The sequence below is a fragment of the Miscanthus floridulus genome, chromosome 5, assembly GCF_019320115.1.
Source record: "Miscanthus floridulus cultivar M001 chromosome 5, ASM1932011v1, whole genome shotgun sequence".
NCBI classification, from domain to species: Eukaryota; Viridiplantae; Streptophyta; class Magnoliopsida; order Poales; family Poaceae; genus Miscanthus; species Miscanthus floridulus.
The window spans coordinates 8,842,106-8,913,722 of NC_089584.1; the positions used below are offsets into that span (position 1 = coordinate 8,842,106).

General features: G+C 43.6%; 4 protein-coding genes across 5 annotated transcripts; 2 read left to right on the forward strand and 2 right to left on the reverse strand.

The window, feature by feature from the left end:
- Positions 1-2,196: 2,196 nt before the first annotated feature.
- Positions 2,197-4,259, forward strand: LOC136451460 (zinc finger BED domain-containing protein RICESLEEPER 2-like). Its single transcript, XM_066452165.1, has 2 exons — positions 2,197-4,106; positions 4,191-4,259. The coding sequence occupies exons 1-2, from the start codon at positions 2,280-2,282 to the stop codon at positions 4,257-4,259; spliced, it is 1,896 nt and encodes a 631-aa protein (XP_066308262.1). The 5' UTR covers positions 2,197-2,279.
- A 12,361-nt stretch (positions 4,260-16,620) lies between these two features.
- Positions 16,621-19,329, forward strand: LOC136451461 (cytokinin dehydrogenase 1-like). The gene is made up of 4 exons (XM_066452166.1): positions 16,621-17,271; positions 17,711-18,111; positions 18,211-18,476; positions 18,568-19,329. Exons 1-4 carry the CDS (start codon positions 16,659-16,661, stop codon positions 18,857-18,859), a joined length of 1,572 nt encoding a protein of 523 aa, XP_066308263.1. The 5' UTR covers positions 16,621-16,658; the 3' UTR covers positions 18,860-19,329.
- A 3,225-nt stretch (positions 19,330-22,554) lies between these two features.
- Positions 22,555-26,470, reverse strand: LOC136451462 (zinc finger CCCH domain-containing protein 17-like). The gene is made up of 7 exons (XM_066452167.1): positions 25,941-26,470; positions 25,738-25,833; positions 24,971-25,060; positions 24,637-24,885; positions 24,369-24,548; positions 22,990-23,090; positions 22,555-22,870 (listed from the first exon to the last, which is right to left on the reverse strand). The coding sequence occupies exons 1-7, from the start codon at positions 26,355-26,357 to the stop codon at positions 22,714-22,716; spliced, it is 1,290 nt and encodes a 429-aa protein (XP_066308264.1). The 5' UTR covers positions 26,358-26,470; the 3' UTR covers positions 22,555-22,713.
- Positions 26,471-29,315: 2,845 nt separating this feature from the next.
- LOC136449461 (uncharacterized) lies at positions 29,316-40,548 on the reverse strand. Of its 2 annotated transcripts, none has more exons than XM_066449498.1 (22): positions 39,470-40,548; positions 38,551-38,723; positions 37,816-38,024; positions 37,121-37,240; positions 36,888-37,016; positions 36,676-36,801; positions 36,165-36,220; positions 35,963-36,062; positions 35,760-35,877; positions 34,862-35,065; positions 34,471-34,771; positions 33,841-33,934; positions 33,460-33,568; positions 32,450-32,721; positions 32,238-32,365; positions 31,810-32,044; positions 31,180-31,368; positions 30,813-31,099; positions 30,544-30,724; positions 30,210-30,452; positions 29,994-30,076; positions 29,316-29,910 (listed from the first exon to the last, which is right to left on the reverse strand). In XM_066449498.1, the coding sequence occupies exons 1-22, from the start codon at positions 40,303-40,305 to the stop codon at positions 29,763-29,765; spliced, it is 4,341 nt and encodes a 1,446-aa protein (XP_066305595.1). In that variant the 5' UTR covers positions 40,306-40,548; the 3' UTR covers positions 29,316-29,762. The 2 variants fall into 2 exon arrangements, with proteins under 2 accessions (XP_066305595.1, XP_066305596.1); XM_066449499.1 differs by having other exon boundaries at positions 38,551-38,666; positions 39,470-40,547.
- Between the last annotated feature and the right edge of the window lie 31,069 nt (positions 40,549-71,617).

Below are 71,617 nucleotides of genomic sequence, written 5' to 3' on the forward strand. Positions count from 1 at the left end.
ATGAACATATTAGGGCCCTGTTCGGCTTACCCCATATTCGGCTTGTTCGGCTTCTTTTTTTAGCCAGAATAGTATTCTTCTCTCACAACAATTCAACCGGAACAGTATTTTTAGCCAGTTTCAGCCAAAATTCTACCAGCCGAACGGGGCCTAGATCTCATCTATCGCTATGACCAATGGGGCATGAGGCAGAATCATGCAGGCCGTAGAAACAGCAATAAATTCGATGACCCTAACTTATTACTAATATCAGTGGGCATGAGGCAGAATCATGCAGGACATAATACAGTAATAAGATTATGGGGCTAACATATCTTTCAACCTACCCTTACTTCAATGGTCTCGTGGCACGAACTGCATATGTGAAAACACTCGATATCAACTAAAATAGGAGATTCAGGCATAGCGCACAATTAAGGTCATGTCCTATTAGGAACAGATCTACCAAATAACGATCCTGGCTCCATGGTGCTAATAGTGGCGTGTGAGGTAGAATCACACAGGTCGTGATAACGGGCTATGGAACAGTTTTTGTTAGCCGATAGATCTATTCAAGACCAAGCATGACTTAACCGCACGCTATACACGATCAAGATTGACATAAAACAGCCGATAAAACATAACTCATCATTTAAGGTATGGATCAGATCAGTTTAAATTAACAAACGATGGGTAAAACTGGATATAAGGCCGATCTAGATTAATCCCAATCGGGCAAAGTGATATTGCTATAATTAAATAAATAATGAAAGCAATAAACAATATCGGTAACTTAATGAATCTATCGGAAGGACGCCACCCTAAGATAGAGCCGATAACTTGACCTTAATCTAGTTCGAGCAGTGGAGGTCAATTGGATCGATGTAGTCGTACTTGAACTAGATAAGAATCAATAACTAGCTTATACTAGAGTCGTAGTGGAGGTCGACCAGATCGATGCAGCCGTACGAATGGAAGTATAAGCCATGATGGTACTTACAGACAAGCCGAAGGTCGGCCAGACCGATGTAGCCCTGCTCGCTAAAGAACTCACCGAGATCTACTCTACTCCTACTCAAGGTTGGACGAAAAACTCGAAACTCGCTAGCTCGCTCGACTCGCTCGTTAATGGCTCGACTCGAGCTCGACTCGTTTAATAATGAGCCAACTCGTTTTATAATGAGCTAGCTCAGTTTATAACGAGCCAGCTCGAGCCAGCTCACGAGCTGCTCGCGAGCCATAATGAGCCAGTCAATTATCAAGCCAGCAATTGAAATTGGGTCGGCCCATATGGCCCATCAAGCCAGCAACTGAAATTAGGCAGCTCGGCCCAGCCCATTCGTGAAACCCTAACCACACATGACACACCAGTAGCCGCAGCACGTAGGCAGAGGCAGTCGACTCCACTTCTAGTCTTCCACCGTAGTCACAGTCACAGTCTTTTCCCTTCCCCCTCCCGACCCCTAACCCCGAGCCGCCGCACGCCGCATGCGCTCGGCCGCACCGCACCGCACGCAGGCACACAGCTCCTCTCCGGTCTCCCATCTCCACACGCAGCTCGCTAGCTTGCCCCATCCCATCCCGAGCTCGAGCTGGTCATGGAGGATGAGGAAGAGGTCCGAGGGATGCTTCCTCCGGTGGCGGCAAGTCTTGAATCAAGGAGCAAACACAAGATGGTGCCGCCCTCGATAGGCAATCATGGTGGCCGCGGTCGTGGTCGAGGATCCGTAGCTGCAAAGTCCACTACTCCATCGGCCTCCATATCAGTAGAAACGGACACGGTATGTATTTTTCTTGATGCTTTGATCTGTAGGAGATGTAGCCTAGAATGTGTCATGTGTGTGATTCATGTGAACATGTGCAACCGTGCAGGATGCCACTATGCCAATATATTTATGTTTATTCATATGAGCATATGTGATTTGTGTAATCTGTAGACTGTAGTCTATACGCTAGTTGTGTAGCAAAATTGATTTTTGACATGTATGTAATCTATGTAGCAGCACATGGAGTCTTTGGCGGAGGATGAGGATGGCGGAGAGAACTTTGACATGAATGATGCTACCGCTATATCTATAAGCATGCCGTCAGATGATGATGAAAGTCAGGAGGAGGAGGATGGAGATGATGTAAGTGTGCCGTCAAATTCTTCAAAGGCAGCTAGAGGGTGGAAGAAATTGAAGGCTGGGGCTGGTATTCATTTATCTCCTTCTAAGACCAAGGTAAAGAGAGGAAAGAGGGCTGGTTGTTGGAAGTATTTCAAGGAGATAAGTGTTCAATCTGCGAAGGAGTTTGGTGTTATGGTGACAAAGGCTAAGTGCAGATTCTGTCATAAGAGTTATGTATACCGTCCAGGGGGAGCAACTTCACAGCTGAACCGCCACCTTGCCCGCTGCACACAGTTTCAGAATAAGCTTGCTAAGGCTAAACAACAACTTGCTCAAGGTACACTCAACTATGTTGCAGATGATGGCTGTCTTGTTGTTAATCCTACTGAATATGACCATGAGCACACTAGAAAATTGATTGCAAAGATGATAATTGTCCATGAGTATTCGTTTAGGATGGTTGAGCATAAATGGTTTAATATCTTGATGAAGTGGATGAATAGCAAGTATGAATGTATTGGTAGGAAGACTATTAAAAATGAATGCATGAAAGTTTATGAATCTGAGAAAGAGCAGCTAAAGAAGAGTCTTAGAGAGGCTGAATCAATAAGTTTGACAACTGATTTGTGGACATCCAATCAAAATGTTCAGTACATGTGTTTGGTGGCACATTACATAGATAGTGATTGGGTTTTGCAATGCCGTGTTCTTAACTTTATTGAGTTAGATCCTCCCCACATCGGTTTAGTGATAGCTCATGCTGTTTTTGAGTGCTTGGTGGAATGGAAAATAGAGGATAAGGTTATGTCAATCACCCTTGATAATGCTTCAAATAATGATACTGCTACTACAAATTTGTCAGCCAAGTTGCTTGCTAGAAAGAATGGTCAGTTTGATCCCCAATATTTTCATGTTCGTTGTGCTGCTCACATAGTCAATTTGGTTGTTAATGATGGTCTAGACCAAATAGAAGGTCTCATAAGTGACCTAAGGAATACTGTGAAATATTTCAAGAGGTCTCCAAGTCGCCTATACAAATTTGTAGAGGTTTGCAATGATTATGCTATTAAAGTTGGGAAATGTTTGTCTCTTGATGTTAAAACAAGGTGGAACTCAACATATAAAATGCTTGACACTTGCATTGAGTATAGGTCTGCATTTGGTTATTATGCTCAAGTAGACCAGAACTATGCATGGAAACCTACAGAATCTGAATGGAACATATATGAGAAGATTAGACCAATTCTAGGAGAGATGGCTGGAGCAACCACTGCATTTTCAGGATCAGTTTACCCTACTGCTAATGTCTTCTACCCTTACATTTTGAAAGTCAAGATTGCATTATTAAAGGCAAAAAATTCTAAGGACCCATATTTAAAGAAAATGACTGCTGCAATGTTAGACAAATTTGATAAATATTGGGAAGAGAAGAACAATGTAATGGTTATTGCTACAATCCTTGACCCTAGGTTCAAAATGAGATATATTCAGTTCTATTTTAGTCAGCTTTATGACTCCTCAAGGTGTGAACAAGAGGTTGCTGATATAAAAAAAGAGTTAGAAGAGCTCTACAAGAAGCATGAGTTGGAGCAACGCCGGAAAATGGGTGGCAGTAGCAGCTCATCAACCACTCAATCAACCTCATCATCAAAGGAAACAACCAGCTCAGTGGCTTGTCTTGTTTCAAGTGAATTTCAGTCTTTTCTAGAGTCAAGTGCTTCAGAAAGTTCAAAATCTGAGTTACTTATCTACCTAGATGAAGCAAACCATCCTTTACATGATAAGAATTTTAACTTACTTCACTATTGGAAGGTGAATGCTCTTAGATTTCCTGTTGTGTCTAGTATGGCAAAGAAGTTCTTAGCTGTCCCAGCTAGCAGCGTATCATCTGAGTCCACTTTCAGTTGTGGAGGTAGAATTCTCGATGACTATAGGAGTTCTTTGAAGCCAGCGACAGTTCAAGCACTAGTTTGTGCATCTAGCTGGATACGAGGTTCTAAAAGTCCTCCTATTATTCTGGTATGTGATTTGTAGTCTATTTTTCAACTACATTTTTCCCAAAGTTTGTGTATGTAATGCTTAATTCTTTTACTGTTTTTATAGGGAGAAGATGGTGATGATGGTGACATTGAGAGTGTGGAGCTTCCCAGTAGTGTGGTGGAAAGCAACTAGTAAGTCTATTTTAGAATGTCCAGCACTGTGGTGGACTGGTGGATATCATATTTGTTCTCACTTGATGTGTTCTTCACATACAGGTTACAAGATATAAAGGGGGAACAGAACTAGGGACCTGACGACCTGTTGGCTGCGCTCCATGGTTGCTTTTGACTTGCTTTTGGTGTATATATATTACCTGCAAAACTGATTAGTTTACCACTCAAGCTGTAGCTCATTTATTTTGCTTGGTTCTTGAATTCTGTATGGATGAATGGGTGATGTACTGATGTGTAAACTGTATGAGTACGAGTGTATGACTATCATGAACTCATGGTCATGGTCGTGGTGGGCTGGCTGGACAAAAACTTTGTGGAATTGTGGATCAATCGATGGATGGATTATATTCTCTATTATTAAATTTATAAGTACTTTGTGTTTGTTGCTCACTAGCTTTTATAATCTTCCTGTATCGTGTTTTTAAGATTTGGCTCGCAGCCAAACGAGCTAGCTCGAGCTTTTATAGCTACCTGGGTATAACAGCCGAATCGGCTAGCCAACAGCCGGCTAAAGTACGAAGTACTTACCACTCCTACTCCTAAGGGGTGGCCGGAGCCAAAAAAAGTAAGTAACTATATTTGTTGATTGTGTGTCTTTTACAATAGCTAGGGTCCAATATTTATACCCAGGGCCGAAACACGAATCCTACTTAAGCACGACTCATTTATAATTTTTGGCCTAAGAGAAAACATTCCTAATTTAAGATAACTTGGACCCTAATCTTTCCCTTTTTGTAGAGTCCAACATGTTTTTCCTTGCACCGATTGTAACTATCATAGTTATCTGATGGCGCTATCTGAAGAGAGCCAATTCTAGTGTTGTATTCAAATCAGCTGATACCGACCTTTATGCAATCGATTCCTTGATGACATGATCTTGGGAGCTTTTGAGTTCTCACAATCCTTCTTCCAAATTCTGGTGTAAACACATGCCCCCAATTTTGGGATAAAAGTAATTTTATTCCAAAATTATCACGTCTGTACCCCCGATAGGTCCTGCAGTCACGGGTAGAGAATTTTGATCAGTGGTCTACTGTTTGTCACCATCTATGTCAGCTTATGAGCCCATGCTTCAAAACTTTTACGAGAGCATCATTGCTTCATGGACACTTGGATCCATCTTTCCAGGCTGACTATAAAACATCTATCCAACTCTGGTGAGAGCAATTCAACAATCCAGCTATGTTTCTCTTCTATCTGCTTCCTCGAGTGCCTTTGACTCCGTCGGACTCTCCATGGTCTAATTCCTTGCTATGAGGATCTTGAGTGGTTAGAAGAATTCTTGTGCATAGGGTGATTGTGTCGCTCATCTTAGCGCCTTGTCGAGCAAGAGGATCAGCTACTACGGCTAGAAGAATTCTTGTGATATCACCTAAGTCTTCTCTCCATGCTCGCAGAGCTATTCTAGTGTTTGCAGGGGCTAAATGTGTGGACATCTTCCCCCTTGTTCGCTCCATCAAATGCCCATTAGAAAAGCCACAGACTTCTTTCCCACAGTTTCCCAGTCACCGAGAAATCAGCTGGGCATCTATTAAGCAGGCGGCCTTTCCCCTTCTCCTGGCATAATTTTTTCAACGGGCCAATGTGACTCGGTTTATGATGACCTTTGGCCTTGTGGGGATCCGGACTCCCTTCAATCCAAAGAAGCCTTGGTGGGTTGATCGCAGGTCAATGTAAACATTTTGTATCCATCCCACGATATTTTGTGATTACAGGAAGCAATAAGTCTGAATCTATTATCTCTTCATTATCCGTCCCGTGAATTTCTAGAGTGTCGATCCATTTCCGTATCTGACTTTAATTCCATAACCCCAGCGAAATCTATCTTCTCACCTTACTAGGCTATATATACAGGCCACGGCTGTGGATAAAAAATAACTCGCTTCGTCTCAAACCTTTTATGTCTTTAGTGTGATTTCTATTTTCCCATAGGTGTGAGATCATAGAGAATAGCAAGAGGTCTGCTGAGGAGGCCCTCAACGGAGGTGTGTCGTCACGCCATCACCTTCATCACCAAGAGGGTGCAACTCATGATCCTCTCACTGCCTCGAGGCATTGGGCTGACTCCATTTAGCCTTTGGGGTTTTCTTCATCAACAGCTCACCGCCAGCTCCACTGTTATCCGAGGAGGTGGGTCGACAATGACGACTTGCTCTCCTCCATCGATAGGCATGACCAGAATCTCGCTGACTGTCTCTCCCTCATAGAATCGACTCTGGCCATGGTCTAATGTCGATCGCCTCTCGAGATTGATTCAGTGGAGGATAGGCTGGCTAAGGCTGAGGCTAGGATCATGGGTGAGATATCTATCATAACTTTTGTCTCTTCTCAATTTTATCTTCAAGACCCTGATCATCTCTCCTTTGAATCTTTTTAGATTTGTTAGCTCGGCTGGAAAGCCTCCGATCAGCTGTGGAGTACACGACAGGATTCATCAACGCCAGAGGCGCCATCCTAGTGGTTCACCTGCACGACATCCCAAATCATGTCAGGGAGGTCTCTTTGCATGGCGTTCGTCATGGTGCTGCCATGGCGTTGGCTGCTGCGCAAGCCCGTTCTGGCCACGAGCTTCGGCTTCTTCCCCATGGTTTTCCAACCGTGGCACACCCTGGGGATCATGATCGCCTGGTCGAGGATTTCTTTGGCACCGTCAACTCTGTAGCCCTTACTTCCTAGGCCGACGATATAGTATCCAAAGTGTTTTCTGGCTTATAGTTTGTAATAGGTGATATTTAGCAAACAATTTCTCCATCTTGAGTGTTTTTCTTTTGCTTCATATTCCATATTCCACGCATCAATTTGTTCATGTTTGCTTTGCCCCTATAGGTGATACACATCGTACCAGCTTCTACCCCTTTGGGTTTATTTTTGTGCTAGAGGCGATACCTTTCTGGTATCGGCTATTAGAGCTAACGACCGAACAAATTAGTTGTCAAGTATTAATCCAAATGCTAGGGTAATATTTCTTTAGATATTTCCCATTGATTGCTCTACCAAATTCTTCTTCTCCTCTTAGTGTTTCCAAAATATAAGCATTACCATGCACACAACATTTGCCGAACTTGCTGTCCTTTGACCCGATCGGCAATCTCACTTTCTAGACCAAGTCTCCTTTAGAAAATTGCTTACTCTTAACTTTTTTATTGTAATATTTTGCAACCCTCACTTTGTTGGCTTCGATATTCTTAAGAGCACATAGCCAATGGCAACTCAAATCCTCTAAGCTATCTATCATAAGATTCTTGTAGACTTCGGCTGATAAATCATTTTGCAAGGTGACACGCCTCGATCTAGCCTGAACTTCCCAAGGAAGGACCGCATTATGGCCATACACAAGTTCATAGGGTGATGTTTTAATCGATCCATGATAGGCCATCCTATATGCCTATAGTGCCTCATTAAGCATTGAATGACACTTCTTTGGCTGCTCCTCAATCTTTTTCTTGATCAGCTCAATCATAATCTGATTGGACGCCTCTATCTAGCCATTAGCCTGAGCATAGTAAGGAGAAGAATTTAGTACCTTGATTCCCATACTGGTAGCAAAATCTCCAAACTCTTTTGATGTGAACATTGTCCCTTGATCAGTAGTGATAGTTTGAGGAATCCTAAAATGATACACAATATGCTCTTTGACAAAATGAACCATATTCTTTGAGGTTACCATCTTCAAAGGAATTGCCTCAACCCACTTATTAAAGTAATTTGTTGCTACCAATATGAACTTATATCCTTTACTTGAGGGCGGAAAAATTTGGCCAATTAAATCAATTCCCTAACCTCGAAATGGCCATGGTTTGATTATCTGATTCATGGCCGATGCAGGCGATTTCTGGACATTACCAAAATATTGATAGTCCTAGCACCCCTTATAATATTCAAAATTGTCTTCCAATATTGTTGGCAAAAAATATCTAGTTCTGTGAATAATCCATTTCATTTTATAAGCCGATTAATGAGCCCCACATATCCCTTCATGCACTTCACCCATCAACACCTTAGTTTCCTCTTGATTTAAGCATTTGAGCAACACCCCATCAACTGTTTTTTAATAAAGCTGATCATCCAGTAACACATACTTAGTCGATTTATATCTTAGCTTTCTAGCAACTTTCTGTGATAGATTCCTAAGGTAATCGGCTATTTCAACTCTCCAATCATCATTAGAGGTTTCACTACTCAAGACTTCTCGAAACACTCGATAACCTGATGCACTTTGAGCTAAACGATTAGCCTCTTGATTCTGTGCTCTCAAAATATGTTAAAAAGAGACATGAAGAAATTCCTTGAGCAACTTTTGGCACTCATCATAGTATCCTCTCAAAGTATCTTCTTTGCACTCATATAGGCCGATCAACTGATTAATAACTAACTATGAATCTCCAAATACTTCAATTGCTTCGGCCTTTACTTCATGAAGCTGAAGTCCTTTAAGAATAGCCTCATATTCCGCTTGGTTGTTGGTAATCATTAGTTCAGTTGGAAGAGCAAACTCAAAACTTGCCCCCCGAGGTGAAATAATAACAATACCAATGCCACCACCTTGCTTGCATGATGATCCATCAAAGAATAATGTCCAAGGTATTGGCTCTACATAATCAATGATTGGTTTATGATGCTGGATGACAAAATTGGCCATTATTTGTCCTTTGACTGCTTTAGTCGATTCGTACTTTAAATCAAATTCTGATAACGCGAGAATCCACTTTCCCATTCTCCTATTCAGTATTGGCATTGATAACATGTGCTTAATCATATCAGCCTTGGAAACAACCATACATTCAACCGATAATAAGTAGTGTCGCAACTTAGTGCAAGAAAAATATAAGCACAAGCATAACTTTTTGGTGGGAGAATATATTGTCTTTGGATTCAGAAGTCTTCTACTCAGTTAGAAAATTACTCGCTCTTTTCCTTCAAACTCTTGCATTAAGGCTGGTTCACTTATTTTGTCATCAGCCGATATGTACAACTTTGAAGGCTTACCTTGCTGAGGAGGGACCAGCATGGGTGGACATTTCATATATTTTTTTATCTCCTCAAATGCCTTTTGTTGTATGTCACCCCACTTAAATTCTTGACCATTTTTCAATTTCAACAAGGGAGAAAACGGCAGAACTCTTTTCGACAAATTTGAAATGAATCTTCTAATAAAATTAATCTTACCAAAAAAATATTGTAACTCTGTTTTAGTAGTCGGGGGAACTGCCTCATCAATTGCCTTTATGCTTTTTTGACCAACTTTGATTCCTCTCTCGTAGACCATGAAACCCAAGAATTGTCCAGCTGACACTCCAAAAGCACACTAATTAGGATTCATCTTTAGACCATGTTTTCTTATACATTTTAGAGTCTTTCACAAATCAGCTAGATGCTCCTTATACCCATTGGATTTTATCATCATGTCATCAATGTAGATTTCAACAATCCTACCGATCAACTTATGAAAAATTCATTGACATCTAATAAGTTGCACCGGCATTCTTCAAACCAAAGGTCATCACAAGCCACTCAAATAAACCGATTACGCCAGGGCACCTGAAAGCGGTCTTTGCTATATCTTCCTCATCCATGAAAATTTGATTATATCCCGCATTGCCGACCATGAAGCTAATAACTTTGTGCCTGGCTGCTGCGTCTACCAACATATCGGCTATTGGCATCGGATAACCATCCATGGGTGTAGCCTAGTTCAGATCTCTAAAATCGATGCAAACCCTTAATTTTCCATTCTTCTTATACACAGGGACAACATTCGATATCCACTCTTCATATCAGCATGGTTGGATAAACTTTGCTTCTAGTAACCTTTCAGTCTCTTTTTTATATCATCAAGCATGTTCGGGTTGAATCTCCTTGAAGCTTATTTAAACGGCTAATATCTAGGTTTGATTGGCAACCGATGTTCAATAATTGATCGGTCTAGACTAGGCATCTCATACTATTCCCAAGCAAAATAGTCTTTAAATTTCTTTAATAAATCAACTAACTCTCGCTTATACTCAGGATCCAACTTGGCACTCACATACATCGGCCTAGATCTATCTTTAGAACCAATATCTACCTGTTTTAATTCATCGGCCGACGTGAAGCCATATCCTAGTTTACCATCTGTACCATCTATTAGATTATCCATTAAGACAAATTTTCAAAGCCGGCTGCTTGGATCGGCTGTTGGTTTCATTATTGATTCTAATGAAGCATCCTTCCCATATCTTGCCAGAAAAGCATTCGAAGTCTCCTAGTTCCCAAAAAACTAGATCGGTTGTTGCGATACTCATAGACTCATCAGTGTGAACCAGCTCGACCTCATCTCCATGCCATTGAATCAAACATTGATGCATGGTCAATGGTACACAACAATTCGCCTAAATCCAATCACGACCAAAGAGTAAACTATATGACCCTTTTCCATCGATGACAAAGAACGTGGTAAGCAGAGTCTTACTCCCGATTGTTAGTTCGACGTTCATTGCCCCCCGGGTCTTAGATGCATTACCCCCAAAGTCCTTAAGCATCATGTCAGTCTCAATCAGATCTCTTGGTCCCTTGCTAAGTTTATGAAAAGTGATGTAAGGCATGAGATTGACAGAAGCAACTCCGTCCACCAACATCTTGTTCATCGGCTTCCCATCAACAAAACCTTTCACATATAAAGCCTTTAAGTGCTGATGCTTGATTGATTTATCAAATATTGCTTGTTGTATAACTATCAACTTGGCAACATCTCCTCATACTCCGATTCATCAAAATCTGAGTAAACTTCTTGATCTGTTGGAGCCCTAAACTCTGATGGCAACAGTAAGGCCATTTGAATATTAGTCGATGGTTACCTTCTATCGGCTGTTTACTTAGCATGCCATACTTGAGGTTTACTGGATGCCTAAGCTTGTTCCAACTCTCTATTCCTTAGGTGTTGCACCCTTCTCTTCTGGCTTCTTGTCAAACCTCCTGGACACCATTGGCCTTCCTGCCAAACATATTCTCTCTCATTGCCTTCTTTTTATAATCAGCCCAGTCTTGGTCAACAACTCGTTTTCCAAGCCGATCATGAACACTTTTATTTTTTAAGCGTCCGATCCATATTATTATGATGATACACATCTTGAGCATGAATAGACCAGCGACTGGTTTGAGATTACCTAAACTCCCAATATTGTTCGCTGCACTCTGGACAGTTATTCCTGGTAGACAACTTCAAACCTTTGTTTCAGCAATGTCTGAAGAAAGGATAATTCTAATGTGATTCAGCTTGCTTTCTTTCATACCCCTCTTTTTCATGTTGATGCTGGTATTCTTGCTCTTCTAACCAATGCTGATAATCATTTTCCTTCTACCGCTGCCATTTATTCAACAGAATTCAAGATGTAACCCACGGCTTTGTCGCCCCTATCTTTTGATGTTTTCCCCTGCTCATATCGGCTCTTTTGCTTGTCGTGATGTCTTCTAATTTCTCTATATTCGTCAGCCTGATATTTGCATCTCAGGATCGACTATTCTAGTTTCTCTTGATTTGGTTGATGTCAGGACCTTAGTCTTTTCTTTGAGCAGCCTAGCATCGACCATGTTTTGATCTCCTAGAAAAGGATTATCATTAACTTTCATCTTCCGAAGCATATCAAATTTGAGCCTTCCTTGCTGAAACTCTGTATATGCTAGTCGGAAAATTATGCATTCAATAGTAGAATGAGAAGTGGTGTTATGGAACTTGTAGAACTTCTTATTCTTCAACTAATCAGGGGGAAACATAACATGATTATCGGGCAAGTTGATCTATCCCTTCTCAAGCAAGAAATCGAAGAGCTTGTCTGATTTTGTGATGTCAAAATCATAGCTCTCCTTGACTCCTCTTCTCCAAGGATTTGGTACCATTACTGTCTTTTTGCCCTAATTTCATTCAGCCAGCGGCAACCTCTTCTTCTTCATCTTCATAGCTATCATCGGCTGAATATGGATTATAAGCTTCAGCCACTGTGGTACTTTTCTGGAAATCGGGTATCTCTGCGCATACTCTGGAATTGGCTATTGAGTGCTGCCACTCGCTGAGCCAATTGACCCAAGTTATTAAACTCTTGTCCTAGCAGCTTCTCTCTCCATGTCGGCAACATCCCTTGAACGGCCAAAGCAGCTAGCTGATCATCAGTCAAGTTTAATGAGAAGCATAAATTTCTAGTCTCTCGGAACCTCTAAAGAAACTCAGTGCCTGATTCATTAGTTTTCTGTCTTATAGTTGTCAAATCAGGTAATCTTCTTTTCTCAAGCCCAAGTATAGAAATATGTATGAAATTTCTTCTCCTGGGTCAGCCCAATTGACAATAGAGTTGACTGGCAGTGATAAAAACCAAGTGAAGGCTGGCCCTGATAGTCATAGGGAGAAGAAACGAACTCGATGTGCCTCTTCAACGGATGCCTCACCCAATTGTGTAAGATACCGACTGACATGTTCTATTATGCTTGTGCTGTCTTGGCTAATGAACTTAGCAAACTCTAGGAGCCTATAATTTGTAGGAAGAGCAACCAAATCATACCATTCTGGATATAGGCATTTGTACGAGAAGGTTAGTCCTTTTGGCTTCAGACCGAACTGATTCTTCATTATCTCGGTCACTCTCAGTAGCAACTCATCAGCATTTGAATTTGGATTTCTCTGCACCTACTAGTCCCATCTGTGGATTGAAATCTTGTGTACCTTGATACCCTAGATTCGGAATCATATGAAGGGTGTTATAATCTGTGCCATAATGATACTCTTGTGGAATCTCTATCTACTGGGTCCTCTGCTAGTTTGCTGCTTGAAATATCTAGGTTATAGACATTAGGATCTATATCTCTACGGATCTTTGAATTGATGGTGCTATTTTTTGAGCCGACGATGGTATGTGGCCTGATATGCCAAAATTAATCATCTGGTTTTGACCTTGCCCCGCCGACTGTTGCACATACTGCACTGACGATCCAGGATTATACTGTATCCGATTTATAGTAGCGCCTTGAACTTGCTTAGATGAGCTCTGAACTACCTGGACATCATCATTACCAGCTAGTGTTGCTTCTTAATGGCTAGTACCGATTTGATTAGTCCTTTGAGTCGATGGATGTGAAATGTTGTAATAAGACGGTCCAACCTGATCAACTGGAAACCCATGAAACACCTCCTTTATGGTGTTGTGGAATGTGTTCAAGAAAAATTCATTATGGTTCGATATAACATCATGAACAGATTTGTTTATAGCTTTCAGTGAAGAAACGTCTGTCTTCAGTCTCATCTGCATCTGTCTGCCCATGCAATGTAGGATAACAAACACTTGTTCTGAAATTCTTTTATAGATTTGCTGATGATATCTTTATCTCCATCAGGTAGGTCTTATAAGGTACTATAAAGATGTCGTTGTTGTTGTAAGTCGCTATGATGGTTGTGGGGTCCCACTGGGCGTGCCAGGACATGTGTCGGCACAAAAATTTGTCCCGTGCCGAGGCACACGAGCAAGCCAGAAGGGTCTGCTCGATGGAGCTGAAGATCCGCTTAGCTTCAACGTAGGAATTATCGATCATGCGCACCTCTCCCGAGATGTGCCAGTCAATTTGACCCTGCAATTGATAAGGAGAGAAAGTTAATCAGTAATTTAAGGCAGAACATGCCTGGTGTTGCCAGACAGTCCCAAATGTGTGGCTCTGAGAGCCAATATGGAAGGAGATCGACTAAATAGCCGATTCCAGCATACTCATAAGAATAAATCAGTTAAAGCTCATGAAATTATGGAAGAAAAATCGGTTATCATTCAGGATGAATATTGTTATTTAGACAAATATTAGTCAATGGCAGTAGGATATCAACACTAATCAGTTTATGCTAAGCCAATGACTGCAAGTAACCGAATTCTTTTTATATAAAAATTCAGCCCATCACAATTTAACCATTTAATAGAGATAGATCAAATGAAACATATTAGATCTCATCTATCGCTATGACCAGTGAGGTATGAGGCAGAATCATGTAGGCCATAGAAACAGCAATAAATTCGACGACCCTAACTTATTACTAATATCAGTGGGGCATGAGGTAAAATTATGCAGGCCGTAATACAATAATAAGATTATGGGGCTAACATATCTTTCAACCTACCCTTACTTCAACGGTCTCGTGGCGTGAACTGCATATGTGAAAACACTCGATATCGACTAAAACAGCCGATTCAGGCATAGCGCACAATTAAGGTCATGCCCTATCAGGAACAGATCTACCAAATAACGATCTCCGCTCCATGGTGCTAACAGTGGGGTGTAAGGCAGAATCACACAGGCCGTGATAACGGGCCGTGGAACTGGTTTTCGTTAGCCGATAGATCTATTTAAGATCAGGCATGCCTTAACCGCGCGCTATACACGATCAAGATTGATATAAAACAGCCGATAAAACATAACTCATCATTTAAGGTGCGGATCAGATCAGTTTAAATTAACAAACGATGGGTAAAATAGGATATAAGGCTGATCTAGATCAATCCCAATCGGGCAAAGCGATATTGTTGTAATTAAATAAATAATGAAAGCAATAAACAATATCGGTAACTTAATGAATCTATCCGAAGGACGCCACCCTTAGATAGAGCCGATAATTTGACCTTAATCTAGTTCGAGCAGTGGAGATCGATCGGATCTATGCAGTCGTACTTGAACTAGACAAGAATCAATAACTAGCTTATACCAGAGTCACAGTGGAGGTCGACCGGATCGATGCAGCCGTACAAACGGAAGTATAAGCCATGACGGTACTTACAGATAAGCCGGAGGTCGGCCGGACCAATGTAGCCCTGCTCACTGAAGAACTCGCCGAGATCTACTCTACTCCTACTCCTAAGGGATGGCCGGAGCCAAAAAAGTAAGTAACTTATATTTAATTGATTGTGTGTTTTTTACAATAACCGGGGTCCGATATTTATACCCAGGGCCGAAACACGAATCCTACTTAAGCACGACTCATTTATAATTTTTGGTCTAAGAGAAAATAGTCTTAATTTAAGATAACTTGGACTCTGATCTTTCTCTTTTTGTAGAGTCCAACATGTTTTTCCTAGCGCCGATTGTAGCTATCATAGTTATCTGCTGGCGCTATCTGAAGAGAGCCGATTCCAGTGATGTATTCAAATTAGCTGATATCGACCTTTATGCAATCGATTCCTTGATGACATGATCTCGAGAGCTTTCGAGTTCTTGCGATCCTTCTTTAAAATTCTGATGTAAACTGGACCATTTTACAACGCACAAATATATATGTGTAGACCACGCTAGCCGCTGAAATTGACATGCAGCCACCCTTCGCTGAAACATATTTGTACCTTGGTCGTGTAACATATGTTGACGCGACTTATTATCGATCAAAAATATAATGTCCCAATCAAAAGGATAACTGTTTCCGCATATTGTCATTTGCTTAATCCTATATTCATGGTTATTAAAGTGAGATAAAGTGACAAGAAAGCTAGAAGAGCCAAGCATAGTGACATTTTTTCAATGTAGTAGTACAGTATTCCATTACCGTACCAGCTAGCTTGGTCAAAGGAGTTAGTATATCATATATGTAAATGTCGCAGCTGCCAAAGACCAATACAATACAGAACTTCCAGTCCCTGCAGGTCTGTGGTCTGCAAACGTTCAGACAGCAGCCAGCGTATATGGATACTACTAATAGTTACACATAAGCACCATGCGTACATATAAGAGAGTTTTTTTTTCTTCTAAATCCTTGGAGAGGTACCAAAATTATAACTTACTCCCTCCGTCCTGTAATATACTACATTCTACAGACGATCAGATACATTAAGAGAGAATATATAAAAAGATGAGTGTACCCTCACTTTATTTTCTAATTAGAGACTATCATTAACATTATTGATGATGATTGGTTGATAAATAGCAAGTAGCAATTTAATGCCTACCCAATTCATACAACTATTTAATGCAAAACAATTTTGTCCCCCTAGAATCGCTTATATTTGTGTACAATTTTTAAATCTTTGCATGCGCTATATTACATGATAGAGGCACTGAGGCAGTAATTAGATAGGACTAGATATAGGTTTTTCTAAATCCTTAGAAGGATGGTAACTAGGCACCTGTGTCTGTGTGTGCTATTTTTCTGTGGTCAAACAATATAAAACTAGACGGCATGCAGAATAATTTTTTTCCCTTGGAAAGCAGCTCTGTGTGTTCGAGTAATTGAAGTATGTAATATATCACACCACACGTATGTGTTGCCCTACACGTCCTATATATAGGGGGTGCAAACACCACGTCCTAGTTACCAAAAACACACACACACACATAACGTGTAGCTCTCTCCCCGTGAACGACGTCGCTAATGGCGGTGGTTAACCTGCTGTTTGCTGCGCTAATCGCCTGCTCTCATGCACTAGTAGGCACGCTTGCGATTGTTGGAGATCACCGTCCCTGGCCACCCGCCCTCGCCGCGCTCGTGGCGGAGGGCAGGCTCCGAACCGACACCAACGCCACGGTGGCGGCCTCGACGGACTTCGGCAACATCACGTCGGCGCTGCCGGCGGCGGTCCTGTACCCGTCGTCCACGGGTGACCTGGCGGCGCTCCTGGCCGCGGCCAACTCCACCCCCGGGTGGCCCTACACCATCGCGTTCCGTGGCCGCGGCCACTCGCTCATGGGCCAAGCCTTCGCCCCCGGCGGCGTGGTCGTCAACATGGCCTCCCTGGGCGACGCCGCCGCCGCCGCCGCGCCGCGCATCAACGTGTCCGCGGACGGCCGGTACGTGGACGCCGGCGGCGAGCAGATGTGGATCGACGTGCTGCGCGCGTCGCTGACGCGCGGGGTGGCGCCGCGGTCCTGGACGGACTACCTCTACCTCACCGTCGGCGGCACACTGTCCAACGCCGGCATCAGCGGCCAGGCGTTCCGGCACGGCCCACAGATATCTAACGTGTTGGAGCTGGACGTTATCACCGGTACGTCTGCACCTACGTTCCTTGCACAAAATATCCGCGCACCACACCAACAAGCCAACGCTAGCTCGATCGCCCTTTTCTTTAAAATTGCTTATTATTGGTACGTACTAATAGATAATTACGTACCACACCTGCATCGATCAACTGCCGTTGTTGCTTGCCACGGGGCGACACTATCGACAGCAACCATCTCCAATCAACCTGATTAAATTCGTTAACTACAATGCAAATCATATTTAAAATTGTACTCCATTATACTAGAAGGGCAAGGTGGTTAATGTCCGCGCTGCACCGGCCGGCAGGCGAGGGGCGGCGACGTCTTTATTAAGTACAGTAATAAATAAACATGCTGGCTCGCAGTATTGAACTATTGATGCGTTGACATTGGAATTTCGATCAATTGTCGGGCGTTGACTTTGTCGTGCAAGCGTGCGTGCAGGCCACGGGGAGATGATGACGTGCTCCAAGGAGCTCAACGCTGACCTGTTCGACGCCGTCCTGGGCGGGCTGGGCCAGTTCGGCGTGATCACCCGCGCACGGATCGTGGTGGAGCCGGCGCGGGCGCGGTGGGTGCGGCTCGTCTACACCGACTTCGCCACGTTCACCGCCGACCAGGAGCGGCTCATCGCCCCGCGGGCCGACGGCGCGTTCGGCCCGATGAGCTACGTCGAGGGGTCGGTGTTCGTGAACCAGAGCCTCGCCACCGACCTCACGAACACGGAGTTCTTCTCCGACGCCGACGTCGCCAGGATCGTGGAGCTGGCGAGGGAGAGGAACGCCACCACCGTGTACAGCATCGAGGCCACCATCAACTACGACAACGCCACGTCGGTGGACCAGGTACTGACCACGTCTATAGCTCCCGGTCGCCATGACCATGATGCTTGCATGGATGTGATGGGTGATTACTCTTACCGGACCGGGCAAGCATGCATGCAGGAGCTCAAGTCTGTGCTGGACACGCTAAGCTTCGTGGAGGGGTTCGCGTTCCAGCGCGACGTGACCTACGAGGAGTTCCTGGACAGGGTGCATAACGAGGAGGTGGCGCTCGACAAGATGGGGCTATGGCGAGTGCCGCACCCGTGGCTCAACATGTTCGTGCCGCGGTCGCGCATCGCCGACGTGGACCGCGGCGTCTTCAAGGGCATCCTCCAGGGCACCGACATCGTCGGCCAGTTCATCGTCTACCCCCTCAACAAATCCATGTACGTGCACGGACGCCTGTGTATGCAAACCATCAAGCTAGCTGTGCACGCCCTGACTCGCTCTTCGATTCTCTGGGTTTTAATTCATCAGGTGGGACGACGACATGTCGGCGGCGACGCCGTCGGAGGACGTGTTCTACGCAGTGTCGCTGCTCATCTCGTCGGTGGCCAACGACCTAGCGAGGCTGAAGGAGCAGAACCGGAGGATCCTGCGCTTCTGCGACCTCGCCGGGATCCAGTACAAGAGCTACCTGGCGCGTTACACCAATCGCAGTGACTGGGTCCGCCACTTCGGCACCGTCAAGTGGAATCGCTTCGTGGAGATGAAGAACAAGTACGACCCCAACAAGCTGCTCTCCCCCGGCCAGGACATCTTCAACTGATAATACCATGCATCATATCGCCACTAACTCAGAACGCAAACGCATGCTTTCTTGGATTAATAATGTGAATTACCAGCGGTTGTTAATTAATATGTATATATAGATCACTGATGTCAAGGTCATTATTTACGTTATGGAAGATATATAGTGATAAAGTGAAACCATGTACTCCCCGAGTAAAATCATATTCTCATTTCATCTGTGCACCTCCCTAGGTTTAGGTTGAAAAACTATTAGCCAGATCTCAGACTTGACGTAGACGACATTTGTGGATATTGTTTTTACTTTTTTGAGGCATTGCTAGAGGAACCCCATGGTTCCTCCCTATGCATGCATCTGCATATGGGGCATGTGCCCTCAAGGGTAAAACTTTCACATCCATCATGTCGATTGCAGTTTTTTAATGGTCAGTTGGTTGTGTATTTGTCATGTGGTTGTTTTGTTTTCACATCCATCGTGTTAGGAGTCTTGTGGTGGTAGTATTTTTTTACTTCATTACTATAAGTTAATTCTTATGTATTACATTATTAGTAATATATATGTCCAACAAACTTGTTATCAGTTTATTTTTTTATAAAAAAATAGAACACTTGGATGTTCTATTGTGTTATTTAAAAAAATAGAACACTCAGGTATTATTATATACTACATATCACTCAAAATTTTCACTCGTTGGGTGATGATCCAACATTCTATCCTCCTATTCAGTACTGACTAGGAGCAATAATACGCACCATACATTTTCTTTTCCTCTCTCCCTCCGTCGATGTCGACTCCCCCTCAATCCGGTTGCCTGCGTGGCTGCGTCATCACTGCCTTGGCTTGCCTTTGCTAGTTGGCAATTGCCACCGTACCCCTCTGGTCAGCGAAAACCCTCCAACCTTCATACCAAAACTCCGAATCCTAACCCATAATTTTCTGTAGTAGGGAAAGAAGTTGCCTTGATCAGCTTGCCATGGGGAAGAGAGAAAATCGAGTATCAAACATCTACAAGACACTCTACCCTGTGTTAGCCTTCCTTTTTGCTTTTGTTTCAAATAACTAGTCCTCAACTGGTCACTTAAAAAAGGGGGGAAATAATGCGAGAGGGGAAAAGAAAAGACACCGTCACTTGTGAAAGAAACTTGCTTGGATCGAGGTGCGTGATTCTTCCTCAGTTTGCACGTTTTGCTTCGATGGCACCGTCATTTAATTTTCTATAAAAATACAAAATCTTGTTCCGTGATTGATGATCAGATAGCACGCATTTGACAACTGACATCGACTAAGATCAGGTAAAGGGTCATTTGCGACCAGGTCGGTTGGTGGTGAACTGATGATAAGTAGAGTGCTCCAGTTGACCAGAGATGCAGTGCCTTAGTTTTCTCTTATTTCCTCAGCATTCACCACATGCATTGCACTTGACTTGCCGTACGTTGACTAATGGCAAGGTACCCCAACCAAGAAATCTACTGTCTCAGAGCCACAGTCAAGCTCGTATCGCGGAACTAGACTAGAACATTTCTTTGATTGACTAGATGAGTGTCCGACAACGGGTGCAACATAAATTAAATAAGATGTTCGTTAGCCAAGTCAAAATCAAGAATATATCAATTCAATTTTTCACGTGTATTATACCATGATAATGTCTAGAAACACATTCATTATCGTAATGAATCTGAAATAAAAGCTAGGCTTGGAGCTTGTTGTCTGAAAGTTACGATAAACATCAGTTGCCTCAAAGGCTGAAAATTTATTGTTAGGCATCGAATTGAATTTATCCATGCTCTGCCTTGCCCAAAACATGTATACTCGGACTTACAATATCCTAATCCGCATGAGGCATGTCAACAATTCATTTTTTGGGAAAAAAATATTTGTTGTCAACACGTAACGCGAAGGACGATGAACGAGATTTGGATCACGATCATAATCATTGCGTGGTGATATTCCAATAAATTTCTTTCTCTTCCCATAATTCTCTTTCCGTTTTATTCCATTTTTTTACTTGCCTTCCAGTGTCTCCATGCGGTAATTATTTGTCTGCCGGTGATTCCGTGAGTTTTATTTCATTTTATTTACTTGTCTTCCAGTGTCTTCATGCGGTGATTATTTGCTTGCCGGATATGGATCGCACGAGTGTTTTGGTCCTGCCGGATAGATGTTGATGATCCATATATTTTATTTCTTTGATTTGATTTGATTGATAGGTCAGATAGGAAGCATGCAAGCAAACAAGTTATAGGTTTGGAAGTTAGAACTAGGAAAGGTTGTCCTGTGACTACCTTTAAAGTCTTTATGATGAGCCACGCGCATATGAGGTTTACTGTAGCCCTAAAGCTCTGTCCCCTATGCCGGAACGTGAACAGAGAAAGCTGTGAGTGTAGTCTTAGGAACGAACCCGGGGTTGCTCTCCCAAAAAAGATTGTACTAAAGAAAGCTAGAAAGCCCAATTCCATGCAAGCAACATTCTGATCCACGGGTCGGTGAACGAATGGGTTTTGGGAAATAGAGAACATGGACTCGATCGAACAAAGGTGGCACCGGAAAGCGGTTTATTCCCAGCTTTAGACAAAGTCACTCTACAAAAGCTAAGCAACAGTGCTGACCTGAATAAATAAAGGTGGTCGTAGATTATTGGTTACCATCACACATACGCAAAGCCTATAGCTAGATTACACCAATTATCATCAGAAAATTAAAAAAAAAAGGGAAATTTACCGCAAACAAGCCATTGTATATTCTTTTTTAGAAGACCTCTTGAGCAAGCTGCACGGATAATTAGGCCTCAAACGTCATTTGCAAACACGCTACTGTATATTCCCCTTTTTAGAAGACCTCTTGAGCAAGCTACACGTATAATTAGGCCTCAAACGTCATTTGCATGTCTCTATGTGTATAACGTGGACAGTCAGGCCCCAAAACTTCATTTGTACGTATGTATAACGTGTACAGTAAGGACAATCAGATCTCAAACATCAGTTGTAGGTACGGATGAATGTATATGTATGTATATATGCAGTGACGAAGCCAGAAAAAAATTTAGGAGGGGCTGAACAAAAGAATAGAGGTTTTTTTATCTTCTCTTAACCTTAGCTCCTCCTACCTAATACATGTATGCATAAAATTTCAAGAGAGGACTTAGGAAAACTCCACGTGCTCAGGATGGGTAGGGGGGCTGAAGCCTCCCTAGCGCCACCGCTGGCTACGTCCCTGTATATATATATGTATCACAAGGACTATCAAGCAGCTTCATTTGTATGTACTCCTTTCGTTCCAAAAAAGAACGTCGTTGTCTCGTTTTTCAAGGGCTCAACCTCATCAAATATATACAAAAATATGTTGATGTTTATGACGCATAATAAATATCATTAGATGAATCATAAAATATATTTTTATAATAAATCTATTTAGAAAATATAATATTTTCTATAACTCCTAGTTCAAATCTAGAATGACATTATTTTTCAGACTCCGTGGGCGGAATCGGTGGACGTGTTTGTTTCTTGGCGTTAAACTAGCAATTACCAGTGTCAATTGGAGTTAGGCAGTCTATGTCACACGGCATGGTGACTCGGTGAGAGCTCGTATACAAAGCTTACACGCTTGGTCTTCTGCCTGCATCCACACGACCATGGCCATAGACACTTTTGTCTTCTGGATGGACATGGCAATGGCACGCATCTCAAATCAGGGCAGTTAAAGAGAGCCGCATGGGAACATGATATCAGGGTTGCATCACTTATCAGGCCTCATAAAATGGTTTGTGCTACATCATCTAGGCTTGACTTCAGAGCTGCCATAATTTACATGGATACAAATACAATAGCACGTTTGTGGCTGTCATTCATGAGGCTACAATGAATTACAGATGACTATGAATGCACATCCGCCACTGCCTCCTGGTCCTGGGGCGCCCACCTCCACACTTTCAGCTCGCCGGAGCAGTCTCCGGTGAAGAGCAGCCCACCAGCTGCGAGCTCGATGGTCCTCACTTCCTTCTTGGCGAAGAGTGTGCCCATCCCGTCGAACCTGTAAGATAGTAACCAAGGAAATGCCGAGCTCCTTTCAGTAAGGAACCACTGAGCACCACAACAACGGTGCAAGCGGTTTGTCCACCTGATGGAACTGAGAAATTTTTATGCACTCACGATGGCAAGTCGAGCAAACGGATGCAATTGCTGTTGTGGAGGGAGCAGAAGAGAACTGGCGTCTTCCCAACTCGGTGCATGCCGAAGAGTGTGCGCAAACCCTGCAACAGAATCGGAAAGGTTAAGCAACAGGGAAACAGCCTAGAGCTGTTGTGAGCAAACCAATTTAAAAGGAAGGGGGAAACACAGCACACTCTCATTGCACTTGCATAATTGTACCCTTTGTGTAATTTCCCTGATCAAGCACACCAAGGCAGCAATTTTTCTCAGACCATCTTATGAAAAAGCTTAAAAATATATTTTTTAACTTGTTCCAAGTCAAAAGTACTTAAGAGAATAATACAGTGAGGGGAACATTTTGAAATACAGGTAGACTAGAAAGTCGAAGGAAAAAAAAACAGCTGCTGAGCTAGAACAATGGCCAGGAAATTTCATTAGTTCTTCCTGCATGCAGACTAAACTTTTTATGATAGGCAATCAGTTCAAACATAATGCTCTAGAAGTTGTTTTTATAATTCTAAGATACTCAGTACTCCACACTCTTCAAGTCTTCGAGGCAAACAGATAAACTGAGCAGACCTCCTAAAGTTCTCATCCAATGAGGCTTATATCAGTATATAGAAACTCCAATCACTAAATTTTCCAGGTTCATCAGATAAACTCCAGTCGACCAAGAAGACCAACCAGACAAGCTATCTCCCATATGCAAGCAAGAAGACCCAATGTTGAGAGGTTCCAGCATATGCCTATGCCAACACCTACCTCAGAGACTACATTTATGAATCATATTTCTTGGCCAAAAGCAAATGGACTCCCAACAATTAAGACCATGAGACAAGCAGATGTACAGAGGAAAACTGATCGTGGCAACAAAAAGGAAAAAGACATTTGAGGACAGATCTGCTTGATTTTTAGAAGTATTCGCTACATAGGAGTAGCGAACCATTGAAACTATCATATTTCTGTATAAGGCAGGTTATTCTTATACCCCCAAAAAAAGTAGAACAGAGTCATTACATTGTCAATTGAGAATAGACATAAGCTGATCAATGGAGTAGCACACAAAAAACAGAATTGATCAATGAAACTAGAAGGACTGGAAGGCACGAACAAAAACAACAAATCAGCAATGTTATTATTCACACAAAATTCAGTTATTATTATTGAAATAAGCAACATAGTTTTCGCACGCTATACTTCTTCTTCTGAACTTTGGGCAGTACCAATATTCATCAAAATAGGTAAATGTTGTTCTTAACTAGTGAAACTTAGTTATACAACTATAAAAATGTTGTTGCCATAAACTATTTAGTTATACACAGTCTGCAGCATCCAACAAAACAAAAATAATGCATGATCAGCAGGAGTGCAGTTCTTACATGCTCCTCAGCATGAGTATATTTGGCTTGAAGGTTTCCAGACTCTGACAGAGTCCAGACCTTTACAGTCTTGTCAAGGGAGCAAGATAATAACTTCTCATCCCAACAAAGCACAGATGTTACAGCAGCTTTATGCTCAAAGAGTGTTTGGACACACTGCCGAGTCGTAAGGTCCCATGCCTGGTAAATACAAAGAAATAAAGAATGCATCAGAACCAACATAACATTCAGTGGTCAATTGAGCGGTATCTTGAGGAAAAATCCATACTTTGATGGTCTTGTCAAGTGAGCCAGAGTAAAGTCTTCTTGCTGAGATAGACAGTGAAACAACTGGACGTTGATGGCCACTGAGGATCAACACTGGTTCAATGTTACTCTCCTTAGAAGGAAATTTCCAGGCCATGATGGGACCATCTCCCGTACCAGCAAACAGCATCTCATCCGTGATAGCCATGGAACAAACCAGACTAGAAGGCCCTTGAAGACTTAGTTTCATCCCTGTCTTTGTGTTCCAAGCCTTGTACCAAGCAAACTCACCCCTCAATATGTCACCATATATAATACGAAATAAAGGTGTACTCTCACTAGAATCAGAATTTCACCTCCACAGACTTCGGAATTCCAATGAATACCCATGGGCCATGGGTGATCATGCAGCCAACCTTGCCTCCCATCTTGATGACATCAACACACTATTCCAGAAACATTAAGAACAAAATTGTAATATGATAACATATTAGTTTTTTTTTTTTTGCCATCCTCTCTTGGATATACTGCCACATATCTCTATCTATGTTTTTTTTCTTCTTTTCTTTACTTTGTTTTTTCTCATTGCTATTTTTTTTACATAAATGCATGACTATCCTCTAATGAGACGGCTGTAATCACTGAAGATTCTCTTGCAGATCATGGAACCATATGTATCAACCAAGTGACAACCAACCAGATAGCATCCCAAACTGATCCCAGGCAAACAGATAACTGAAGCAGGCGAAGAGCCTCCAATAGCAAGATGGCTAGCCTGACAGATAACATCCAATCCAAACCAAGAGCACATGGACCACCCCGACTAATCATAAGAAATCCACTGACGATTGGTGATACAGTGAGGGCATCATCACCAGAACCAATCAGAAGAAATCCTGAATCACCATTTGGTTGGTTGCATAGGGTGCACGTGAACCACCACACTTTGCTAATTAGCACATCAACCGCCACGAACAATGAAAACCTCCTCACTGGAACCTCCGTGGAAGCAGACCGTTACCCGTGCATAATCAGAGAGATTGTTGGGAGCCCGTGCATAATCAGAGAATGTTGGAGCCCGTGCATAATCAGATACATTGCTGTGAGCCGAGAACCAAGCTACCTTGCCGGAATTGCAGTCCCAGATGCGAACAGATCCGTCGGCGCTGCCGGAGTAGAGCTTGTCGAAACCCAGCGGCAGAGAAATCCCACTGATAGCCTGACAGATTTTATGATTACTGTCAGAGCCCATCACAACTGCTAGACAGAAATTGGCGACCGCGTCGCGATAGAGCGGATTTTCAGAGAGACGGGGAAGCTTCGCACCTCCGTGTGTCCAGCAAGGGCGCAGAGGAAGACGAAGCCGCCCTCACCGCTGCAGCGGCGCTTATCCTCAAGGGGCGGCATATCGTCTCCATTAGCCGGTTTCGGCTTCGGCTCAGGCTTCGGGTTTGTCATGTCGTTTCCGCATCGCCGCCGTGCGGGTGCTGCAGATGCAGCATCGGGCGCATCGGGCTTGGCACGGCGACTCGATCCGGACAGCACCACCTTCTGAACAGGGCCGAGGAGCCTCGTCGTCGCCGGATCGAGGCGAAGGGTCGGGCGGGAGGACTTGGCGCCGCCGCAAGGCTCAGACACAGAGGGTCTGGCGTAGGGGCTCCACCGTGCGGGCGCGCGTGCGGGTGAGGGTGCGGGAGAGTGGCCGGTGCGGAGGCGCGCGGCGAGGGTGGAGGAGATCGGCATAGCGTTGGCTAGCGGTTGCCGGCCTCGCGGAGGCTCGGCTAGGGCTAGGCGGCGGGAAGAGCAAGAGCGCGATGGAGGCCGTTGTCGAGAGTCGCGATCGTGGAAGAAGTCGGACGCGGTATGTTTATTATCGGACGCGGTCGCTAGGGCGCCCGGACGTCCGCACCCCGCGTCTGCACTTCGCCCCGCGCCAGACCGACTTCCAGATGTCCATGGGGAATTCACCGTCGGGGGGAGTGCCTCCCCATCCCCGTCCCGCGGGAAAGAAAATTCCCCATCCCCGTCGAGTGCCACGGGAGAGACTTTCTCCCTATCTCCATCCCCGCGGAGAATTAGTCCCCGTGGGGACCCCTATGGACCGCAGGTATTTCATCGTCATTTATAAAATTTGCACTTCAAACTTTATTTAAGTAGCACATATATGTTCTATAGTATTTTCGCTTAATAAAAATTGGTTTAAAACCCTAAGTGATATAACGGGACTATGAAATGTAACTTTCGTTTCGCGTTTCCGTTGATCGTTTCGACAGGAGCTAGAGTTGCAACATTGCTTATATATCACATGTATTGGGCCTTATCAGTATATGTGCCTTTGGAATCGGGTCCCCGTGGGGAGCGGTGATGGGGCCTGCATACCATCCCCGCCCCGTGATCTCCGACGGGGATAACTTCAGCCCCGTTTAATCCCCTGTGGGGATAGAATTCATACCATCCTGTCCCCTAATGGGTGCATTCCCCGCGGGGATTCAGGGAACGGGGCCCTGTTGACATCTATAAGCCCAACGAGGCGTTTGCGCTCAACCCGACCTCATGCGCCGCCTGACCCTTCGTGCCCCCTCTAGCCGCTGCAACAGGTAGGTGACATTGCAACATGTGAAAATATTCGATCTACTTTTAAAACATTCAGATACAATAGTTACAATATACGTAGATAGATGGAAAACTTAAAACATGCTTCTGAAAACATTTGAAAAAACATCTGAAAAATGATTGAAAACTATTACAAACATACGCAACATCCAAATAAAACACTTGCAACATATGTGTGAAACATAATAAACACACTTGCAACTTACGTCTAAAAACACAGATGAAACATTGGGAATAGACAATTGCAACATGCGTATATAACTATTGCAACATATGCAACATCCCCGATCTATTTTTGCAACATTCATATGAAACACTTGCAACAAGCATCTGAAACACTTGAAACATACACTTGCAACATGTGCTTTCAGCGCAACATCTCGTTGCTGCTTGGGAGAATGGAGGCTCATCGGCGTGCCGGAGGCAGCGGCCCAGCGGCGGCTTTGCAACGTGGAGGAGAGCCAGCGGCTGCACGACTGGGAGAGGGCAGTCGCGCGCCACGCCGTCTTGCAGCAGCGTATCGGTGGAGCGGAGCTCGCCGCTCCGGTGGAGAAAGTTGCGGCAGGTCTGGTGGAAAAGGCCATAGCAGGTCACTCCGGTGGAGAAGGCAAGTGGGAGGCACGGTGGAGAGGAAGGCGAGCGGGAGCACAAGGTGGAGGGGGAGGCGCAGTGGAGAGAAGGCGGGCAGGAGGCACGGTGGAGATGGCAGGAGGGATGCGCTCTACGGTGAGTTTTTTTTCTTTTTTTTTTAGGAAACTACGGTTGCCGGAGGTGAGTGAATATGAACTAAAAAAAAGAGCCTTATGGGCCTCCAAACCTGCCAGCGAGGCCGTCCGGGGTGGACGAACACCCTAATACAAGCATTACCGATTGTAAAACGTCACGGGTCAGAACTTCCCTCCCTAAGACAAAGGTACAGCTCTAATCCAATTAAAGTCAAGTAGATTTAAATTTTACTGAATTTATAAAAATAGTATTAATAATTACAGTTTCAAAAATATACTATAAAAATATATATTTCATTATGAATCTAATAACACTTACTTGATATCGTAATATTAATAATTTTCTGTAAAAAGGGTCTCAAGATGAAACTTAGTAATAGTATAGTAGATTTTGATATTACACTTAGTGATGAACAATACATAATTTCACGCTACAGAAGTGGTTGTATTGGATTTGTATTTTTAGAACTACTTTCTAATTATCAAAGTTTCGTTGTCACGGATGCTATATTGTTGTCATAGATGATATATGTATGGTGTGATTGGTTGTCTATGTTAAGGTTAATCTGCATTAGGAGATTGCATCATAAGCCGTGTCATAGATGTTCTTCTCACAATAAATCAGCATAAGCACGATTTATTATGAGAGGAAAAATATTGTTCATTCGTTGAAAAGTACAAACGAACATGGCAAAAGCACGGCAAGGCAGTGCTGGATGGAACCAGGTCAAGAGCTGAATACGACCAAATCAGGTGTGTTCGGTGGTGTATTAAAATATGTGCTTTTGAGGAAAGTGCTAATCTGAATAAAGGGCTATGCAAAAAACCAAACAACTAAAATTTACACTATCATGGTTTAGATACATAGTTATCCCGGCAACTGATCATATTAACGTTATATTGCTCTAGAAGTTATCGTCAAGTGAAACCGTACTTATATTTTGGTATAGATGGCCTATATACATACTTTGTCCTTCGTGTGATGAGATTATATTTGGTCAAACTACGTGCGATCAATTTACTTTGAACAAATGAGGCTACTTTTACGAATTGTGGGGAAGGTCAATCAGTATTGAACACGAATACCTTGCCCTCCCCCGCTGTCCACTGAATAAAGTAGCATGACTTCCCCATCCATCGTCGAGAACATTATCTCTCGAGTACACCGGGTTTTGTTAGATGGCCGACCCAGCCATCCATTCACCACTACCGGTCCGCAAGTGACACAGCATCAGATACGACAGAAGGGTTTTGCATCCCTCGATGACTTGCAAAGTTGCAAATGGCACATCAACAAATCACCGATTTCACACGGTTTATCAGCCTTGCTGTCAGTGAAAACCATGGAGCTTTGCGCAAAAAAAAGTGAAAACCATGGAGCATGTTAATAATATAATTGATTTACCCATCTGATCACATACAACAAGGGGCTTTTGCTTCTCGATGACTTGAGGCCCCTCTGCCCATCTCAACAAACATCAAGGGCCAGGGCATGGTAGCAATAGAACAACAAATCCACATCCCCCCGATGTCTCTCTTAGGTTAGCTTTCACATTGTTTATAAACTCTATGGTGTCTAAATCCTACAAAGAATGGATCAAGAACACCTTTTATATATACAACAGAACACCGGTTGCAACTGCACATGATCAGCGGGGGATGCGGAAGTATGCATCTATATAACCTCTGTAGTTCCTTCTTTGGCCTGGTCAATAAAGAAAGGCCTTGCTGCCCGCACTCTTCCTTTTATCAACTCACAAAAAATCGAGTTGTAAAAAGCTTTCCAGAAGGACCTCAGTTACACCTGGTGTCATGACTGCCAAAAGATGTTTGGGTCGTCGCTATATACCGCACGGTCTTGAATCTCTAAATTAGCAACGTGCCAATCAACAAGCCTTGCTTGAATGCATTTCAATAGCATGAGTCCGGTTGGGAAGAGCCACCAACCGCTTTCATCCCTGGAAATATTTTATGACATGTGGCTTAACTGCATATAACTCTTAGAAGATTCTAGTGGACAGGCTAGGGAAATTATGCTTACGTTCCCAGGTTCCAGGGCTGCATGCTCGGGTGTGTTTTGGTTGACGACTTATAATGTACAAAACCACATATGAAAGCCACAACCTAGAGATTAACAAGCACAGGAAGAAGGTTATAGAGGCATAACACTTGATAGAAAGAAACCATTCAATTGCTGACATTCCATGTGATAGATACCGATATAACATTGAAATGTAGGTGGGTGAAGAATACTTACGACATTGACCAGTGAAGTTATGTTCCACAATGCATATACACGGGCAAGGCCTGCTGACCGCCTTGGTCCATGACTAAATAGAGCATTTATACCAGCAGGAAAAGGCGACAAAATCCCAAGAGGTAGAATAAACAAAACCAAGAGAACATCGACCATAGAATATGAATACAGCTGGAGAAAAGTAAGCAAAACTAAGCTGAAATCTGCAAGAAGCAGTATTGAAATTACCAAACCAACAAGGTCCTGCAGTTAAGAAAAACAGAACCAAGATCAGCACAAAATGAAGAATTGATTCAAAATCATTCTGTGGACAAGAACAATGGCAGAGAAAGACCTGATGCCCAACTGGTTTCGAATTGTGCAAGATAAGAGAAAATGGGTAAAATAAATCTCTCCTGTCTTTTAGCGTCCTTAGGCTATTACTATCGAGAACTCCACCAGTGATCCTTTTGCGCATTAGAGCATCCTTAATCCTGGACTGACTTAGTTGAGTATCAGCAAGCATGTTTTGTGTTCTGCGTGGTGTAATAATAAGCCATCATAAACAATAATGATGATAAACGACACCAATAATAACAAACAAAAAAACACATAATAACTTACGGTGTGCGTTGCTCTGTTTTTACTCTAGGGCTTCCATCAGGTTCAATAACTGCAGCTTCTCCTTCAACAGCATAAACAAGAAGACCAAGTTGGCAGCACCCTAATGCTGTAGCTTGGAACCAGGCAAGATCAACGCGGATACCATTCTCGGCTAAAGAGGGATTTGCATGAGTTTCAAGCCAGTCGATGACCGGAAGAAACGTTACTTTCAGATTTCCACAGCGAACTAAACGCAGCTGTGCATTCAATCCAGCTACAAGACGGTGCCATATCCACGAGGGAACAGCCTGTAACAGATATGGCATGAGTTCTTGAGGAAAAGTGTAAGGACATGAACAGTTCAATCTGAAAGATCTTAAAATGATACCTGGCTCATAAGACTAGTAAGCACACTGTCACTATTAAGTGAAAACGGAGCCATGTAACTTCCATCGCCTCCAAAGATCAGAGACATTGGAAACCTTTGACGAAGGCGAGGTGGAAGATCAGGCCTTTTTTCATCTCCCGCAAGGAAGAAATCTAAATACCCTAGCATTAAATCTGGGGTTGCAGTCACCTAGAGATTGCAAAAGCAGAAATCAAATAAATGACAGGCTGGAAAATACTATTCCAGCGTTGGAAACAAGAATGAATATAAACAGTATACAGTTGACCAAACAGACACTAGAAACTATAAAAGGATAATCTACAGATGGTATACCTAAATCTGGATGTGATTCTAGGGGAGGCAAATAAATTTAGTGACAAGCATTTAGATTTGGAGGCCTTGCTTCTACTCAAAGTAGCATGTTTGAGAGTACCATTTCCAACCATGTAAGTTTTGGAGGCCTCCCTTCAGCTAATAACTAAATATTTTTATCACTTATAATAGTATAGGTAGTCTCAGTGTGCGAGCAGCACCGTAAGGATCCAACTTTAAGAGCTTGAAGTGTTTCAAATTTATGAGCAAGACCACGAGCTTTAAAGATATTTGAATTTTCTGAGATACCAAGCCAACCTTGAGGCCTTCATACAGTGCACGTGAACGGCAAGACCTTAAGCATGAATGATCATATTCAGAGCGAACAAATTCACGAAGTCTCTGTAATTTCTTTCTCCTACGCCACTGCTGCCATGACCAAGCCAGGGGGTAGGCAAGTATACAGAGGATACTGTAAATAGATCCTTCCCACCACTGATAAGCTGCAAGGGTGTTTATCTCATCGACAAATCTATTAAATGCATCTTCATATCTGACAACAAAGAGAGCAAAATTAGAACACCATTTCAAGTATTTCTGATAGTACTTCATACAGGCAGATTAAAATGGTTATTTGACTCAAAAGAGTGATTTCACAGAGCTTAAGGGTGGTAAAAGAAAAGGACCACAAAGGTTGGATCAGATTGAGTATTATCTAGGTTCACTTGTGGAACAAGCACACATACACAATCTCTGTTATTTGTTCTGGCGGACTGTGTGAGAGATGCCAAGGTTCACTGAAGGTGTTGGGGCCCATGAAATACATCCTGTGTACATGACCGTGTGACTCTTCAGCCCTATTAGTTTCAATGACCTGCGTAATTATCAATTTTTTTATCAGAATTCAGGAGGCGCATGGCATTTAAGATGTGAGCTATGCAGAAAAGGTAAGAAGTACCTCATTTAGTGATTCTAGGAAGGGAAAGGAATGATCAATTTGGGACCCTTGCTGAGTTGGTGCTGGCCCAGGTAATTCATCAGTGCCAACAAATTTCATACGAGCAACACTTAAAACAAGAGCTAACAAGATAAGAAGGCCTGAAAGAAGTAGACCAAATATCCAAGGTCCCCCAAACGTATATATTAACTCCTCCAGAGCAGTATAACAGTGAGGCATGCGATATCTGTCAGACATGCATCTGTAGGGACATGGAGTTTCAGCAGCACCTCCTGAAAAATGTAAGCAAAGCATATTCAAGTGAAGTACCAGAAGTGTCTGAAACTCTGAATTACCTAGTAGGCAGTAAAAGAATCTATAAATTTAGAAGAAATGTGAAAGGATATAAACCAAATCCATCCGAAAACATGAAAAACCATGGTCAACAAAATGTGTGTGTTGGGTGGGGGGAGGCCAGCAACTTATAGAAACTTAAATCAAATTTTGTTCGCAGGTAGCACTTCCATTTTATATGTGTTATGGCGACGGTTAGGGTTGAGAAGGAGAAAGGGGGGCGACCGGGGGCCTTGCCCACGACCGAGCAAGAGAGAACTTCTAATTCCTGCTTGATTAGATTGATACATCTCCTCTCCTCATATAGAGGCTTACTTGACCCCTAAGGAAGAAACCCTTATCTCTAATTATAACACTAATGGGCTAATACTGCCAACCCAGGCCCAATAGGCCCATGACATACGCCTCTATGGTGGCGGTTAGGGTTGAGAGGGAGAGAGGGGCCGGCCAGAGGCCTTGCCCATGGCTGAGCAAGAGTGAACTTCTAATTCCTGCTTGATTAGATTGATACTTCTCCTCCCCTTATATATAAAGAGGCTTACTTGACCCCTGAGCAAGAAACCCTTATCTCTATTCAACTCTAACACTAATGGGTTATACTGCCAACCCAGGCCCGATAGGCCCATGACATACGCCTCTAACAATATGACACCCCAAAAACAAATAGAAAGAATTACCTCGGACATTTATGTATATAGCACGGCGAGGGAGTTCACCCGAAGGGCATGGGAAGCATAAAGATTTAGAAGATCCAGTAACATTTTTGTATGTTCCAGTAGGGCATTCCTGCAATTTATGCAAAAACAATTACCACGGCATAAAGTAGCACTGGAGTTACGTGGCCACTGGCCACTCCAGAACGAAGGGAAATAATAATTATGCAATTATTCGATATTTACCAAACCAAAAAATAAACCAAGATATTACACATTATCATGATATGGAACATTAAGGTAGGCCGTTTTGTCACTTTTGTGTATCAACCAACCAAACTTCACTGCTTATGGGATGCAACGATATAGGGTAGAACGTGTTTGGAACATATAAATAAGTTATACCTTGCAAAATGTTCCATAAAGACCCTTTGGGCAAGCTTTTCCTGTGACCGTTCCATTGCCACCAGAATATCCCAGCCCTTTGCTGACTCCTCCACTGTGTAATACATAGTTAGTATACGAACAATATATAAACATAACTCAAAACATTACAGTAACGCCAGACATTTTAGTAGCTACAGCTGATGAAAGGAAAATTTAGAAAATTAAAACTAAGCTCTGTCGTTCACATCACATCTCAACTGTTCTCCGGTATAAGATGAAACGACTCCAACAGCCAACAAACCAATGAAAGGGGAAAAAAGGACAAATAAAAAATCTGCAAGACAATGGCACCATCCATAAAGTTGATGATAAGGCAGCAGAGCCCCTAATTAGAAGTTCCAACAATCAAGGAATATAGTATAAAATTGTTTTTCATCTTTTCCTTCATTTGTTGCCTCATAATGTCAATTGTGAATCGTATCATACTAATCAAATAAGACTGGATATGAATAGCAGTCAAAAACATGATTAAACTCGAAGTAAAATGCAGAAGTTTATAGATAGCGCTGATACAGCATGAAATGACCAAAACAGCAAATTAATCCTATAAATTATAATACAAATACTAGAGAAAGGATCAGAGCAGACCTTGTGAGTATTGATCCCTTAACAGCTGCAACAGGCACATACTCATCTCCAGTAGGAATGTTAGACCAATGGAAATGAACCCTCCCCCCTCCACCTCCACCACTACCAGTACTTCCGAAGCCACCAACACTTGAGAGGACAGAGCTTTCAGCTAAGGACAAAGTGTGCACAAATAGAAGAATTGTGCCCCCAGAACCACCACCAGGTCCTCCAACAGAGCCATTAGCATAGCTGCCACCATTTGATTCTACTGAACCATAGAGGGCAAGAGTTGGCAAAGAATACTCCCATGAGCCCATCACTGGAGAGCAGTTACAAAAACATTTAAAAGACAATATTAAGACATGCTATGAACAAGAGAGAGAGAGGACAATTGGAGCATATGTGGTACCTATTATACCCCCACCAGCTGTGGACAACTCGGTAGAGTCATTCCCACTGCCGCTTCCAAGTTCACAAGGTAGATCAGCATTGTCATAGATAGCTCCACCCTCAGCTCCCTTATAAAAACCATCCCCACCTTTGCCACCATGTCCACCACCACCACATATACTGCTGTTTAACATTTTCCCTTGTCCAACCCCAGTTTGACAGCCTAAATTTGAAGGGATCATCTCAAAATGAAGAAATAGCAACCATACAGACATGGACAGCCAAAGGGTGGGGGCGGGGGTTCGGGGGTTTTCTCGGCCGGGTGAGAAGGCCCTTCTTCTTATTTGTAATGCTGCGGGGGCAGTCTTACCCCCCCCCCCCCCCCCCCCCCCGGTTGAGTTTTTTTTTTTTTTTTTACAGACATGGACACGCAGGCATTTTTAAGCATCCCGGAAAATAGAAAAAGTTACTGTGTTCCTCTTAAGCCAAAGAAGTAACATTAAGAACCACATATAAAATGGAAAGAGCAAGGAGATAGTATTATTCAAGTTTAACATTATATAGAGTAACTCCTCTAATCAACAATATAGAGTGCAACTATCTGTGCTTCTCTGATCTAGTTGGAATATAAGCATTTTTCTGCCAAAAATATTATCATGACATGTCAATAGGCTAGGTGAATGCTGCTTATCATTGTTGAAATATATTCACTATAAATAGTTTAAAGGTCTTAGCAGGTGTGCCGCTCTCTTTGCTTAGAAAAAGACTCAGCAAGTTTTCGCAAGAACTCTGAACTCTAATGGCTAAGCAAATGACATGAGCCTTCAGGGATACAAGCTATCCCTAAATTACAACTGCAGGAAAGAGGCAACAAGCCAACAGAGATCTCCTTTAAAAGTAGAAAACTAACAAATTACCCAAGCCTGATGCGCTGATGGTTCCAGATGTATGCACAGTGACACTTCTTGCCCTATTGAAATGAATTACAGTTCCTTGTACGAGACCCCAGACATCAATATCTTCAACACGGCATACCTAAATAGGATAAGATACCATAAGCTGCATCTTGTGAGAGAATCTACCTGGGAGCTGCATGGGAGTGTTCAAAAATTGAGTGTACCTGAAGGGTAAATGACAATGAAGAATTTAGATTGCAATCTTCTGGTGGATGTATTATTTCCACAGGACAGCTATCAGCTTCACAATTCAGCTTTGGGGCCCTAATAGATGCATAAGAGCTCATTAATGAGCAAAATGATTTCCAACATAAGAAATAGGGAAAAGAATGTCTCTATGTGATAGCTGAAGGTGAAAGTATTTACACATCATCGCTACTTCTGTTTACAAGTGGACCCCGTAAAACAGAACCAGGTCCAACCTACAAAATGAATATTTATCACTATTCTTTCTTTAACTGGTCACAGAAGCAAAAAAAGAACATAATACCTCATGTGACCACATATTGAACATTCAATCTGGGTAGTTATAAATTTGAATTGCAAGTACAGGAAAAACACATCAGCAATATAGCATGACACAGCAGACAGCACACAAGACAACAGTATGACAGTCAACACAGCAGTATAATTATTGCTTAGATACACATACACTTTAAATAAGTGGAGACATATGACTGTATGAACCATCACGATTAGCATTGCTATAGAAATGACTTGTACTGCATCTTTGTTTGACTAGAGCAGTGCAACGCTGTAGAGTTCAAAATGCAAATTGCTATGCGATGCGCTAAGAAATTTTGCCACAATAAACAAATACATCAGAAAGGTGACGGCTAAAAAGAGGCACTGATGTTGAAAAGCGTTTATATCATACTTGTATGCTGTAGAACAGCGAAAGAATAAGGATCTGTGCCTCAATTGTGTCTCCGTCCCCAGACAAATTCAGGAGACCTTGGCCACGAACTCCAAGATTAGCATTAGAGTGTATCACAGATGATTCCTGAAAACATATGAGCAATAGTTATGCATACTGAGCACAAGCAGCAAAATAGAAAAACAGTAATTAACATTGGACCAACTTGAAACCTTCAGAACTATCAGGTTGCTAGCATCCAACAAAGAAGTTGCAACTATCGAATCTCCGCCGCCATCAATTTCCATTCTGGAGTTCCACATAAGGAGCATCTTTACAGACATTCTCAAAGCACCAAACACCTGGGGAAAAAATCAAGTTAAAGCGCAATAGTTTGTACATATAAAGCAGATACAAAGTAGGTGAATAATTGAATATCACAAGAAACCAACAGGAAAAAAAATACCTTGATTGTTGAGTCGCTCATAAGAAGCTCCTCAGCCATCAGTTCAAACTCCGAGTATGGATAACGGGTGAGACCAAAAGTTAGAATAGCACCAGAAAGAAGGCTAAGTTGCCCTTCGACCTGAAAATTACAAATAAGAAGTCCCATACTTCAAATTTTAGAAAGAAAACATTGATCAATCCCGATATAAGAAGCAACTCCACGATAGGCTTGTGTCTCATTATAGAAAATGCACCCTGCATGGCTTATGCAAATTATATGTGACATTTATTTAAGGAGATGTAAAGAGCTTCAGTTACAACAGAGTACAAAAAAATTAAATAGAACATCAAGACTCCAGTAGGTACAGCCATATAGTCATCAGATTTGAAATATAAAATAGTTGAGGTTTCTTGTTTGTCCGACATTATATGAGAACATCACATCTACACTTTCGTACTTTTGATTGTGAACACCACATGCACTTCCGTGATTCACCATTGAGACATTGTCACATTGATTTGTACAGCGTATGTTTACAACCAAAATGCATATATGTATTCATAAAGGATATATGATTTGATGATAAACTGAAGAGCAGGAAAACATAAGACTACAGACCTTGACAAGACAATGTCAGAAAAAACAATTAAATGTTACTAAAGGCATCATGGTTGGTAGAGTGTTAGTCAAGATAGCATTACAAAGCCACATACCTGAACGCGACTCCAGAGCAAGGGGACAGCAACTTTGGCACGATTTCTTACAAAAACATTGGTCCACAGTGGTTGATTTGGAAACTCTAAAAGAAGAGTGTCTGTCTGTGTACTCAAATTGTTGTTGCTAACAATAAGACTCTTTGGTACTGCTTCATAAAGAGTTCCAGCAGCTCCTGCATTATCTGGACAGCCTGAACTCCTCCCCCCTGAAAAAGATGACAGACATTAATTTCAAACAAAATAAATCAATAAGGTCATCTTAACAATAGCTTCAGACGTGTGGTGTACTGGTGTGTATCACTAGAAATTTACCAAGAGTACGAGTTTCATGGCACACATTTCACATATAGAAGCCTAAGAGTTAGAGTGAAAAGGAACAGTATAATGCTTCTATAGATAACTAAAATTTATTTTATTGTCATGATACAAACAGCAGATGGCATGCAGATCTCCTGCAAATGTAGAACTATTAAACCTAAATCACAAGAATACAAGAGAGAAGGAGAAGTAGAGATCAATTCAGAGCGGGTCCCAGATGGGTTTAGAAAGAAGCAACAGCATACAGCCAAAGGTAAAATAACAGGACTGGTAACCATAAAGTGAAACGGATGGTAAAGAGTTATATGCATCTTTGATCTTTCTACCTGCAGTTCTTCCAAAAGTGATAACTGTTAACACTAAAAACAAATCAAGTCAGAAAATTAAAATCAGTGTGAACTTAGAAAAAGTTACCATGAACAAAAATCTGGGTGTCATCATGTCTACTAAAAACGTTAATAGAAACTCGCCCTCCACCTCCCCCAGCCAAACCATCACCCCCAGAGGCACTGATCTTGCCACCACCATGCCTGTTGCCAGCAGACGATAAGAAGAGATGAAAAAACTGCAATGGCTTACTAAATTTCCTGAAGTACAAAATATTCTAATAAGCACTAAGCAGATCTACAACAAAACAAACTTGCAAATGAATAGAAATTCCTCCACTGCCCCTTTTCTTATATATATATCATTATGAGATTATGACCAGTATAGAACTATTGCTTGACTCACTCACCAATTAATCATGTGCATCATTTATCTACTCTCAATCAATCCATGAGGGTGATCCTATCTTACCCTAACTTTCTATGCACATAGAAATCCTAAAATCTTGGTGATTCAACAGAACTAAGTTTCAAAGCATAGCATCAAACTGACAGTAACTACATGGACCCTAGGCTTCCCAAAAATACTAGAAACATGGATTTGCAATTTAGAAATCTGAGAATTATTTTTTTCTTATTTCAGTACATCAAATAAATGAATTAATGTGCCCTAAATGCATATCTGCAAGGGGGAAAAGAGGGGTTTTAATCTATTGCCCCTAGCCCACTATATCTGGGTACAAACATGGCCAAGAATGCCTATTATGGCTAGTTCATTTAAACTGCAGGACCTATCAATTTGTTCTGCTGGACTTCAGTTGGTAAATGTTTTCCAAACTCCAACTTAATTTCACTATCTTTCTTACCAATTTATTCTGCTGGTCTTCTCAATTGGTAACTGTTTTCCAAATTCTACTTAACTAACTAAGCGTGCATTCCCATCTGTAGTCAGTTCACGGAGCATAAAGAAAGCAGAACAGAATTAAAATCATTCCACAAACACTCACATCGATGCAGCCTTTATAAAGATGCTCCCCCCAGAACCACCTCCACCCTTCTCATTGCTATCCCCACCGTCGGCGAGCACTGTGCCATTCATGACCAGCTCCTCAGCAAACAGCCACACGATGCCACCACCAGCACCACCGTAGTCCTTCTCAACGCTGGTCGAGCCCCCTTTGCTCCCGTAGCTCCAGGGGTGTTCGAGGTCAGACCATGCATAGGCATCACCGCCCCATGAGTCCTCCTGCGTCTGCCCTTCCTTGACGAAGCAGCTGGCTCCACGGCCACCGTGCCCGCCACCGTCGCCGTGCGTCCCCGTGGGAACGCCACTGGTCCGGTCAGGCGGATCGCCAGCGAGCGCGGTGGTGTTCACAACGACCGTGTCGGCGACCGTGATGTTGGTGGCAACCAACGTGACCCTGCCGGCTCTGACGCGCACCCCGCGGCTGAGGCGGACCTCGCCGGAGAGATTGGCGGATATAACGCACCCTTGCTTCTCGCAGGTCAGGGAGGCGCCAGAGAGGAGCACGAGGCTGCCGTTCCCCGTGATGTGGACGTCGCCGCCCAGCTCCACCTCCTCGGAGACCTCGCAGCGCGTGAGGAAGTCCCCCTTCCCGTGGAGGTCCCCCTCACAGGTCGCCGTCGGCGACGCCGGGTCCGGCGGCGGGAGCGGGGGCGACGGCGGCGAGTAGTCGTGCCACATCAGGATCGAGTACGGGTCAGGATCCGCCCGATCTGACACCTCCGCCCCGCCGCCCCGGCCGAGGCCGGCGTTCCCGAGGACAGTGCCGAGCAGCAGCAAGAGGCGGAGATTGAGGAGGGTGCAGAGATGGCAGGCCATGGACTGGGGCTCATCAGAGTCCAGGCTGTAGGGGTTCGCAGCACAGGAGAAGGTTTCGGACACCGCGCCGCGCTTGCAGTGGCCGCCGGCGATGGCGGCGGCGGCGGAGGCGGGTGTTCCGGGGCTGGGTTTGGTCGATTTGGGTTTAGCTCCTTTTTCCCCTTTCGATTTTGCTACGTTTCTCTCGCACAACTTGATGTCGGATTTTGGAGGGGGAGAGTGTGGAGGGAGAAGGGTGTCACGCCGTTGGATTCGCCTCTAGATTCGTAAAGTAGGTGCCGGGTTCGCTCGCGTGTGTGGACTGAGGTAGAGACAAGTGGAGCACGAGCGGCCGGTTTTCTCACTTGTCTGTTGCTCTTATAAAATTTACTGCCCTTACATTTTGGCTGGTCCGGTTAAGGCTGCGTTGAGTTTCCCAAAAAAAATTTCAAAAAGTGCTACAGTATCGAATCTTGCGATACGTGTATGAAGCATTAAATGTAGACAAAAAAAACTAATTGTACAGTTTGATTGAAAATCGCGAGACGAACGTTTTGAGCCTAATTAGTCCATAATTGAACACTCATTGCCAAATAAAAACGAAAGTGCTACAGTAGCCAACTTCCCAAATTTCGCAAACTAAACGCAGCCTAAGGCGCGTTTGTGAGACTTTCTTTTGAAATAAGGATTCTTTGCAGTTTTTTTCTCTGAAAGACAATTAATTCACACCAAACAAAATCAATTTCAGCAGAAACAGGAGAATTCCTATCAAACAATTGTAGGGTCCAAGACAACTAGAAATGTTTATTAAATTAATTATACTAAAAACTTTAGAATTAGTTTCTCTTTGAAAATGTTTTTTCGAGAGACCGTTGCTCTAGCTAACATGGCTAGGTGTAACAAAGTTAGGCCTACAGCCAGGCTAGTACAATATATCCGTAGCCAGGAGTATTATATTAGAGGCTTTGAAAATTATTTTATGTTTTAGCTTGTTTAATGGAAGCACAAAGCCAGTATCAGTCTTTTGACAAATATGATTGAATAGCTTATAACTTTCCTCCATTTTAAAATACTTGAAATTTAATACCAAAACATGCAAAGGCCAATGTATGAATATGTCTTATTTAAAAAATGCCATGATTTTATTTTTATTTATATTGGTATATGTAAGAATTTGTAGAAACACTTGTACAAGAGGGGTGGTAGAAGCTCTAAAAATAGTTTAGTCTGGTGACAAGTTTTACCAAACTAAAAAAGTAGCTATATATGGGTGCTAAATATTTGAAAACAGTGGGAAGCAAGCTTGGCTCATATAAATTTCTGCAAAATGTATTTGCTAAGACAGAGAACAGATCGACGTTTATTAAACTGGCAGAAGTGCATAGAGGAGCTTTTTGAAAGGAAAAGAGACCGAGATCGGCAGTTATTGGATTATCCGGTACCTTATCGAGTAAGTCATCCAAAAAGGACACCAGTGTCCTTTGTTGTGAAAGAGACATGTCCTGTAGTGGAGTCACAGCTTATCCATTTCTTTCTTCGAGGTGCATATTGATCATGTATTTTCTTGCTTTTTATTTGACGAGCGAAAAGTTTGAAATCTGGCAATCTGCTCTCGTTCTCTCTCGTTTTTTTCTTTCTTTTTGTTGCTGGCACAAAAATGTGTATTTTTCTTTCTTTCCGTGAGCCGATGGCACAAAAAGATTGACGGGCAATTTAGGAGCTTAATCTAAACAAATACAAAAGGGGGTATGCTTTTTTCTCAAATACAAAAGGGGCTATGTTTTTTTTCTCAAACATGTAGAAGAGTCACATATAATATATATTAAAAGAAGAAAAGAACCTAGAAAAAACTGCACATAACATATACCTACATCTCACCACATACACTACATAACACTACACACCTCCTAAGTCCCTCATAAGACAGGGCGACTAAGTAAGCAGTATGCCAAATCCTATAATTTCGTCCCCTCAACCAGTCAACAGCATGATGCTCTCACGATTCGGTGGGGTCCTATAAGAAAACATAGCAATTACAATAATTCTGAATGGTCCATGCTCCAAAAATTATAATAGAGTTTAGACCTTGTTGAACCTGTGTTGACCACCTTTGGTTGATTCTAGACAACCAGCCTTTGCTGAGAGGAAAGGTTCCAGAGTCCTCATCTTTTGTAGCAACCCAAACCAAAACTCCCGAAAGAAAACACATTGGTCACACAATAGGCATTGAGGGGGTTATGTTAAATAGAAATGACCAATTAAAGAAAAGAAGGGATTAAACAAGTTTTAACTCAAATAATAAAAAGTTAGAGCTGGTGTTTAAATCAAAAAGCAACTTATTTTCTATTTGGGATGAAAGTGATACATGTATTTCATTATTACTCCCTCCGTCTAAAAATACCAATAGAGGATTTGTGTAAGTCAAATTTGCTTAGCTTTGAAGATTTATAATAAATAGTATGAACATTTATATCTCCAACTAGATTGATTATGACAACATATTATATTTGTTTTGTATAATTAATGTTAGTATTTTTTATATAACTTCCATTAAATTTATAATCGTTTAACTTCTCGAAAAAAAAGAATTGTTTTTTCAATGGAGGGAGTGAAAAACCGGATCGCCACTCAATGGAAGCAAGGATCTCTCTTGCAGATTCTTGAAGTAACTCGACAAATAAACAATTCTCAACAAACCAAAGCTGCAAAAGGTGAAGACTGAGGGGCCATTTGGCATGGCTCCCAGGGCAGCTCCTGGAGCTGTTTCACTGCTCCATCAACCAAACAGGCAAAAGGCAAAGGGCTCCTCGCGAGGATCCACGGGAAACCCGCTCTCACAGCACCATCTCTGCGCACGGAGCTAGAAAATACTAGCTTCACCTGGCTCCTGCCGATGCACGTTCGGGCCCTACGTGGATTGGACGTGGGTGCCCTTCTTCCCGGCAGCGACAGATGTTGGGGAGGCTAGCAGCGCGACATGAGTCGACGGCGGCGCTGAGGTGCGAGACAGAGGGGCGCGCGGGAGAGGGAGCTGGCGAGACGGAGGGGCGCGGCGTCGTTGGCAGCCCGTGGCGGGGCGCGGCCCCAGGTGTGAGGTCACGGAGGTAGAAGAGGAGACGCGAGGTTGCATACTTGAGTGCGGCAGCGAGGTGGGCGGGCGGCATCCGGAGGTAGGAGACGAGACGGAGGGTCGCGTACTCATATGCGGTTGGTTGGACCGTGAGCAACGGATAAGGTAGGAAAAAGAAAAGAAAAGAGAGGAAATGGAAGGAAAAAAGAAAAAAGGCCGATTGATAAAAGGATTAAGATTGAAAAAATAAAGAAAGAAAGAGTAAAACAAACAAAAAATATTTCACTATTTTCAACCATGAGTTATAGTTGTTTTACCAAACGGTCCAAAAAAAGTGCTTCAACTCCTTGAGTAAATTTGCTCCACAGATGAAGCCACAACTGAAGTTGTTTTAGCTGGAGCCAGAGCTCTACTAAACGGGCCTTGAAGAATCCCTGCAGTGAGGTGAGTGAATAAGCCGTGGGAGTATTTTGAGATCAGTGAGACTTGGTGCCCAAGGAACTAAGAGCTATGTATAGTGCGAAAAGCATATTTGGGAGGAGAAATCGGTGGACACGAAAAAAGTAAACGGTGCCCTTTTCCCCCGAACCTCTCCTTTATAACGATGCAAGAAAATGGACTTCCAGTCTGTTCCGCTTTATTGGACTGAACAAACGAGCTCCTGGCTATTCTTTTGACATTTTTCCTGTTCACAACGACATTTGCAGTGTTGCGTACTCCCCTAAGAAAACTACTTGCTACGTACTCCTAGGTTTTTTTGTGAAAAAGAAGAGTAAACGTGTCCCTGAATAAACAAACGAGATGAAGTGTACTGAAATGACGGTTTCTCTCACCTTTTTTTTTACCATGATGTGCCTCGTTTCGTTTCAAAGGTACTTCACAATGTAATGACCGCACACCAAAAAGATGGCTTCAAGATTGTTTGGACTGGTGTTTTCTAGATAAAATCGATTGGTTTATGGAAGTATTCTCTGTAATCTTAGGGCCTAATTATATGGGAAAGTATATCTCTCTTGTAAAAGTGGTCCCATGATGACTAAGCGCGTGTTTAGTTTTATGAAGTTGGAATTTGGGGCTACGGAAGCACTTTCGTTTTTATTTGGCAATTAGTATTCAATCATGGACTAATTAGGCTCAAAACGTTCGTCTCGCAATTTCGTACCAAACTGTGCAATTAGTTTTTTTTCGTCTACATTTAATGCTCTATGCACGGGCCGCAAACATTCGATGTAATAGATACTGTAGTACTTTTTAGAAATTTGGAGTGAAACTAAACAAAGCGTAAGATAAACCCTACATGTGCTTCATGAAAAGTCAATTTTTTATCCGCTCCTAGTAGTAGCCACTTAGTGCATCTGAGACTTGAGAGAACCACATTCGTAGAGTTAGCCTAGCTAGAATCTCTCTGCATTAAAAAAAACGTTTAACAGAGCTCTCCCTATACGAAATGGTGCAAGATTTCCAGGTTCCAACGAGGTACGACGATTTCAGTCAAACGTGCAGAGGATGGGAAGGCCCCGTTTGGCAGGGCTTTATTTTATTAGAGCTATTTTTTTTTTAGTTTCATGAACAGTTTCACTGGTGGAGCTAAAGCGATTTTGGTAAATCGTTTGGCAAAATGGCTTTTTGTGAGAGCATGTTTTTAGGGGCCTGGAGGAGTCGGGAGAAGCCACTTTTTTTGGCTCCATCCCACCCCAAATCACTGTGAGAGCATGTTTTTAGGGACTTCACAAGTGAAGCTATTTTACTTTACCCCGTTTAGTAGAAAACGACTCCTGAAGCCGGTAGAAAAACCCTACCAAACAAGGTCAAAGTGTCATATATCTTCGTGACTCTACCACGAGAATATAAAGGACGTTGACTATTCTTTTTTCAAGCTTTGACAAATTTCATTCGAACAAAGAAAAAAGAGTTTCACCATGTTCGCTTGTTGGTTTTAGCCAGCCCAAACTAGTCAGCCAACAGTGTTTTCCTCTCACAACAAATCAGCACCAGCCAGCCCAAACTAGCCCAGAAACCAACCAGCGAACAAGCCGTTTGTGTGCCAGTTAGATGGGACAAGGATTCTTAGGTGGTGTTTAAATCTAGGGGCTAAATTTTAGAGATATCACATCAGGGTGTCACATGAGAGTGTTCGAATAGTAATAATAAAACACATTACATAAGTCATCAGTAATCCGCGAGACGAATTTATTAAGCATAATTAATCCATCATTAGTGAATGTACCGTAGCTTTACTGTAGCGCCACATTGTCAAATCATGGCTTAATTAGGCTTAAAAAATCTGTCTCGCAAATTAGTCACGATCTGTGCAATTAGTTAATTTTTTAGTCTATATTTAATGCTCCATGCATGTGTCCAAACATCCGATATGATAGGGACTAAACTTTAGGGGGCGAAACTAAACAATGCCTTAGAATCTAAGTATCCCGGGTTGTCTAGGTTCCACTAGATTTTGGTTTTTAAAGGTTGTGTTTCGTTCGAGGATAAGGTAAGATATGATGGTATTTTTTTCTTTATCTGGATGGAATGAGTCCATCTTCGTGTTTGGATGGAGGGATAGAGTCATCTATATTATGTGTTTATTAGTAGAGATTGAAAAGAAGAGACTAGATAATCATTTTTGTCCTATTAGCATCTGTTAGGACGGGTCGGCATGTCATTCTATTTTCTTGTTTCTTCCTCCTATCTACCGCAATGAGGAGCACGTGGAAAAAGGATGGGAGGCTGAATGGCGTGCTCGGTGGGCGCGAGGCAAGCCACCTCGCTAAGGAGGCCGGTGACGATCTGGGTGATGGGAAGGCCAGCCTTGGCCCACAACGAGGCCATGCTGATGGCGAGGCGTTGGGGCCATGGTCCCAATCAATGGAGTCACTCGCGCCGGAGAAAAGAGTAAAGGAGGGGGGGGGGGGCGGGGGCGAGCGGACACACCCACCCGTGGTCGTTGTCAATTTGAACCTCCGGGTGTCAATCCAAGCGCCTCACCATCGATCCAAGTTAGTCATGACTTGGGTCACCGATTTTGTTGCCATGGCCGTCGTTGCCTCCACTCATCTCAACTGGCCACCATCCTCGACCAACTCCACTCGCGCAGAGAAACCCGAAGAGTAGCAAGCGTAGCAAACAGAAGCAAACGCAGTGAAGAAGGGACAAAATGGTCTGACATTTTTTGAGGGATGGGGATGTTCCTAAATGTAAGACTTTGACCTAGCTGTCTCTAAGGCTGGATAATGAGCTGGCTCGGCTCGGCTCGGCTCGGCTCGTTCTGGCTCGTTAAGATAGCGAGCTAGCTCGGCTCGGCTCGTTATCCTAACGAGCCAGAAAGCCAGCTCGGCTCGGCTCGTTAAAAGCTCGAGCTGGCTCGTTAAGCTCGCGAGCCAGGTATAAAAAATACACAAAATATAATATTTGCATTTATCTAAAGTTTGAGAATAATAATAATATAAAAGAAATGCATCTAGACCAGTTACCAGTCAATTTATAGGGTCTAGACTAGTTACCAGTCAATTGTAAAGTGTAAGACATGAAGTAATACAAAAACTAATATCTCTAACCAGAACACTGAGGAAGTGGGTTGTCCCGTCACCGAGCCAAACACTACCTAAGAATGTATGTGTTGAAATCCCGTAAAATCCTACCTGTTTGGATGGGATCATGGGATTTGATTATTCTAAAACAAGTTTAAGAATCTAGCTAGATCCGAATGGAGCACTTTCCAACCGTCATACTTTATTTTCTATACCGCTCTCATATCCACCTCTTTATCTTCTCTCACCAGGACTTGCGGCATGCGCGCATACGAGTTAGAATGACACGTGTCTAATTATAGCATAGAGTTTGATTTCAAAGTGTATGGGAACAAGTGACGCGGTTGTAACATAATTGCTCAAGCTGCAAGTTATCTAAATAATAACTGTGCAATAAATTGTATGTTTCCTCTCACTGCACAAACACTGCACATCTGTCCCAAAATAAATGAACTTATCAAGGTGCAAAAGTATATTTATATTTATGATGTGTAATAAGTGCCATTAGAGTGATAGTTGGAATATACTTTTTACAATAACTTTAGCTGAAGTATCTAATTAGGTTCTGAAAATTTTTAATTGATCGAAAATCATGATGTACGTTTATTTTGGGACTAGGAGAAAGTATAAGATAATATACAAGGATTGAATTCAGTTCGGATGACCATACATACACCTAGCCTGGCACAACGGAACAGAAAGTCCATGTCTCGTCTGCTTTTTCAGGAGATGGAAGGAAGGCGATCGACAAAGGAGACGAAGGACATCCAGATTCCAGAGGAGGTTATCTGCGCATCCTGCCCTCCTTGTCTTGGCTCGGAGACTGACGGTGAGGACGTACACATACTACGGTCGCCGGCTGGGGTCGCCACGATCGTCTCGTCTTGTCCAACTTCTAATTAACTCGCATTTACAAGCAAGCCGCAGCTAGGCCCTATTTGACTGCATTATAAGTCGGATTTATCAGTTATGGTATAATATTTTTCTCTCTTAATAAATCAGCCATACAAATCAGTATAAGCAACTTATAGACCAGGCGAAGCAGAGCGTAAGACCGGATCAGCCTAATCTAAGCAGGATTGCTTAACAGGAGAGCCAGCATGGTGTGACAGGACAGTTAATGGGGGTGTGAATTGTGATTAATCCCCGCTCAGCTAAGTTGGTACGTACTGTACGTGCTACACTACACCGGGCACCGCCGGGACATCGATCATCATCCACTAGTACTCCACTGCAACAGTGTTTTTTGCGCAGAGTAGTATGCTAGACTCCTTGACGTGATCACGCATGCCACCAAGGCTCTAAGCATAGAGTAGGGAGTAGCACTGTTAAGGTTTGGAGCCCTAATCTGCCATCAGGGCCCCTATGATTATTAGAGTTAGAGACTACCGCTCAGAGAGTAGTACTAGATGGTAGAGGGGCCCATGCCTGGCCGGCGGCCACTATACTACCACTGTAGTAGTAGTTACTACAGGTCTCGTTCTACTAAAAAACAACATTCTAGCTAAATTATTGTAAAAGAAAAATATTTTTAAAAAAAAAAAAAAAGCTGAACAAAGGCGATCTGCAACGAACGAGACACGGTCCGCCCATCAGACAAAGCCACTTTCCGATCTCACAGTCTGAGGCTGATCTGACAAGCTCCATGGACGGATGGACGGGAATCCATCCATCTCCAGCTGCTTTCGTTTTCTGCGCGTCATTTCGTCCAAACCCCGAAACCCGGCCCACCCGTTTTCCTCTGCCGGTCCCGTTGTTTTCTCGGCGGCTGGGGCGGTCGGTGAGGGCCTTCGCCACCGTGCCCTTTCGGCCGGGATGACGCGCAGGCGCAGATGGGATGGGATGGGGTAGCCATATACTGTAGGAGGATGATCTCCGAAAGAGACGTCCCCGGGACCCCAACGAAAAAGCGCTGACACCGACGCCAGGTTTCCCTTCCTTTCAAACTACAGCTCATTTTATTTATTGAAAGATACAGTCACCAACGACTAGAATACCAAATCCGTGAAAAATTTCGTACCACAAAATTAAAGTGAGCGTTTGCTTGTTTGTTTGCATGCATCGGTGCACAGGACCGGACCGGACCGGACCGGACCGGGGCAAGCTCGGTCAGCTCAGCTCGGATCACCATGGCTGGCCACGAGTTTTTTTCCGGCGGTCGTTGTGGAGGGAGGAGTCGCCGTCGTGCTCGAGTGAGTCCAAGGATGAACCACGTAGAGTCGTAGACCGTCGCTCGCTTACTCATATATGATCGTGGATTATAAACTGAAATAATATTTTTCTCTTACACCAAACTAGTCAGAGTAAATAATCCACGATCATTTACGACAAAACGAACAGTCTGCCAGGAATTTGCGTGGCGTTGGTTCATTACTACCATCTCGTTGTGTGTGTCGCTCTCTGGTCTCTGGTACGTCTCTGCACTCAAGTGCAGTTTTTCCCTACGGTGTGACGAGGAAGCGAGAAGAGAGCCTCGCCGTCTTTTTCACTAGAGAAGATGGATGGATGGATGGATGGAGGAGGACCTAATAAACAAGAAAAAAAGGTACACGCACTTGCCTTTTGCTTTTGCAGCCTACCTGACCTCATCGCCGACGCTGCACGCAACCGAGGCCTACCAATTCTCGTCCTCGAATCGAATCAACCAAAGCAAAGGGGGAAAGAGAGAGAAAAAAAAGAAATAGCAGGGCAAGGGAGGGGAATCCCACTAGGCCCATGCACACCGGCCCATTCTTTGCAGCTTTAGGCCCGAGCAAGGAGGAGAGTCGCGCGGGCGCGAGGGCACCACCGGTTCATTGGACTGGCCTTTTTTTAAAAAAAAAAAAACTCACTGGGCCGGCCTTCCGGTGCGCGCTTTTCCGTGCAGCGCCAGCGACAGCTCTCCGGCCCGGTACCCTTTTCCGGCTCACAGTGATAGGGTCAAAGGCTAGCTTTCCAGCACAATATGCCGTGCAAATTTCATCTTCTAAAGAAATTTAAAAACCAATTTAAAAGAATATTCAGTCACTCAATTTTTTTAAAACTCATCGCATTCACATATATACTTACATATAAAATTATACGAATAGTCTTTCGAATTGGTGTTCGTATTTCCATTGAAGACGTGACTATTTTCATTGCTCCCTCAATCCCAAATTACAAGACATTTTGAACTTTTTATTACGTAGCGTTTGCTATGCACTTAGATATATAATATATTTAGATACATAGTTAAAACAATGTATCTAGAAAAGCAAAAATGAGGAGTACATATTTTGGTAACTAGCTAGCTAGGTTCTCTTCTTCTATTTAAAGTTGAAACCTTTCCGGCTTGGCGCCTAATTTAGTAATCTACGATGACGAACTAACGACCTCCACTGTCGATCGATATCTAGAAGAATTCCCAAGCTAGCAACAAACAAGCATGCATGGCATCGATGCCAGGGCTAGCTCCCTAGCTAGCTAGCTAGGCTAGGCAGCAGCGTTGGTATCTGCATCTGCCTAGCTCGCTGCTAGGTTCATAGAATATAGCCACGCGCGCGTCATGTCAGGGTTAACTTATTAACCACAATGATGCCTGTTAATTCGCTTGCTTCCGAGATGATGCATGCCATTGGACATTGCTGCCTTTCGTAGGATATAACTAGAGTTTGTTGACATGCCTGCTCGGCCGGATAAAAGAAGCGCCGTTGAGAATGCGAGATTTGCATATATGCCAATCCTTTGTCTTTTCATCCTCCTGTCCTGTTGCAAATACTTCATGTCGTTAATAAGGTCCCCTTTTGAATAAAGAAAAATATAAGAATTTTAGAGGATTGCAATCTTATAGGAAAATTTCCTATATATCCATTTTGAACAAATGATTAAATCTTATGAAATTCCGGTTAGCAAAAAAAAAAAAAAAAAAAAAAAGAGAAAGAAAGAAACACACCAAGAGATTAAAATTATTACAGGTTTCTAACTAAAGACTAGATGGTACACAAAAGACCATCTATTAGACGCAAAAAACCGCATGGCAGTAAGCTTGCACGCTTCAAGAATATGATCTTTGCAATTATCTGAGCACTGCAATTGAGCCCAAAGCTGGAGCTAAAGTTTCCCCACTAATAAAGAGAACCTATAATAAAGTCCCAAGTTAATAATAGGTAATTATATTTAATTTATTGCTCCTCAATGGACCAACTATATATAGAACATATTTAAAGTACTTGTTGGTGTTTTGAAGTCAAACACTAAATAAGCATCTCACCATAGAAAACGGGCATAATAACATTGAAAGAATAAATTTTGATTATTTAAGACTTACTACTACAAAAGCATTAAATCTTATTCCTGTTCCAAGTCTCCACCATCTATTGTTTAATACTTGACATCGATTAGTTCAATTTTGAACTAAGCAAACATCACATGTTGAAGAACGGAGAGGTAGCACAAAGCAATGCTACCGATCAAGTTAGTCTTGCATGAAGGCACGCTTTTCATTTAGTCATCATGAACATGATAATGAAATTAGACATAAAAGGGTTTGTAATACACTTGTTGACATATACTACATACTGAACTCAATGATACTTACAACATTGGAGCACTTCCTTAAACTTATGAATGTGAATTATTCAACTTTCGTACCAAACTAGTCATAAGATCCACACACATGCGTGAGTGGTGCCTAGCTAATTTCCACTGTCGTACTCATTACTCGTCCCTTGCTATGACACCACAATTTCCCATTGTTGTCATCGCCCATGATGACCCATTCTTCATTGCCATCGCTGACATTCTCTACTTCTTCACCCATGGCTCGGCAAGGACCTATTATATTTGCACGCCGTGAATCTCTACTCTAGCCAAATTTTAGTGGACTCCAACCATATTTGGTTGTGGATCCCATGATGGGCAGAGGGTCAAATGTCATGGGGGACGGGCGAGGTAAGTGGAGGAGGGGTGAGGGGAGGAGGAGGCCCATAGAGAGGACTTATAGCCTCTTTTGTATGTCTTCTAAAAGAGCTTTTGTTGTGGCTTCTCAAAAAACCCCACCGAATAGATATGGGATGGAGAAACAGCTTCAAAGGAGGAGCTGCATGCAAGGAGCTAGAGTAAAAATGATACGTGAGGGGGCGGAGCCAGAAAAAGTTGATATAGAGAGGTGTTGATTTGGAGCTTCACCATGAGAGAGAAGGTTAATTCGGATTTTGGAGCTAGAGAGAGAGAGAGAGAGAGAGAGAGAGAGAGAGAGAGAGAGAGAGAGAGAGAGAGAGAGGAAAATATGTAGAGTTGGGACATTAAGAGCACCAAGCTAAAATTATATTAGAGAAAGATTTTGGGTCCATCCAACTAGCCATACCAACTCGTAATATAGAGGGGAGTGATATATCATTACCATAGTTCCTTTATATAGCCTTCCGTGATGTGGCAGGAGTAAAACCTTTTTTATGTAGTGGATAATTATTAGCCCAAAAAACAGCTGAATCAAGAGGTGGACCTATTTAATAAGGCTATAATAAATTTTCCCCTTATTGTTTAATATGTTCTAGGAGTCCTAAAAATTCTTATATTTTGGGACAACAGGAGTAGTATTATGAAAAAAATCTTCATATAGTTTATCTAATCACTTTTAATGTCCTGCTACAAAATCCAATAAAATCAGTATTGTGCTGTCAATCTATAAGTTTTAATATTGTTGGTTGAAGTTAGAAAGTTTGACCAATTCTAGTTTTTTCGTCAGAAAATGGCTTTAATACTTTGACGAGCTAGGCTTTTCTGACAGTAACTCCTGAAAAATAGCTCAGTTAGTTATATCCTGCGCTAATAACTTGTGGCAAGTTGTGATTCATTTTCGTTCAATATAATGTATGGTTGTGGTGGGACCGTTGTGTTTTCACACAGGAGCATCGCCATTGAGTAATTAACATCCTGCTCGATCCCTTATATATTCCTATATGGGCATTTTAACTTGAAGTATCCTGAGAGCACAACACACTAACAAATCGAGAGTGTATAAATGGAGCACTCTAATATACAAGGACAAAGCGCTGAAATGATTCCCCTACACTTCATCATCATTTTTTCACTATCTCTTACCCGATAGATATAATGATCTCGAGTAATCTTTTACTTGCAAAATTAAAGCTTACAAATCCAGAGCCACAACAATATAAAACATTTTCATATAAATCAGTGTAATAAATTCTGCACATGCAATAACGGTGAGCCACTACACTGAGCCAAATTTACATATACCAACTAAAGCTTATGGACATATGCAGAGAAAGAAATGAATTGAAGGCACTAGAAAAACACCCTAAGAAACACGACCTTCTTCGGGAGAGTACGTCAACCATCACTACAAATGATTATTGGGAGTTTACAATGGAAAAAAAATCAAAGAAAGGAGATATAAAAAATCAATAAATAAAGCACTCCGATCCGATCCTGTTTTGATCGTATGTAGCCTCTCTGAGGGAGTTCTGAGCTATCTTTTGCATTCCTTTCTTTGCAATCATTGCCCAGCCCCTGCAAAACAGTTAGATACGAAAAGACAAATAAACCCCACATGAGAATCAGATCATCATCGGCTAATTAGGAAGAAGATATACACGACATATAGAGATCCACATGCAAATAATACTTAGCTTCTATATTAATAATTGAACAAGAGATCGATCTGTGTCAAAGAAACTTCAAGGGCTCGAACATATAGCAGCGGAAAGAAGAGAGATGGGACCTGATGAGTGGCTGACAGATAGAGAGTGAGCACGCACAGCTCCCAGCATGGCACTCATGCTAAGAAACCACCGTGTGTGCTCACTCTCTTCTGTCAAACCTTCAAAAACCCCATCTCCTCCCTTGCCTTCATCTCTTCAGGCAAAGTGCAAAAACCCTAAGGCACCATGAACAGGTCGTGTGTGTGCTCAGGAAAGAGAACACGAAGAGAAGCAAATAAATATCACCATGGGAGAAGATCGACAGAGAACGAAAGAGAGATCGGGGGAGAGTGAGATCGAGAGTGAGGAGTTCTAATGGCTGACAGAGAGAGAAGTGAGCACGCATAGCTTCGAGCATGAACCTCTCGATCGTTCATCATGCAAGAAAGGCACCATGTGTGCTCACTCTCTTCTGTCAGCCTCCATCTCTCCTCCACCCCACAATCGAACATCATGAAACAGCAACAAAACGATGAAAATAAAATCATATATAGATCGAACAACTGATCATCGCAGTAGTCACTGATGTGTCCCTCTCTTTCTTCTTCAGTTATACTATGCGGAACGAACTGTGTGTATATATACGTGGCTAGCTATACTACAACTGTTTGTGAGACAGATCCAGAGATTAGTTTATCTCTAGAATCACACAATGAACTACTGTTTATGTTTACTTGGGTGGTGAGTCCCGAAGGGGGTGGTACCGTATTTATAGGAGAGGAAAAGAGAGGATGTGTACTTGAGTAGCTAGCTAGCTATATGCGTTCCCCGTTTGAATGGAATAAAAACGAAGATGCCGCAATTGGCCCATTGATGGAACAGTAGAGATAAATTTTATGTTCTTGGCACCACCTAGCAGTAGAGTGAGTAGACACCTATAGCTAGCTAGCTTTTGTTCCATCTTGATCCCTTCCTGCATGCGTAGGACAGACATGCCATGCATGAACCAGATAAGCTTTGCTTTGGACCATGCATCTAACGAAACTGCTTTACTGAATGTTTGGTGCAATTTTTTTTTCTTCTTCCCTATCAATAGAAAAGTTTTTGCTTGCTCTAGACCTAAAGCAAATGGTCACCATATATGGATATGCAAATTCTTTGTGCTTTTGTGCTAGATTGAAGAATCTTTCTTTCCAAGTACTCCGGGAAAATGCAAGCAAGTCCATGAAGCCTGAATATTGCATGTGCATATACACCCACAGCGTACTTCATCCATATCATAATGTCTCTGCTGGAAACAGAGTAACACAGGTACTGCAAGAAGTACTTCTCCCAATGCACCTTGTAATTCTAAACTAAATTAACCCACATGTGCATCTGCCCACCGCCACTTCTAACCAATCAGACGTATGGTCAAACCATTCCACGGACCTCTTTATTTGTCTCTCTGATGAGAATTTGAGATGGACCCGGAGTGAGGGATGTGAAGAGGAGTAGCAAAACTTGACACGACCACTAGGATGGGAGGAGCCATTCGAGCCCCGTTCGGCTGGCAGAATTTTGGCTGAAACTGACTGAAAACATTGTTCTGGACTGAATTATTGTGAGAGAAAAACACGGTTCCGGCTAGAAAAAGAAGCTGAATAAGTCGAATATGGGGTAAGCCGAACGGGGCCGGAACTACTGAAACTGATTGAAATATAACTATCTACGTTAAAATCCATATGTGAAAAAAAATCGTTATGAATACCTTTTTTTTCTGATAATAGGTAAAAGCACCCAGCCCGGACATAAAATGACAGGGAAATTCAATTAGTCAGATGGGCAATTTTTAGGAATAATATTCCTGATGGTAGCAATTGATGTTGGCTCACAAGGAGATCAACTGTCATGAGGATTTCTCATGGACTTGTCTGCGAAGTTGGGATTATTAATTCGGATTGCAGGCAGTGCAATGCCTGCTTAGATGGAGTAAGAGGGTGTTTTGGACTGCTCCACAAACTCCACCGTGGAGTAGCTCCACGAAAAACTGGAGTTTGTGGAGCACCTCTTTAGGTGTTCTCACAACTCCACCCCTTTTTGTCAAATAAAGTGCGTGGAGCTAAAATCGTTTGGCTGAAAAACGTGGAGCGGAGCTGAAAAATGTGGAGCGGAACAGTTCCAAAAACCCCCTAAATGGTTCCGGAAAAAGATTGGCCTTTCTTCTGTCATCAATGCCAAAACAACAATTAGATCGCGTTCGTGACATCTACTCCCTCCCTTTTTCAAATTATAAGTAGTTTTAACTTTTTTTTTGATACATAACTTTTGCTATGCACCTATATCACTACGGGATATAGGAGCTTTGCCGAGTGCAAAACACTTGGCAAAGGGTTTGCCGAGTGTAACACTCGGCAAACGACACTCGGGAAACTTTTTGACGGCAAACGATGTTTGTCGAGTGTTTTTTGTCGGACACTCGACAAATACTTTGCCGAGTTCCCAAAAAACACTCGACAAACATTTTTCAGGAAAACATAAAAAAGGAAGCCGCCTGCCACCACCGCCGCCAGCCACCACCACCACAGTCGGCCAGCACCACCACCACCAAAGCAGTCTGCCACCGCCGCCGCCGCCGCCACCACCACCACCACCACCACAGCTGTCGGCCACCACCACCAAAGCCACCTGCTGCCGCCACCACCACCACGCCCCCACGCCGCCACCGCCGCCGACACCACACCGCTCGCAACCAGAGCCCAGATCCGGTCGCCACCGGCCGGATCTGGGAGAGGGAGGGCCGGATCCAAGGGCGGCGGGCCAGGAGAGGGGGGAGGGGGGCGCCGCCGCCGAGAGAGAGGGAGGGATGCCAGATCTAGGAGAGGAGGGGAGGGGGCGTCGACTGGGTTAGGAGGGGAGGGGCGCCATCGAGGGGAGGGGGCACCGGGAGAGGAGGGGAGGGGCGCCGGCGAGGCGAGGCGACGGGAGGGGAGGGAGGAAGTGTGCCGACGAGGGCCGGCCGCCGGCGGGGAGGGCAGGGAGAGGGAGCTGGGAGGGGAGGGAGGGGGTAGTGAGAGGGAGCTGGGAATTGAGGGAGGGAGGGGCGTGCGGTGTGCGGGGGGAGGGAGGGGGCGGTGTGCTGGGGGAGGCAGTGCGGGAAACGAGGAGGGAGGCGGGTTTTTTTCTAGAAAAAAGATTTTATTTCTTTGTCGAGTGTTCTAGATCTGAGCACTCGGCAAAGTTTTTTTTTCATTTTTTTTCTTCTCCTTCTTTTCCAGAAAAAAATTTATTTCTTTGCCGAGTGTTTTTTTTTGTGGACACTCGGCAACCCCCCTTTGCCGAGTGTTTTTAGCGCAGCACTCGACAAATAACTTAGTTGCCAAGTGTCCGAGAAAATACACGGCAAACATAAAAACACTTAACAAATTTGAGAATTCTAGTAGTGTATATATACACTATGTCTATATATGCTGTAAAAACCATGTATCTAGAAAAGTCTGACCAATTGACTTGCAATTTGGAACGGGGGAGTATTAGATTTTTGAAGTATCCATACACTAACTTTGTTATTTAAAGTAAAACTTAGCAATGTTTTAACTAAATGTAATGGTATGTAGCGATAGAATCTTCACACACGAACGAGATATATAAGATGGTCAATTAAAATTAATTGACATCTAGTTGGTGTCATGTTTTGTCACTTGTAATATATGCCACCCAACCGTTGTCATATGATGTGTCGATGGATTATTATTCTTGAGCAACTTGGTGCTAAAAAGTTTAATGCTTTTCTACTATGTGTAGGTTTTGCATTCATATACACTCAAATTAAATCATCTCTGAATATATGTGTCAACAGAATATCGTCGACAGTCCACCGAGGGGTATCCCGCGATGGTAGATTTGTCGGTGGAAGTCCGCGTAATCAGGAACCGGATGGTGACACAAGGCGTAGAGACAACGATTTAGACAGGTTCGGGCCGTTTGATCGACGTAATACCCTACGTCCTGTGTCTTTGGTATATTGTATTGAGATATAGTAGATAGATCTAGATGGATCGTGTCCGCTAGGGGACCCCTGCCTCTTCTTATATAGTCTGGAGGGACAGGGTTACAAGTAAAGTATCATATTTGGTACTATACAATGTCTTGCGGTGCACGTCGAGCAGCGCCGTGCACGCCTTGATCTTGTGGGCCGGGCCACCTCCGATGGTGCGGCCCATGTCTTGTCTTTAAGATACCAGGGGGCATACCCCCACAGCTAGTCCTCGAGCCTGACAGTAGGTGACGTAGTCACGTGGTGCTAGGGTGAAAAAGTAGAAGACCAGACGAGCAGGCAGCCAGTTCTCGGGCGTAGCCTCAAGATGAGAACAAGCACATTTACCGCAAGGTGAAGTGTGCCCACTTAGTCCCCGAGCCTGCTGGAAGATGAAGAATGAATCTTGTAGCAGGGTCAAAGAAGTCTGAAAGCTTACCGACGTCGTCTGACATGCGCGTATCAAGACCCCAGATGTGCTGTCCAAAATCAGCACCCTGATCCGAACAACATGGAGCGGTTTGATAGCACACCGACAAGACATAGCAAGATCCGACCACCAAGGGAGCACCGAGGAGTCCCCGGCGTCACTGGCAATGACCGAGCACCGAGGAGCGAGGAGTCCCCGGCGTCGTAGGCAATGTTTGAGCACCGAGGACCGAGGAGTCCCCAACGTCGCTGGTGATGTCCAAGCATCGAGGAGCGAGGAGTCCCCGGCGTCGCTGGCGATGACCGAGCACCGAGGAGCGAGGAGCCCCTGGTGTCGCTGGCGATGTCCGAGCACCGAGGAGTCCCCAGCGTAGGCGGCAATGTTCGAGCACCAAGGAGCGAGGAGTTCCCGACGTTGCTGGCGATGACCGAGCACCGAGGAGCGAGGAGTCCCCGGTGTCGCTGGCGATGTTCAAGCACTGAGGAGCGAGGAGTCCCCGGCGTCGCTGGCGATGATCGAGCACCGAGGAACGAGGAGTCCCTGGCGTCGCTGGCGATGACCGAGCACCGAGGAGCGAGGAGTCCTCGGCGTCGCTGGCGATGACCGAGCATCGAGGGGTGAGGAGTCCCCGGCGTCGCTGGCGATGACCGAGCACCGAGGAGCGAGGAGTCCCCGGCGTCGCTGGCGATGTCCGAGCACCGAGGAACGAGGAGTCCCCGGCGTCGCTGGCGATGACCGAGCATCGAAGAACGAGGAGTCCCTGGCGTCGCTGGCGATGACCGAGCATCGAGGAGCGAGGAGTCCCCGGCGTAGGCAGCGATGTCCGAGCACCGAGGAGTCCCCAACGAAGCTGGCGATGTCCGAGCATCGAGGAGCGAGAAGTCCTCGGCGTCGCTGGCGATGACCAAGCACCGAGGAGCGAGGAGTCCACGGCGTCGCTGGTGATTTCCAAGCACCGAGGAGCGAGGAGCCCACGGCGTCGCTGGCAATGACCGAGCACCAAGGAGCGAGGAGTCCCCAGCGTCGCTAGCGATGTCCGAGCACCAAGGAGCGATGAGTCTCCAGCGTCGCTGGCGATGTCCGAGCACCGAGGAGCGAGGAGTCCCCGGCGTCGCTGGTGATGATCGAGCACCGAGGAGTGAGGAGTCCCTGGCGTCGCTTGCAATGACCAAGCACTGAGGAGCGAGGAGTCCCCGGCGTAGGCGGCGATGTCCGAGCACCGAGGAGCGAGGAGTCCTCGGCGTCACTGGCGATGACCGAGCACCGAGGAGCAAGGAGTCCCCGGCGTCGCTGGCGATGACTGAGCACCGAGGAGAGAGGAGTCCCCAGCGTCGCTGGCGATGACCGAGCACCGAGGAGCGAGGAGCCCCCGGCGTCACTGGCGATGACCGAGCACCAAGGAGCGAGGAGTCCCCTGCGTTGCTGGCGATGTCCGAGCACCGAGGAGCGAGGAGTCCTTAGCGTAGGCGGTGATGTCCGAGCACCGAGGAGCGAGGAGTCCCTGATGTCGCTGGCGATGACCGAGCATCGAGGAGCGAGGAGTCCCCAGTGTCGCTGGCGATGACCGAGCACCGAGGATTCCCCGGCGTCGCTGGCGATGACCGAGCATCGAGGAGCGAGGAGTCCCCGGCGTCGCTGGCGATGACTGAGCACCGAGGAGCGAGGAGTCCCCAGCGTTGCTGGCGATGACCGAGCACCGAGGAGCGAGGAGTCCCTGGCGTCGCTGGCGATGACCGAGCACCGAGGAGCGAGGAGTCCCTGGCGTCACTGGCGATGACCGAGCACCGAGGAGCAAGGAGTCCCTGGCGTCACAGGCGATGTCCGAGCACCAAGGAGCGAGGAGTCCCCGGCATCGCTGGCGATGATCGAGCACCGAGGAGCGAGGAGTCCCCGGCGTTGCTAGCGATGACCGGTCACCGAGGAGCAAGAAGTCCCCGGCGTCGCTAGCGATGACCAAGCACCGAGGAGTCCACGACGTAGGCGGTGATGTTCGAGCACCGAGGAGTCCCCGACGTAGCTGGCGACGTTCGTGTGGTAAAGTGTGCCCACTTAGTCCTTGAGCACGAAGAATCCGAGCACTGAGGAGTAACCGACGTAGCTGGCGATGAAGCACGAGCGGCGAACAGTCTGGTCAACTGGTCGGCGGCGAAGTGAGCATTGAGTAGAAGCGACCGGCGAACAGTCCGATCAACTGGTCGGCGATGGAGTCCATGAACCAAGCGGTCTGACTAGTTGATCGGTGGAGAAGTCCAAGCACTAGGTGGTCCGATCACCTGGACGATGATCCTACAATACAAACATGTAGAACGGGTAGTACATGATGTAAAAATAAATGAACTCTGGAGAAAAATCAGCAATGGTGATGAAATAGCGTAAGTAGCTCGGCGATTAGTTGGTGTGAAGATGTATTTATATTTAATATAAACCGCCCGACCAGTTAGTGTGTAGCTGAGTCTCTAGCCCTAGCTAGCCCATAGTCCATAACGTCGAGCGTGGAGCCCGTGCACGTGTAGGAGGAACAGGCGTGACCAAAGAGCCGCTGCCGACCACCCATAACGCAGAGCGCGGAGCCCGTAGCACGTGTAGGGAGGAGCCGAAGATAGGGCCGTCTTTGGAGGCGTCCGAGCATCAACATGACTATTCGAGGGTTCGGAAAATCGTTTGGATAGCAAATATGGAGAAAACAGCTCGAAGAAACATTATGGCGATATACGAAGATCGGAGAATATTTAGAAGAATATTAAAGCGTGACTTAGCTTTAGACTGAGCGTCTGGTCGGCGACATATGGCGTTATCTGGTCGACGGAGGATGGATGTCTCCAACATGGTCGACGAATCTACCCCTCAGGGAATGTTGGTAAGCGGCGGCGGCGTTGGTGAACCCAAAGGGTAGAGCCGCGACTCCTGGAGTTTTCCGAGCAGCCTCCGATAGATCTAGATCGGAGGGTGGTCGGCGCTGAACCAGAGTGTCCAGAGCCGATTCGACGATGGAGAGGCAATCGACGAGCTTTGGACCGACCCGATAGATGGACTCGATCAGATTATCGTTGTTGATCTGCCTCCTCTGGTAGCGAAGAAGCGGGCGGCGAGTTGTTGATAAAGGTGACCTCAGAGGTGGTTTCGAGATCGGATCTGCTGTAGCATGTGCTGATGTAGCCAGCGATGAATCATCATCGTGGACTGGCCTGGATCTCCACGAGATTGATGACGAGAACACGCTGTTGATTTGAGGTCCATCTGGCTCGCCATGGATCAAGCGCACACCCCTACCTGGCGCGCTATCTGTCGATAGAATATCGTCGGCAGTCCACCGAGGGGTATCCCGCGATGGTAGATTTGTCGGTGGAGGTGCGCGTAATCATGAACCGGATGGTGACACAAGGCGTAGAGACAACGATTTAGACAGGTTCGGGCCGTCTGATCGACGTAATACCCTACGTCCTGTGTCTTTGGTGTATTGTATTGAGATGTAGTAGATAGATCTAGATGGTTCGTGTCCGCTAGGGGACCCCTGTCTCTCCTTATATGGTCTGGAGGGACAGGGTTACAAGTAAAGTATTATATTTGGTACTATACAATGTCTTGCGGTGTACGCCGAGCAGCGTCGTGCACGTCTTGATCTTGTGGGCCGGGCCACCTCTGATGGTGCGGCCTATGTCTTGTCTTGAGGATACCGGGGGGCATACCCCCAATATGCCTAATAGAAAGTAATGATTTTGCATTCTACAGAGAGGTGGATTATTAATAATCAACTTTGCCACAATGTTTTTCCTGAACCTATGTATGTAGAAGTGGCTGGACGATGCGCTTCACGCGAATAAAGGAATGGGCCGATGGGCGTTTTAACAAATGAATACATGTTCTATTTGGGAAAGGTGGTCTCGTGTATTTGGAAAAGCATAGCATATATACGGTACCTTTTCCAGAAAGAGCGGCAAACCCCTTTTGCCTGGTTTTATCATTGGAAAATGGAAATAGACAAAAGGTTATGGAAACATGCACGGAGATAAAGCTTAGGTCATCTCTTGACATCTTCAATATGGGCCCCGTTTGCTGGTCTGAAACTGAAACTGGCTGGTTTTGTGAGAAAGAAATACTGTAGCAGCTGGTTGATGAACAATGTTTTTGTGAGGGAAGTCAGCCGGCTGGTCTGGACCATCCAGACTAGCGAACGCGCCCATGGTGTCACTTCAGCTACTTTTCTGTCCACGCAAGCAGCTCTGCGAATACAAGGTGGATATACGTCCATGTGTTTATGTGATTTAGTGATTGTCAAGAGATGTTTGGAGCTTTGGTTTAGGCTGTTGAGATTAACTATGTCACAAGTGAGTGGTGTGTGCAACATGTCTCATGCTTTCTTATATGTGTTGAGCGCGAAATAGTCGATAACAATGAAGAAGGTCGACCGAGGAGTCTGTACACCATGGACTAGGGCCAGTGGGATGGACGTGGAGACTTGACCCAAAACCGAAGGCCTCCGGATGGACCATGGATGGTTAACTTCTAACACTATGTCCCGTCAGCTTCACATCTCCGCCAGATCCGTTTTTCATCTACAAGCCGCTGCATGCACTTTCGTCAGGTTTGTTTAGCAGCTGACTGCGGGAAATGAACAGGCGATGGGCGAAAATGAACAGACGTTGGGCCATTAAGGAGAGAAAGGAACTGAGGCTACTATTAATTTTTTTGGATGTAATATTATTTTTATATATACTCGTATTTGGTTAAACTAAAAAAATAACTTTTCTCGAAAAAAGATGTGTTTAGATATTCTGGGAAGGGAGTGCCAATTATAGAGGAAAAGAGTAAAGGCCATCTATGGTCCTGCGTTGTCGTCTTGCCATAGGAAGACGATGCCTTTTTCCCATATCTTTGCCATAGTTTAGTTTCTGGATTGCACAACGCTATCTGTAGCTACGAATTGTGACGATGCCTGCTTTTGCAAAAGCTAGCGGAATTATTGGAATCTCTTGGCACCGTCAATCTCTCTGCAACGTGCACTACTGCCAATGAATTGCATACGATGCGCTAGCTGAGCTCAGAGCTGAGCCTCTCAGACCAGCAGCACGCTTGCATCTGTTCCTCGCGATTATGCATGATTCGTGTCTGCCTGCCGGCCGGTGATTAAACAATTAGTATATGTTGCAATTTGCAAGTGGAGTGACAACGGAGTAGGAACGTGCAGAGATGGATGATGCATCAGTGGTCAAAGGACGATATAGCCCAATGTGGAGAGGGCTCGAATTTTCCTTTTCCGCCGCGCGACTCGTCTTGTCATATTCCTATCCATAGCTAGACGAGCTTGTTGCTAGAGAGTGGTGGTCTGTTGGAGCTATGAGGTATAGCATCGGTCGAACTGCCATGAAGAGGCGATGCATCTGGATCAAACCGAAATAGAAATAAGGATGGACGGGCATCCTGATCGCCAGGCAACGGTGGACTTTATTTGGCTAAAGACAAAAAAAAAAAAACTAGGGTAGCAGTCTAGTACTACTAAAGATGAAACCTATTTTCACGTCTAAAATTGTCCCTCAAATAGTCCCCTGATTCAAAGATAACAGTCGCTACGCTTCCCTATATATATTAGAGCAAAACTAACAATATAGTCCGCTGCTGGTTATATAAACATTTATAGCTCTGTATCAGCCAACCTATATAGTAATGAATTATTAGAGATATTTCATCATTAACATATGACTCACTTTCTTCCCTCATAGATTTTCTTGAAACTCGTGCCTCATCTGACTGTAAACTTATAACTCACTTCTCTTTTCTCTTATCCACCTCAGCATAAAGCCCACTCTTATCCTCTTAGAGCAAGTATAATATGAGGCTGTAAGCCGGCTGAATGCTGAGGTGGAGGAGAGAAGAGAAGAGAAGCGGGTTGTACACTTACAGCCGGCTTAGACATAGGAACCGAGAAACTTTGCGAGAGAGACAAGTGGACCATATATTAATAGTGAAAAACTAACTACTGGTAGCACCAATTGAATAACAGCTTGTCCAACACCGGTTGAGATGGTTTGGACATCTCCAACGAAGACCTCCAGAGGCACCGGTGCGTAGTGGAATTCTAAGCCAAGATAGTAACGTGAAGAGAGGCAGAGGAAGACCGAAATTGACTTGGGTAGAGGCAATAAAAGAAGACTTGAAATGATAGAATATACTCAAAGACTTAACTTTAGATAGGAGTGCTCGAAAAACATATATTCATGAACCTGAACCTTGATTGCTTCTGTTGGGTTTCAACTGTAGCCTACCCCAACTTATTTGGAACTTGAATGCTTTGTTATCGTTGTCGTTCGTATGGGTGGGCTGAGAAAAGACTATAAAGATCTTGCAGCCGACTGTATAATTAGTCTTGCTCTACGGTGTTAGTAAGATCCATGTCATCAAATTAAAATCCTCTCTCGAGGAGAGAGAATTGAAGAAAGAGAACGGTACTTAACTGCCCGGCTGCAGCACATGCAACGAGAAAAAGCTCCCTCCCACCCAATTCCATATATTCTTTTGCTGCTCTCCTATTTATTCTTTGCAACCAACTCATTAGCATGCCTAGTATACAAGCCTACACTCCTAGCTCGCTAGCAGCCGCTGCGGGCGGGGCTTATATTATCCTTGCTGTTATTATACTTGCTTTTACTTTCTTTTCATTTTTTTTGTCATGTCAAACTTCTTTAATAATAAAATAGGCTTTAGCTTTTTTGCCATGTCAATCTTTTTTTAGAGCAAGGCTAATAATATAGCCGGTTTGCTGGCTGTAAGGTTCCTTGCAGCCTTCTCTCAACCCACTCATATAGTAGTTAACTCTTTACTGTTAATACATGGTCCACTTGTCTCTCTCACAGACTTTCTTGGTTCTTGTACCCAAGCCGGCTGTAAGCTTACAGCCCGTTTCTCCTCTCTCTCCTCCACCTCAGCATTTAGTCGGCTTACAGCCTGCTATTATACTTGCTCTTAATATGGGAAAACTACCTGAGCCAGGCGTCACTTGAGACGTTCGATTTCGAGCGACTGGGATCGGATGCGCATACCTGGCCAGCACTCCCATGCCAGGGTTGCACCCAAACATACCCTTTTATCTCGTGTTCGTTTGTAAAAAAATGAATGCACGACATGCATTCTAACATATATTAATCTAGCATTGATCTAGAATCTTTAGAACGATAATAATAATAACATGAATCCATTTATACAAAGTTATTACAAGTTTTTTGGTTTTATTATGTTTTTATTCCTCGGATATGGTAGTACAAGTCATGGTATCTGAACGTACATCCCTAAACACCAACACCACCCTCCTCCACACACACCATGCACCACTAGGATGCACACTAGACCTAGAACCTATACTAGGCCATAAGATCATAACACACATCTACAATTTGCAAAGACCAGAGCTTCGCTAGTGAGGAGCGTGCCGTCTCCCTTTGTGATCTATAGGCCTATCTATGGCGGTTAACAAAAATTGACGTGTAGCCTGTCCGTCCTAATTATTACCTACCACTTAAGAAAACTGGCACAAATGTTTTAGATTAAAACATCAACTAGTTTTGCAACTTTAATATAAAGTTGGTGTTCATCCGGCTTTATTTGGGGAAATTGTGAACTTTTGTGCTGTATCTCTTTTTAGAGACAGGTTAAATTACCAACCACAACTAAAAAATGATTTCTGAATGTGATTGGTGTTTTGAACTGCACCTTATTTGTAGAGGGAGTTGGTGTTACAAACCACATCTAAAAATGCTAGAAGCACTAACCACTTCCCCCAAAAAAAATCAATTTATAATATAAAAGAAGTTCATCAGTAAAACTATTTTCAGAAATGGTCTTTTAACAACCACAGCTAGGAAAAAAACCCAAATGCCTCAAAAATAATTTTGCTATTAGTGAAACTGGTAAAAAAATACCTTTTGTTTGTCATGATACATTATTTTTTTTTAAAAAAAAATTGCTTGTAATTATTAATTAGTCACAATGGGAGTTTCATTCCGATTTGAAACCCAAAGTATACTGTTACCCATGCATAGGAAACTGAATGAAACTCCACTAGGAGTGAACTGAGTGAAAATCCATTCAGATCATTCATTTCATGACATCATGCATCATTTCAATATTTATGTCTATGAAACTGCCATGCGTCGTGGATTTTGTTTTATTTCAGCATCCACATCTCATTATTGGAAACAGTATAATGAAACCTAACACTGGAAATAGCCTAAAGGGCAAGTACATTGATCTTTCTCGTAGATGGTCTCATGTAGGTGCCACGTAATTTTAAGAGAACTTAATAGATAATATGTACAATTGTTGTTTTCTAAGTTGTCTCGTGTAACTCACAATTCCTTAATACAACAACAACAACATAGCCTTTCAGTCCCAAGCAAGTTGGGATAGGCTAGAGTTGAAACCCACCAAGAGCTTTACATCCTAGAAATAAAATTGCAAATTATAATTCTAGGGCCTTCAAAACTAATCATAGGCAGATCTACAGATGTCTAAAAAGATAACACGCCAAGTTGACCAATAACTAGATGAATAACCATGTCATGCAAAGCATCATAAGGAATAATCAAGACTGATATGATGAACCAAACAAATGAAAAGCCATACAACAACAACAACAAAGCCTTTAAGTCCCAAACAAGTTGGGGTAGGCTAGAGTTGAAACCCAGCAAAAGCAATAATCAAGGTTCATGCACGTGAATAGCTGTTTTCCAAGCACTCCTATCTAAGGCTAAGTCTTTGGGTATATTCTATCCTTTCAAGTCTCCTTTTATTGTCTCTACCCAAGTCAACTTCGGTCTTCCTCTGCCTCTCTTTAAGTTACTATCCTGGCTTAGGATTCCACTACGCACGGGTGCCTCTGGAGGTCTCCGTTGGACATGTCCAAACCATCTTAACCGGTGTTGGACAAGTTTTTCTTCAATTGGTGCTACCCCTAATCTATCATGTATATCATCGTTTCGAACTCGATCCCTTCTTGTACGACTGCAAATCCAACGCAACATACATATTTCCGCGACACTTATCTGTTGAACATGTCGTCTTTTCGTAGACCAACATTCTATACCATACAACATAACAGTTCTAATCGTCATCCTATAAAACTTGCCTTTTAGCTTCTGTGGTACCCTTTTGTTACATAGGACACCAGATGCTTGACGCTACTTCATCCACCCTGCTTTGATTCTATGGCTAACATCTTCATCAATATCCCCATCTCTCTGTAGCATTGATCCTAAATATCGAAAGGTATCCTTCCTAGGCACTACTTGACCTTCCAAACTAATATCTTCCTCCTCCTGAGTAGTAGTGCCAAAGTCACATCTCATATACTCAGTTTTAGTTCTACTGAGTCTGAAACCTTTGGACTCCAAAGTCTCCCGCCATAACTCTAGTTTTTGATTCACTCCTGTCCGGCTTTCATCAACTAGCACTACATCATCCACGAAAAGCATACACCAAGGGATGTCCCCTTGTATGTCCCTTGTGACCTCATCCATCACTAAGGCAAACAGATAAGGGCTTAAAGCTGACCTTTGATGTAGTCCTATCCTAATCGAGAAGTCATCCATATCTCCATCACTTGTTCGAATACTAGTCATAACATTGTTGTACATGTCCTTAATGTGCCCGACGTACTTCGTTGGGACTTTATGTTTGTCCAAAGCCCACCACATAACATTCCTTGGTATTTTATCATAAGCCTTCTCCAAGTCAATAAAAACCATGTGTAGGTCCTTCTTCTTCTCCCTATACCGCTCCATAACTTGTCTTATTAAGAAAATGGCTTCCATGGTTGATCTTCCGAACATGAAACCAAATTGGTTCATAGAGACCCGCGTTATTGCTCTCAAACAATGCTCGATAACTCTCTCCCATAGCTTCATAGTATGGCTCATCAACTTAATTCTTTGGTAATTAGTACAACTTTGAATATCCCCTTTATTCTTGTAGATCGGTACCAATATACTTCTTCTCCACTCGTCAAGCATCTTGTTCGATCGAAAAATATGGTTGAATAGCTTGGTTAGCCATACTATAGCTATGTCCCCGAGGCATCTCCACACCTCGATTGGGATACCATCCGGTCCCATCGCCTTACCTCCTTTCATCATTTTCAACATCTCTCTGATCTCAGATTCTTGGATTCTCCACACAAAGCACCTATTGGTGTCATAAAAAAAGTCATACACTGAAAGGTTGTGTCCGTATTCTCACCATTGAATAATTTGTCAAAATACTCATGACATCGATGTTGGATGTCATCCTCCTTCACCAAGAGATGCTCCCTTTCATCCTTAATGCACTTAACTTAGTTGAAGTCCCTTGTCTTTCTCTCACAAACCCTAGCCATCCTATAAATGTCCTTCTCTCCTTCCTTCATACTCAAATATTGGTAAAGATCATCATACGCTCTACCCTTTGCCACACTTACATCTTGCTTTGTAGTCTTCTTTGCCACCTTGTACTTCTCTATGTTGTCCACACTCCTGTCATGGTACAAGTGTTTATAGCATTCTTTCTTCTTAATAGCCCTTTGGACTTCCTCGTTCCACCACCAAGTATCTTTAGCCTCGCCTCCACTTCCTTTGGTTACTCTATACACCTCTGAGGCCACCTTCTGAATGTTGGTTGCCATCTTCTCCCACATGTTGTTTATGTCCTCTTCTTCCTTCCAAGAGCCCTCTTTGATAACCCTTTCCCTGAATACCTCTGACGTCTCCCCTTTCAATTTCCACCACTTTGTTCTTTTAATCTTAGCTTGTTTATCCCTGCGGGCACGCACCTGAAAACGAAAGTCTACCACCAAAAGCTTATGTTGAGAAATAACACACTCCCTTGGTATCACCTTGCAACCCAAGTATGCTCGTTTGTCCTTTCTTCTTGTGAGGACAAAGTCAATCTGGCTAGAGTGATGTCCGCTACTGAAGGTCACTAGATGAGATTCTCTCTTTCTAAAGAAAGTGTTGGCTATCATCAGGTCAAAAGCTACCGCGAAGTCCAGAACTTCTTCCCCCTCCTGATTCCTACTACCATACCCAAAATCTCCATAAACTGCCTCGAAACCTATGCTTGTAGTACCTACATGTCTATTAAGATCTCCAATAAAAAGCTTCTCACTACTAGGTACAACTCTAATTAGGCCATCTAAGTCTTCCCAGAACTTTCTCTTAGCACTCTCATCGAGGCCTACTTGGGGGCATACGCACTTATTACGTTCAAGACCATATCACCAACGACAAGCTTGACTAAGATAATCCTATCTCCTTGCCTTCTCACTCCCACCATATCATTCTTGAGGCTCTTATCAATCAAAACTCCTACTCTATTTCTATTCGCGACTGTCCCTATGTACCAAAGCTTGAAATCTGTATTGTCCACCTCCTTCGCCTTCTGACCCTTCCATTTAGTCTCTTGAATGCATAATATATTTACACGCCTCCTAGTCGTGGTATTAACTAATTCTCTTAACTTACCTATAAGCGACCCTACATTCCAACTACCTAAATGGATCCTAGTTGGTTCGACTAGCTTCCTTACCCTTTGCACCCGTCGACTCAGATGTGAAGACCCTTGCTCATTTTTCACTACACCCGGGCTCCGATGTAGCACGCCACTAAGGAAGCGATGACCCGATCCTTGCTCATTTCACACCATGCCCAGATCGTGACATGACGCGTCACCAAGGGGGTGTCGACCCGACCCTTGCCCATTTAACACCATACCCGGGTTTCGATATGGCGCGTCGCTAAGAGGGTTACGCCCCAACGGTTTTCTTTCAGGTTTCATCTCTATTACAATGGCTAGATTGAACATTGGCTCTCCATGCCTATCACAACCCTCCTCATTTACTAGGGCTTAGGACCTGCTATGTTGAGACAACATAGGCGGAGTTAACTCATAATTCCTTAATGCATAGAATAAAAGTAAAGTTATGAGTTGCATGGCAACAACTTATATAATGGTAGAATAGTTATCTCATAGTCCTAAATTCACTACATGAAAAATAGTTTGTAGCAACAAGGCTTTTATTAGGGGCGGCTGGCATTGGAGCAGCCCCTACAGTGGCGTGCTCGGGCTCCAGCACAACAGCCGCTCCTATAAATGGCATAGTAGGGGCGGTTGGTAATACGAGCTGCCCCTACAAATGCATCGATTTGTAGGGGTAGCTGAATCACCAGCCGGCCCTACAAATGCCCGCTGTATATACAACAACCTTCTTCCACCTCGGGCCACTCTCTCCAACCCAAGCAAAAAAGGTTGGGAGGCCTTGTGCTCCTCCCAAAAATTGCTCTACTAAGGAGGGAGGTTTTGATCTCAAATACTTTGGTGGAGAGGTTGTACAAGGTAAGAAAATGCTATCCCAAGCCTTTATTTGAAGTTTTAATGGTTGGTTAGTGATCGTAATTAGAGTTTTGCTTTTCTCTCTCTTCTATGGTGTTTGAGCTTTGTATGAAGCAAATTAGACTCTAGTTTTGAAGTTATTAGTGTAAATTAGTTAGATAAATGAGATTACACCATTTATTAGTCGACCTTGCTTGATTTTAGTTGAGACTACACCCTAGTTTCATGTACATATAGATTTAGATCTAGATCTAGGGTTTTTTATATTTTAATTTTGTAAATTTATGTTTCATGAAATTGGAATAGATTTACATGAAAGGTAGTGGGTAAAATATTAATTGTTGTAATTTGTTGTCTTTAAAATTATTTATTTTAATTAATAAATATATATTTTTAATTATTTATTGATAAATAGGCCATTAATTAATTGCCCTCTACCATGGTGTGTGTTTGATATGCTTCATGTAATTTTATTTTATATTTATATTTATATATATCTAAAGTATATAGAATTATTGTCAAGTAATTAATTATTAATTTGTTTCCTTTACATATATATATCTGAATTAGTAGTCCTTTAATGTATTTTCTTTGATTGTTGTGTTTTAAAAGATGGAGTACAGGAAGTCTTGGATGTATGGTTCGTTAAGGTTCAAGGCAGGTTTCCGTGAAGAGGTGGACAAATTTATTGAAGCCACAGAGAAGCATGCAATGACATTGACAGAGAATAAGGATACAATTATTTGTCCCAGCAAAGATTGCAAGAACCTTGTGGTATGGATAGATGTGAGTATCATCAGAGAACATTTGATTGTGCGAGGATTTGTTGAGGACTACATAGTATGGATTCATCATGGTGAAACAACGGTTGTTGATAATGATGATTGTCGATAGAATATCGTTGGTAGTTCTCCGAGGGGTATCCCACGAAGGTAGGTTGATTGACAAAGAGGCGTGTAATCAAGAACAAGAAGGCAATAGAAACACATGAGTTAGATAGGTTTAGGCCATCAGTATGACGTAATACCCTACTCTTGTGGTCTGTTGGATTGTATTGGCTATCGTATGATATTGCGTGTGTTTGGAGGGGGTCCCTGCTCGCCTTATATAGTCTAGGGGGTTAGGTTACAAGTTGGTTAGATCTGAGAGATAACTAAAAAGTAATAATAGATTACAGGAATCATGGGATCATATGTGTCCTAACAGATCTCGTAGCATCTTCAGGATATCTTCCCAGTATATTGCGGGAGGCGCTTGAGCAGAGTCGTGCCCCACAAGGTTTCATCTCATGGGCTGGGCCGCCCCTAGGGGCGTAGC

Excerpts from the sequence above, each read along its gene's own strand:
- LOC136451460 (XM_066452165.1), top strand. The coding sequence starts at position 2,280 with ATGGTGACAAAGGCTAAGTGCAGATTCTGTCATAAGAGTTATGTATAC. Across the intron at positions 4,107-4,190 it reads AAAGTCCTCCTATTATTCTG|GGAGAAGATGGTGATGATGG; the intron begins GTATGTGATTTG and ends CTGTTTTTATAG.
- LOC136449461 (XM_066449498.1), bottom strand. The coding sequence starts at position 40,305 with ATGGCCTGCCATCTCTGCACCCTCCTCAATCTCCGCCTCTTGCTGCTG. Across the intron at positions 32,045-32,237 it reads GAACAAATAACAGAGATTGT|ATATGAAGATGCATTTAATA; the intron begins GTATGTGTGCTT and ends CTTTGTTGTCAG. Across the intron at positions 29,911-29,993 it reads CAGCCCTGGAACCTGGGAAC|GGATGAAAGCGGTTGGTGGC; the intron begins GTAAGCATAATT and ends AAATATTTCCAG.
- LOC136451461 (XM_066452166.1), top strand. The coding sequence starts at position 16,659 with ATGGCGGTGGTTAACCTGCTGTTTGCTGCGCTAATCGCCTGCTCTCAT. Across the intron at positions 18,112-18,210 it reads ACGCCACGTCGGTGGACCAG|GAGCTCAAGTCTGTGCTGGA; the intron begins GTACTGACCACG and ends GCATGCATGCAG. Across the intron at positions 18,477-18,567 it reads TACCCCCTCAACAAATCCAT|GTGGGACGACGACATGTCGG; the intron begins GTACGTGCACGG and ends TTAATTCATCAG.
- LOC136451462 (XM_066452167.1), bottom strand. The coding sequence starts at position 26,357 with ATGCCGATCTCCTCCACCCTCGCCGCGCGCCTCCGCACCGGCCACTCT. Across the intron at positions 24,549-24,636 it reads CACTTGACAAGACCATCAAA|GCATGGGACCTTACGACTCG; the intron begins GTATGGATTTTT and ends TGTATTTACCAG. Across the intron at positions 23,091-24,368 it reads ATACTCATGCTGAGGAGCAT|GGTTTGCGCACACTCTTCGG; the intron begins GTAAGAACTGCA and ends ATTCTGTTGCAG.